This window comes from Neopelma chrysocephalum, unplaced genomic scaffold (genome assembly GCF_003984885.1).
Source record: "Neopelma chrysocephalum unplaced genomic scaffold, ASM398488v2 Primary Assembly neopelma1_25, whole genome shotgun sequence".
Taxonomy (NCBI): Eukaryota; Metazoa; Chordata; class Aves; order Passeriformes; family Pipridae; genus Neopelma; species Neopelma chrysocephalum.
Genome location: NW_020897694.1, coordinates 14417864 through 14489952, shown reverse-complemented (window position 1 = coordinate 14489952; position 72089 = coordinate 14417864). Strand labels below are relative to the sequence as shown.

General features: G+C 37.6%; 1 long non-coding RNA gene across 1 annotated transcript; it reads left to right on the top strand.

The window, feature by feature from the left end:
- The first annotated feature begins 32476 nt into the window (after positions 1-32476).
- LOC113963338 lies at positions 32477-43233 on the top strand. The gene is made up of 3 exons (XR_003532755.1): positions 32477-32501; positions 33229-33255; positions 42928-43233. It is a non-coding gene; the product is annotated as an uncharacterized LOC113963338 (long non-coding RNA).
- Positions 43234-72089: the final 28856 nt, after the last annotated feature.

Here is a 72089-nt window from a genome sequence, read left to right as displayed (position 1 = left end):
TAACCTACAAAATTCACTGAATTTGTGAGATCTTACTGATTTAAAGCTTGAACTGACAAGTTTAGCAAACTGAGGCAGGTTTTGATTTTTTCATAGAAAATAATTAAAAGTTGGTAACTATCACATCAAAGTTATTATTTTGTTACTCTAACCACAAGTCCATATTAATTTCCTGTAGTGGGACCCTAAAAGTGGAATCAGGCCATGCCTCCAATATAATGACTTCCAATTTATTTTTTTCAACCATTGTTTTGCACAATGTACCTAGAGACCTCAAGATTAAAATACAGACAAATTTTCCCTCTTAAAATGGAAAGCATTTTGAATTTCACTGTTCTAACAGTACAGCTGTATCCATTTTAAAGCAGGTGAAAAACATTTTCTTCTTTCCCTTGAAACTGAAATTTCGCCTCAAAGATGGCAGAGAAAAAGGAAGGTTCAGAATAGGTGACATTCAGCCATATGGAGGGGTGAATTTAAAAGGCACCTTATACCAAATGCATGTTCAATAGCTATTTCTTTAAACATGTTCAGCTCTGCTGGGCTAGGAACAAGAACTTCACATTAATGCTTTTAGCTGAAAAGGTCCTTCAACAAATATTTGCCCCCAGAATTCTGACATTTTTATACTTGGGAGTAGAGATTCCTGAAGATTTTTATGATTCTTCTTGACCCCTGAAAGACTGGATTCATGGCAAGTAGGGCATGTGGCTTTTCAAGGCTACATAGCATAGACTCAGTAAAAACAGGCAAAACTTCCTCACTGCTCTGATGGTTGCAAACCTCCTTATAATTTCCAGCTTCAATTTATTCATGGTGAGTTTGTACCATTTGTTCTTGTGCCAACCTTATCCTTTACTTTTAATAGCTTTTCAACCTCCCTGTATTTACCTCTCTGATATATTTACAGAGAATGATCACAAGTCCTCTCAGATCTTTGCTAACTTTTTCAGTGTCCTCTGGTAAAATACATGTAAAAGATTCTGCTCTAACATATATAGCACATGCAGAATACATATTATAGTAAAATTTTTTTCTGCCACTTAGAATGATCTCCACAGTTTACCCACAGGTTTCTGCTGCTAAATACAGCAGTTGCCCTAGTTTGGGTGTTTATTTCCTTCTTAATATAGTCTCCTTTTCCTGCTTTATGGTGAACTTGCCACCGGCTGCCGCAAGAGAGGAGCCCCAAAGAAAAGATACAAGGACTCCCTGAAACAACATCTCAGCCTCGGGCATATTGATCACCATAACTGGTCTACTCTGGCCTCCAATCGGGACACCTGGAGACAGACCATCTATAACGCTGCTGATGCTTTTGAGAAAGCACGCAGGATCACCCTGGAGGAGAAAAGACAACGCAGAAAGAATCGTGCCTTGCAGAATATGCCATCTAAGGAGTCTTTCTGCTGTGCCTTTTGCAACTGGACATGCCTTTCTCGTATTGGCCTTTTTAGCCACCAACGCGCTTGCAAGAAATGTGGGTAGAGCCCTTCCCAAATCTTCATTCGTGAAGCCTAGCCATGATGAATATAGTCTCCTTTACATCTATATACATGTATACTATGCATCTTATTCTTGAAAAAATTACACTTTGCTCAGGCTGTAGATGAGTGACTATATGAAAATACAGTTTATTATTTTTAATTAATCACCTACACTGCCTCTGACCTGAAAGTAATGCACATTTCAAGGGCTAAGCACAAAGTAGACTGATGTAACAAGGAGTCACCTCATGAGAATGAGTAGAATGTTGATGAGACTGTATGAACATTCAAAAATTATAAACCAGACCCCCAAATTAGCCATAAAGTCCATGAAATTTAAAAAATTTCTTGAAGTTTTAATGCAGATCTTGACTTTTTAAATTTTCATGATCCTGACCTTTCTCTGCAACTTGTAAGAATTATGTATCAGTGTCATAAAAAAGTGAGATAGATTTTCTTGTAATTAACTGACTTCAGCGGAAGCTTACATAAAAAATACAAAATATTATGAGACTTGTGATAAAATCTTAATTGTCATTACTGCTGAGTTATAGAAACAGAAAACTGTAGGTGGCAGGATCCAAGGGAGCAAAACAGGCATTACTTGGCTGTTGATGGAGTACCAGGAGGTCCAGAGAAGAACACAACTTTTGGAAAAAACAGGGGCTTTAGAAGGAAAAATTGAAAATCTTAACAATGTTTACGTTGGAGTTTTGAGAATTGCTGTGAAGAGGATCCCTTCTCATGAAAAATTGCTTCACACAGCACCTATCGAAGCTCTGCGTCATGAAAGAGTCTTTTGGCTTCTTAACATGCCATCTTCTGCATACTTAGAAGTCCTGCGGCTGTTTAAAAGTGTGCTGTAGAGCAACCTCTTTCAAATGGGAATTGCACAGCAGAGATCACTGGAGAACAGTTTGCTCTGGTCACAACTCCTCCAGCTGTAAGAGTTGTCAGCTGTATATTTTGGGCAGTTTTTCAGCTTTTGTGTAGCCAGGAGTGGATCCAGGCCAAGATGTTTGAGGTACAATAGGTTACAGCAAGTGTCTGAAAAGTCCATAAAGCCAAGGGAGTTATTTTGAACTGAATCTTGAAATCAAAAAGGAGCTATTACAGTTGCTGCAATGTGGGGGTGATGTGTCTGCACTTCTTTGTACTTGTGAAAAGGTGCCAATAGCACTCCACACCAGTTCTAGTCTGGAGGTCTGGGACTTCTGGAGGCCAAAGAGAAGTAGTTGCACTGATGCCAATAAAAAGTATATGGTATGCTGAATTTTAGTTCAAAAGCAACACGACTAGCACACCTTCCAAGGGAACAAATAACCACAAAAAAGAAAATCAAGCCATGGAAATTGTTTAAAGACAAAAACTCACATTTAATTGTGAATTGCTTCATGTGAGGCAAGGGAGCCAAACCCACTGAGTGTTTCAGCTATGCTTGATTTATTGAGCACAGTGGGCTTGTCTCTATCACCTGACATAGTAATTTTGAACTATCTTTAAATTATCTTTTTAATTAAATTTCTGAGGGATGATTGGATTTTCTGTTTGAATGATTACTTGTTTGCTTAAAAAACACACTAGACGTCTTTCTGTTTGACCTTTCTCTTACTTAGACGAGGGCTTAGAAACACTGAAGAGCTGGTCACTTTGTTAACAGCCAGTCAATTGTAGCTCCAAAGCTGGAACATCCTTCCCTAGCACCTAGGAACATCCTTCCCTCCCCTACACTAGAATTATCTGGTAACAGCTTCCCACCAGCATTTGCTGCTGATTTACGCTATTTTGTATCCGTCTGTTCCCTGTCAGCCACCTAGAACAGCCCTGTAGTCTTTTCTGTGGCTACAACTTGGCCACAGCTGAGAGCTCTGAGGAAGGTGTAGAAGAAACTTTAATGTGTTATGTGTACCTGTGACAGGTGCAAAAGAGGAGAAGACAAGTGGAGGGGTATGAGGCTGTAGATGAAGCTCAACCTTAACCAGTGTTTTTGTATCACTACAGAAATAGTAACTGTTACACCTAGAAATAAATAGAAGTAGTTAACTTTCTACAAATCACAATACAGCCAGAAATGGGCATTTCACTGTAGGTAAGAAGAGTTAAGCAAAGCTGAATGTTTCTGACTAGTCTCCTTCCCATCTCTCATATCGCAGAATCAGAGGCACAATATCACCAGTGGTTTTTGGTTGGTAAAAACTAGAGAGGGGATTAAGCTACTTGGCTACATTATCACTAGAAAAGCATGTCCTAATAGGGACTGAACAGACAGCAATCATTCTAATGTGAATGCTGGAATAAACCCAGAAACAAATTTTTTAAAAATGACCTTTTCAACCACTCATAGCCACAATCAACCCTGGAATTAAGGCACTGCTCAGATTAACACTGATCTATGGAGTCCTTAGATTTTATCCCAAACAATGCATGAATTATCAAAACAGTGACCATTGCAATGTTCCATTGTGGTTTTGGGTGGTTATTTTTGTTTGGTTGATTTGGGGTTTTTTGATTGGTTGGGTTGTTTTGGGTTTTTTTCCTCTTCTTTTGAGCGAAAGATAAGCATTATTACTATAAGGAATTTTAATAAAACCGATCACAGGCAGACCTGGCTCCTCTGACTGTTAAGTTCCACACTTAGTTCCCTCTTTTGTTAAAAAATCCTAAGCAAATTTCTCAAGAGTTGGTTAGGGATCTGATGAGCCATTTGGAGAAGATGTCTTCTCATTTAATTTTGCACTTGTGCTATGTAGACATCTACATCTGATCTAGTCATGCTGGTTATTGTTAATGAAAGGAATAAGCACACAGGACACATTTCATCTGAACTGGCTTAGATGTCTCTGTTATGATAGACATGCATCACACACTACAAACACCTTTTGACTCCAGTGACTGTTAAGGAGAACCAGGTTGATTAACTCAGATGTGAACATCTCTCTATGGGTTATGTGTAGACATCTACACGCAGTTAATATACTCCACCCTTTCTTACTCTTATGACATAACATTACATATGATTCTAAGTCTTTCTGTTTTGCCTACTTAATTGTTGTTTGCTTGTTTGTTTATAATGTATGGAATATTTCTGCGTTATCACCTTTGCACGTAATGTAACTTTTTCATATAAGTATACCCAATTTCTGACCACAGAAGGTCTGAACCATTCTTTCATTTTGGCACATACAAACACAAAAGTGCTTGCTCATGTCCAAGTAAAAATCATATTATGAGAGTTGATCTCATAATACCCGCAAAAAATAGTGATTGTTCTGTGCTAAATGACCTCAGTCATGACCTGCAGATTATCTGCAGATGATCTGTCCTCTGTGACTCTCTGACTGTTTCTCAGGCTGTTCTGCTTCACAGTTTATGACTGGCTGTGATGAACTGAGCCAAATTACTCAATTTCTTAGTACCTCTGATTAAAATATTATGCTTTCAAAACCAGTTAAACAGTTTTCATTCAATTCTAAAATGGGGGTTTGTTTCTGATGTGAAGAAAAATATTTGTTTTATTTAGGATTTTCCTTTTTAATGTTTCTGTCTCTCCCTGTTGTTTTGGGGGTGGATTATTTTATGCTCTTATTTCACTGGAAAGTCATCCAGATTTTTTTTTAATAATTGGAAAGCATATTTCTCAACTTTTGAATCCTTTTAAACTTTATATTAGAAAAACTCTTGTTACAAGTACACTATTCATTCTGTTCAGTCCCTTTCCCCTTGCATTTTTGATGTTTTCAATGAGAGAAAATGGAGGGAAAGAGGAAAAGACAATGAATGAAATCTGATACATTATTGAAGGAACATATTCTTTGTTTTGACATCCTTTGAAACATTAAACATCTGACCAAATGATTTTTTTTCGCAACTTTTTTTTGCAACTTTTCTTTTTTATGCAAACACAACCTATCCTCAGGAAAATTACAATAAATTATAATGAGTAACTCAGAGTCTTTTAAGATGGACTTGTATTTCCTTATAATGCTGAAGCAAAAAAAAAGATGCAGATCTTTACTGCTTTAAAAAAATGGCTTATTTCTTGAGCACTTTTGGCCAGTCAACATAGATCTCATCCAACTCTTGTGTCTTTCTATTTTCAAGCAACCTAAATTTGCATTCACACTTTAAAAGTTTTTAACATTAATACTGTGCCCAGAAGAGGTGAGTTTCAACTGCTACACCCAACCAACCAGACAATATTGTTTCAGAGGAAAGAAAGGCAAAAAGTCTCTGCAGGTAATTATACTCCACCAGACTTCTTAAGTTCTCCATGCATGAAGTTTTAACTAGATTTATACAGAAAGCACCCTTCCCTCCTGTTTCTCCATCCCAACATTATCTTACTACTATATCATTGCATCTGAAAAAACTGAGGACACAGAGACAAAGGAGCCGATGTAGACTTCTTGAAAGTTTCTGAAAGTTTCAGCCAGCTCCTGACTACTCCCATGACCCCCAACAGATATACAACTGAGCATAATGAGAGGGAATGATGAGCTGCTCTTTGTCAGGAGCCACCTTACAGGTCTGTCTGCAGAAAAAGTGCTTAGCAGCAGATAACCTTTGCATTGTCCATTCTGCTCCGAATGGACAGATGAGAAGAAAATAGCTCTGAGTAGACATAAAGCTAGAGATAGTAGAATAGAAAAGAAAGAAACTAGAGCTCTGGAAAATCTCTGCAAGTGTAGTGAGGAGTTTGGGGTGTTTGTGCAGTGAGGAAAGGCACATAGCGTTGGTGAATTTTTTGTCTACGTGATTTGATTTTTGAGATCCACTTTCATGTGGCTTTAACATGATTGTAAAATGGTCCTCATCATTTTTAGTCTCCTCTGCCATGATGTGAAGCAACAGGGCACAAACCAGAGCCAAGCAATGTCAGCTCAAGTGCTGAAAGCCAAGCTTTTAGCAAACTACACACTTTTACAGTAGTACACAAGTTGTGGTACATACACAACATTTCAGAATTTAGACTGAGACATAGTCTAGGTATAGTGAAGACAATAGAAGTGGGAGCATAAAGAGTCAAGTTTTTTTTCCAGCATTCATTGAATAAAACATCCACTTTCATATATGTTTTTAAATATTTATCGTAGAGATGAAAACAAGCTATTGTTTTCTCTTTATTTTTGTTATGAAATGTCAAAGTAGTGTTAATGTACTGTTATTTGGCATAACAAGACAATTGCTGAGAAGCAAAAGTCTCCAGCCCTTGATTCTAAAGGTGTTAAAAGGTATGAATTAATGGATTTTTCAAAGGTAAGTATTTAAGTGCTTACCCATTTAAGTGCTTACCCATTTTTAATCCCATTAAAGAGCTCTCTGCATCTTACATTTCTTACAGGCAGTTTTAAGGATTGACCATCTGTTTTAAAGAACAGTTTTTGGACAGTCATCTTGAAATCATTTGTATTCCTCTTGTTTTATAAAAATGTCAGTAATCTTATGAGGTAGCAACTATTGATGTACCACACAACAAACACCATAGTTTCTGACAAAGAGTTTGAGGTGTGTAGAGTTCAAGTAGCTTATGAATAGCCTATATGCTTATACCTCACAGAGAGAGAAAAAGACTTCTTTTTATTATTTTCTAGGAGTTTTTTTCTGAGCTCTACTAGACAATTATTAGAGTTCCCACAATTAGGGTTGTTTGGGTTTTTTTTGGTTGGTTTGGTTTTGGTTTATTTGTTTGCTTTTTTAACATTAAGTATGCTTTCTCCTCCCCAAAGTTACCTTCTGTATTTTGCAAAAATAAAGCATGTAAATGCCTACTTTAGAAACTGGAACAGGGAATTAAAATGATATTCAAAAGAAGCTGAATTCATCTAAAACTAAAGTACATTGTCAACCACCTCCACTTGCTCCAGGCACTGATGCCATGATTAGCTATGCAAGAAGCTACCTGCTGGTTTAGAATTGTATGAAGTCACCTCAGGGTATCTACAAGCTTCTCACGCACAAGATACTGACAGTTTCTTTACTTGGCTTGAAACACAGTCGTTGCTACATCCAAGTACTATATCATAGATTGTTATTTCACAAGCTGTCATTAAAGTAGCTTGCATTATTCTCACCAAACAATTAGTCTGCAAACAGTAATGGTTTGTTCCAAATACCCTCAAAGACTACAAGACCTCTAGCATTTTTCAGGTAACAAGTTCTCATCTGAAGTATGAACATGCACTGTTTTTTTAATAATAGAGAATTAGGGGGGGTAAGAGTATTATAATCTACCTTTACAAAGCAACTTAAACTGGGGAGTGGTGGCAGGAAAGAGGAGACTTATCCTGGCACAAAGATGCCTGGTAACAAAGGTATCTGTAAACCTGAACAATAACACGTATGTACAGGAGTTTGGAGCTGAAAGTGTTTTTACCTGAACTGGCCAACTTGCTTTGGAGAACCAATATTTTATTTTAATTGTTTATTGTCAGTTACTGTGTACATGAAAAGCAAATCCAGACAGCTCTGTGGATTAGATGTAAGAACACATATAGTTCAACTCTCTCAACATAAGCAGCATAAATGTTGTTTATTCTGTTTAAAGTCAGTGAGAATACTTCAGTCAGAAGGGGCGTCACCTGCATTGGCTGGGGATTTTTGCACACTTTGCCCGACGATTCTTAGTTATCACCAACTCACACTACACAAGGAAAGGATGAGCAGTTCCAATTAGATCAGATGTTTTGTACCCATCCTTACACAAATGCATCAATAAAACTCGATGCGGACAATCAGTTCTTTGTCCTTCATGTTAAGGTTTCTTCTAGGCTGAAGCCAACAAAACTGATTGTTTTGTATTTTGCAGCTCATTTCTGACATAAACATTTCCTTAAATAGGTGCTTCAGTAATTTCACAGTTCATTATTCAAGATTTGGTTAGGATCAACTAATTCATTTTTACTGGTTGTCTAACCAGATCTTCATTGCTTTAAAAAAAATCTAACAATCAGTCTTTGCTCTGATCTTCCCAGCTTCTGTGCTTAGTTATTCATTCCCCTGAAGTGCATCCATACAACCTTCCTCATCCAGGTCCTTTTACATTTGTCAGATGGGACGCATGATATTTACATGTGTTTGCATGTCAGGAATCCCTGCTTGGCACAGCAGGGCACAAAGGTGCCTGCTAATAATTCTAGCAGGGAAGATGGGAATAGATGCTGTCAGCACCAGTCAGGAGTAATCTGGACCTTTGAAAATGAAACCATTTATATTTAGATACATAAATATAGACTGAAGAATCTAAATTTAAGTCTTAGGTTGAAAATGTTGACCCCAATGAACAAGCCCCTCTGGTAAAAGCTGCAAGGGAATGGCATTACTAAACAGTTGAAGAGAATGATTTGAACTCCTCACTGCATTCATCTCCTGGTATAACTCTGTGGTCCTTAAGCAAACACTTCCTAGAAACTTATCTTGATCTTAACTAGCACAAAGGATTCACAATTTAATGTAAGTGGCATTAAAACAAAATACAGCTGCTGAGCAATAAAAAAAGCTACTTTTAAAGCTGATGAACAGTAAGACATAATGTCACCAGGACCATATACCTGCGCTTTGAGAAATTCGTGCATAGGAGTGTGCAAAGGGCTCAGAGCAAATGAGATGTTACATGCAGAAACACAGGCACACAGGCACACAGACACACATATATATGTGATCTTACTCTCAAAGAGTTTATTGTAATCACAGACAAGACATAACATCAGAAAACCACAAAAATAGGAAGTAGAGCGAAAGAGGAAGAATGGAAAATAGTCACCCTAATGCTAATGCATTTACTGCTTCAGCCGAGATTTCACACTGTATGTTATTCAAAAACATGCTCATTAGTGACTTCAAAGCACACGGAAGTCAACATAAAGGCTCCTATTTGTCTGCCATAAACGTTTAAGCAGGCGTTTGAAAACACATGGCTACCTGCTTTCTGTCAGATGGTGTTAACCAATGCAGAATGTCACTCACCAAAACAAACGATCCGCATGAATAGCTTTTCTATTTCTTCCATATTTTGCTGTCAGCTTGTCATACACAAGTTGCTTCACAATAATAAACAGACCATGGCAGGTTGGATTAATATCAGCTTTTATTACAGTGGTTGCAACCATTAATTATCTGGCTGACTAGTGATGAGATGCGGTTCTTATCTAATAGGTAAGGGTATCAAGTTCATTAAAGTTCAACAAATATAAACTAAAAAAATTGGATGCTGCAACTTTAGAAGTCTCATAATAGAAAAATTCTCAAACATGCACATTGATATGACTTTTACTTTTCCTGTTGTAGTACAAAACTAAAGCTGTATTAAACAGGAAGAGCAAATGAAAATTAGTTGGAAGAGTATTTCAAATCTCTCCCATCTTAAAATCATTTCTTCTTCCCAAAAAAATATTTAGTAGCTTCCTTAGTGGGTGTTTTCTGTTATGATTTAGAATTATATCTTATAAATCCCTTGAAGAATTATCCTAAAAATACAGGATGAAACTCAGGCCTCTTGAAGTCAATGCCAAAACTCCCATTTACTGCAACAGAGCCAGAATTCCACCCACAAGAAGATTCAAAACAAGAAATTACAAAATGTCCTTTCTGTAAATGCTTAATGTAATTTTTCAATGCCCAATTCTTCAGTGGTTTTAGTCTTCATTTTTACCTTGTCTTTGACTGAGGTTTTAAATCCTAACTCAGCCTACAAACCACTTTTGAGCAGGTTTCTCATGCATTTATGCTGATACTTATAAAAATATTCACTGCACATGGTGTGACTCTTAGGGATAGTCCTGTGCAGAGTTAAGGGTTGGACTCAATGATCCTTTTAGGTCCCTTCCAACTCAGCATTTTCTGTCATCCTGTGATTCTATAATATCTAGAGAGAAATACATTATGTGCACTTATTTCTTGCTTTAGTGTATTCAAACATTTTGCTGTTTCAATTTGCATGTATATTAAAAAACTTGATTAAGGTAACTCAAAATATCTACTTGTAAATTACTTCAGGGATAACCGTTTGCCTTAGAGAAAAAGTAAGATTTCTGTAACACGAGATAAGAGTCTTTCTTAAACACACTATATCTTAAATTTAAAGTGTTTGGCATCCAGATGAGATTTTAAGAATTTAATGTTAATATCCAGGAAATAATAAAGTTGTTATAATTTATACACAGAAATCTTGTTTGTGAAGCTCACAGGGCTGCTACATATGCAGTGTATCCAAATCAAGGCTAAGCAAGGAAATGAAACCGTAAGCTACATGAAAGTATGCAGATTCTACTTTTCCTTTCAAAACTTGCTTATTATTTTCAGAGCACCAGGTGCTACACTCACAATGAAATTTCCTTAAGAGCTGGTGACTCTTTTAACCACTTTTCCCAAATAGACATTTAACTAGATTTTGCTCTCAAAATCTAAAAGCCACAGGATGAATATAGAGAGTCACTCGCATTGAGAGACAATCATCTGGCAAACACAAAACCAGACCATGAGGGAGAAGGACTCTCCTTCAAACTGAGCAGATGCCTGGGCACAGCATGGGCACAGCCATGTGCATATCCATCTCCAGCAGTGCCCCACACAAAGCAGTCCGGGCAGACTGAGATAGTCGGTGCCTCCCTCTAGAGACATTGGGAGTCGAGGGTCTGACCTCTGTTAATGAGAAATAAATAACCAGTGCTGCCATACAATTCAGTCCCATCTGCAACAGTTTTAATGAGATTGAGAATCTCACTGAAAAATATAATTAATTCACTGTTTTCATTCTAGATCTTTGCATTTGCTTGCCAGATGAAAATTATATAAAAGGATGATATGGTGTCTCAAGCAAGAACCTAACTGCCTCTAGCCTCCGGGTATTAGATGACTTATTCTCAAAAAAGGAGATATTAATAATACTCATTAAAAACAGACTGACTTTCTTTCTCAGAAAGGTAAGAAGTGTCCGTTTTACTGGGACTTGGGCAGTGTTTATTCAGCACACTCAGAACATGTGTCCATGAGGCTGAGTTTTTCAGATAGAAAAAGGAACCTGTTACACTGAAGAGCTCTTGCGTAGTTCTGGGAATTTGGGAAAGCATGGCAGACAAGTGAAGCAGCTTGTCATCATCTTCAACTAAACATTCATCCCAGCAAAATAAGACTTGATGTCACCCAGGAGTACATCACCTGCCGCTGGTTTGAATTTTGCAAGAAACAAAGGTTGGATAACTCCTTTCAGTTCTAGATGACATCATGTTCTGAGTTAATATAGGACCTGAAATCTACTTTTGACCAATGTTCACTCTTCCAGATGCATTCGAGAAGGTGGTGACTTTCTAGAGAGCTTCGAGAGCTCTTTACCCTTTCTAGCTGTCTCACCCACCATGTCCCATACTGACTTTCTCTGATCAATTATGAGAATCACCATTGGTCTTTGTCCTCAAGGTGAGAAAGAGGAAACAACACATTCTTCGCAGAAGCTTCACAGGATTAGAAATAACTTATTCCTGTGACCTCTCAGAGCTAAGACACTTGATTTTTTCAAAGGTAAAGCAGACTCCTTATTAATCGTACCATTTCCTCTATGTAGACCTGTAATCACAACTTCCCTGTTTCAGACTGACAGTGTTGTTTCTGATCTATAAACTCCTGAAGGGCTTGACGTATGTTTACTTTGAGAATTATCTCTTTCCCTGCTCTGTGCTGCTGCAGCTGAGAAAAGGCAGCTGAAACACTACTCCCAGAAAACAAGAAGGTCTTGGTGTACCATGAAGATTAAATAAGTCTGGTTGGATATCTGGAGGATAAAGGTTATTACTTTGCTGTTAATGTGAACTGTACTGCATTTTTAAGGATCTTTATGGGGTACCTGAACCCCATTATAGTGAAGTGATACATTTATGATAATGCTGGTGGACTCATTAACTCCAGTGCAATGCAGAATGGGGAGCACAGAAAACAAGCAGTAAAGATGACATGGACCCCACGTGCTGTTAACTCCTCAGGAGGACATTACAGAGCCTTCCAGTAGGATTCACACTTGGTCCCTGCTGCTACTCTCTCCTAGGAGCAAAGTATATTATTCTCTTTTTATGCAGCCCAGCATTTCCAACTCTATGCCTACAGGCTTGGAGTCACAGCAAATTTCTTGCTGATCCACAAATGTTTTTGGGGGTCTAAATATTTTTTGTCAGGCAACTCTGACTCACTTGTGCCTGTAAGGAAGCATTGCCTAGACTGCCTCAGTCCCGTCTTTCCTCCTTGGGTTCTTCTCTTTTCTTCTCTGCATATCTGGTCACATGAAACCATGGCAGCCAGCATGAAGGCAGCTACAGGTACATGTATGATAGCTTCAGGCTCTCTCTCTGTAGGAGACAATTTAACTCACTCCTCTCTGCTAGGAGTAGTCTAGACCCTTTCCCCAGAACTATTTGAAGCAGGTGTTATGGAGTTTGCACTGGCACTTCCAGTAATGTTTGGAGAATCTCACAAGTATTTCAAGCATCCCTACACTCACTAATCTGTAGGTATGTAAGATCCTACAAACCTTGTCATGGTAAGATAGTACCTTCTCTCATTTGAAATTGTTTAAAGGATTAATGGTTAAGAATATGCTTTCATGTCAAAGCTGCAATTGTTCCTTCTCAGCACATGAGACTGTCAAAATAAACAGGGTGTAGTAAAGGATTGTTTCAGGTAAAGCTATGAAGGCTGCATAGTATCTAGTGAGGGGAATGTTGCACAGGGACATAAAAGCAGTACACAGAGGCTAATTTTAGTCTAATGAGATTCACCACTCCTCCAGAACAGGTTCAGCACACTTAAAGCTAGGCTTCTGCTCTGCTTTATCAACAAAGGCAGACTGTCAAGACTGTACTCCCCATCCTGATGTCCGCCTTTGAAAGCACAAACCAGAAACCAGTTTGGGTTTGAGTGACTTTTCAGAGTAAGTGCTTATAGCAGCCATAGTCCCAGCATAGGGGAACAGAGAAGGCTACTAGGGACAGGGTCGGGGTCTGTCAGCAACTATCTGAGCTGCCTGTCTGCCCAGGGACCCTGCACATTACACATAAAGCAAGGAAGAGACACACAGAGGATAACTCTCAAGGGCTAAAGCTCAGGTAAACATACCAGAGCTGCTCATTAGTTCAGGTAAAGCTAGCAATGAAGCTGTAACAACAGAGAACTTTGGGCAAGGTGCAAAGGCTGATCAAAAAGCTGACAAAATACTTGGGTAGTTAGCTCATGCATGTGTTATGTGCTTTAAGGGCATGGTTGCTGTCAGTACCTCGGGAAGGAGGCACAGATTGAAGCTGACAGAGGGACACCTGTATAAGCTGGAGTTATTACAGAAGGCAATGCAAGGTAACAAGCTCCTTGTTGGAGGTGTGTGGTGGAGATGGAGTAGTTCAGTTACCAGATGGTATTTTTACTTTATTCACTGTACTCAGTGAATTCACAAAGTCCTCCATACTCAGCAGAAGAGTGTCTAATAGATAGCAATATCATACAAGTGCTTGCATGTTAAATCTGCTTGTGTCCTTTGACTAGGGACTTTGTTCCACTAAACTTTTCCTCTTGGCCTTCTGGAAGGCCAGAAAAGGTCCTCATTTTGTCTGCCACTATTACCTACAGGGCTCAGAAACCCCCCTACGTCATCTTAGACGCTCATTGCCTTCAGAGGAATGCTCCTGTCTCTGAGGAAAGCTCAGCTGTGTAGACCATGACCAGACTGATTGTGTTTCACAACACAGAGTTCAAGTTGTAAGGAAAACAAAGCAAAGTACATTTGCTCCCATCGTACCCACTGCCTCTGACAGAGGTGGTGTTTTAGAAACCAAGTAAAAATACCAACATTTCCAAACAGTGATAAGTGCAGTTGGGCCCTAGAGCTGTATTCTGGCATCCACAAGGTGTAATTGGTTTTAAGATCAGAGCTGGTGAGGACTCACAGTCCCTGTTAAGAGAGAGGCATGCAGACTGTTAAGGCGCTATCTGTAAATCAGGATAGTGGCCTCAGGCCTACCTTTGGAATAAAATGCTCCACTTTTATAGTACCAAAGCCCAGATCCTCAAAGACATTCAGATGCTAAATTCCCATTGACCTCTCTTTAAGGTTTCAGGCTTCAAATTTCAGCATTTTGGAAGCAAGTACATAAACATGTTTCTCAGGTCTCTCTAAAATCAACATTAACCCTCCATTTGTTTCCAGCTTATAATTTATATCAAACAGTGATGACAGAATTCAAGGCAGAGTATTTGACAGGTAATAATAACTTTGTGTCTGCTTTGTGTTTCTGGGTGAAAATCCAACAGGGACAACTAGCAACAAATTCTTTCACTGTATTGCAGCCTTTGGTCATGCTCCTATGACTGCTGAAACAAATTGTACTTACAAATACTAAAGGCATATGTGGACTACATGACACAAGTAAATTTAAATTGGAACTGACAGGGTGCCCCATGAATTACACTTCCACAATGTGGACATGTTGAACAGTCAAAAAAAGGTTAAAAAATAATTTATTTTGGTAACTTGTAAAATTTAACAATAAATCATAGAATTATAGAGTGTATGCTATTAAAACAAAAAGTGGTATAATGTTCTGAACAATAAGTTGCATGTATTTCATATTACAAATAATCTATAATTCATTTTTAAAGGGATTTCAAAATCAGTGAAGATATTTAATTGCAAAAGTTTGTAAAAATACCTCAGAACTTAAAATGTCTTGTTATGGTGATCTTGTCAGTTCATATACACCGATCACGTGGATAGGTATAATATTACATGTAATGGAGAATAAGAAATTTGCTGAAATCCAAAATTTGAGGAGGGAAGGAATACCAATTTTCAAGTATCTGCTAAATACTGAATATGAATGTCTGAAATAGTATTTTTAAAGGAAGAAATGTTATGAAATGAAAAAAAAACAACTTGATTCTGACTGAACCAAAACTATAGCTCACCAAAAACTTTTTTCTTGCCCACTGGCCAACACGTTGTCCAAGAATATTTTTGGCATTAAGTAGTTTAAATTAAAACCACAGTGCTCTATTTCATCACGATTTTTTTGATACCCAATGCCAGACACTATACGGTTTGAATGACAGAGCCACATCGTAGTTTTTAATTCCAAATGTAACCTGTGGAGAGGCGCGAGCATTCCAACTGTGTCTAGAGTATCTGGATTGCCAGACTTCAAATCCCCTGTAAACAGCCTGTTGCAAACCTAAAAATAGCTGGACATGTGCAGGACCTGATGCAGCAGATTTTAGAAGGAAGATTCCCCAGCAGAGAGACAAGCAGAAGGCATTAGGAGTTCAATGAATTATTATAATTGATTTTCCTTTTAGGTTTTTCTTCATTTCTGTCTACCTCTTTATCATGCTATAAATAATACTCCAAGTCAGGATATAATTTAGAGGACACTGGAACATGTTTTTTAGCCTTTTTGAGATGCAAGGTGCAATTTAATTTTAAATGTTCTTTATTCCCACCTAAATATTAGCAAAACTGCCATTATAGAGAAGGTTTACATGTATGTACCTTGCTCTTTGACGGCCAAACTCTAGTTATTTCAGGATTTAGTCTTCTACCCCTCACTCTTATGAATGGATCTTTTGGCTTCTAAGAATACCTCAGTGTCAGAGTTTCCAGAAATTTTCCCCTGAATTTTCAAGAATTTTCTTATCATTTACAGAATTCATTTATGCTAGTGACGTGTCTTGGATTGCATGAAAGTCTTCAAGAAAAAAGCAAATTGCCACAGGCCATCTTAACTATTCTCTTGCAACAGCTGGCCTACACGTATGGAATATATGGCTTCCATCAGACATGGAAGTAAAATGAGCGTTCTTTAGTCATGACCTGACATGCAAGGGAAATGTTGAGAACACTGCTTGCAGTATCCACAAAGGATCCATGAAGGGTGTACACCTTTAAGCAACCATCTGTAAAATGTTGGAGGCCCCCTTAAGAAATGCTTTTCTGTAGCACCACATTTCCTTGGTAAAGGTCTCAGTATCAGCATGTCTTTCCCTGTAGTACTGCAACACAATGTAATAATTAGCACAAAGTGATAAAATGTGGGATAGCAAAATACTCATTCATTGGCCCAGGAGCCAAGTGCAAACAACTGCGGTTCTGTCAAACTTACATGCAGGTATGGTTTATCAAATAAGTGCATTTGAAATATGATTTATGTATAAAACTCATGATGTGCTTTTCTGATGATTACTTTGCCGGAATGACTATGTAAACATGTTATATAAAATGTTTTGAAGTCTTAAAATGAAAAAGGCCTGGCACTTGTTATGTATTGCAAATACACATACATGCTGAAATAGGCATATTTCAGCATCTTATAGCACCTTACATATGCAGATCATCCTTTCTAAAGAATTTCATTGCACAGATGTTTTGAGCACTGCTCTAATTATATTCATCCTTCAGCAAAATACATTCAGAAACTAATTCCATGACTTCAATACCTATTTTGAAAGAACTCTGTTCTGGTACATTTATGTCCTACATACTTAAATCTGGTATAATGACTGCAGGCGGTTACCAAAAGGGTATTGATACCAGAGACATTATGAAAAATTGGCAGACTCCATCACTCATTTCACCCTACACAGAGCCAGAGGAGCTTTACTATTACTGTATCTATCACTGAATCATAGAATGATAGAATCATAGAATGGCTTGGGTTAGAAGGGACCTTAAAGATCATCTAGTTCCAAACCCCCCTACCATGAGCAAAGGATGCCAACTACTACAGCAGGTTGCTATGGGGTCCATCCAAATTGGCCTTGAACACTTCCAGGGATGGAAGTAATTTTTATGTCATAGAAATTTTAATATGTTCAGGTGCCAGTAACAAGCGTAAAAGTTCACACTGAATTTTCAAACATGCAAAATCTCAAACCAAAATAGAAGTAATATTCTTTTATTTCTTGTAAGGGGAAGTAAACAAGTATTACTTCTTTGTACTGAAGAAAATCAAGCTGTTACGAACAGCATAGCCTACGTTTTCACAATGGCTCATTCCTACATGATAATCCATTATTTAACATTTACATATGTGAATATTTTTTCTTTTAAGTTTATGCTACTGTAAAGACAATAAACAAATTTCAGTCCCCTCTGATACTATCATTTCCTCTTCATAAGTCACAAATACTCCATTTTGAATTGAAATGTGGCCTGAAGCATGAAATCGGTATCGATGCTCAGAGTGGGTCAAAGGCAAAGACTCAAATACGGGCTCACTGAAATTTGCAAGAACTTCAATGGATTACAAAACCAAACTGGGATTGAAAGCCAAGCTCCCATTCAGATGGATATCAAATCTCATCAGAATGAGTATCTCCGAACTTCTTGTTAGATTTTCCATAATGCTTATCCTTGAAACTTCACCATAATTGGATTAAGAACATAATCTATCCCATATGGGTTTGACAGTAACGTTATGGGTTGTTTTGTGTTTGTTTTTTTTTCCACTCATTTGCTTTACTGAGGGTAAGTACAGGAAAGAAGCACACTAGGAAGTTAATGTTTAGTAAAGCTTAGGATGCGATTAAAGGAAGTCATCATGAAAATAAATACAGGGAAGTTGTGAAATATAGCATAGAACCGTGCTATTAATTAGCAAATAGCACTTTCTTCAGCAACAACAAAAAAAATTAAACAAATGGAATGCCTCCTCCCTTTTGCCTCTCCATATATATCTCTGCCTTCTAGCAACTTGCCATCTGACATTCAAACCATGCTACGCCTGGAATTACATAGTGCCCATACTGAACATATATTCCATGCACCGACAGACACAAGTGACATGGGAGCCACAGCCCCCACAGGGGCAGGGAAGTCCAGAAGTAAGGGGCAACAGACCTCCTCTCAAGTGACTCTGGGATAGACAAAAAACCAAACATCTCTAGGCATTCACCTAGGAGGCTGTTCTAGCAGGATTTTGAGTACTGCCTAGGCACCTGGGACCCAGGGCATGCTTGCCATCAAGGCTCACTCCCAGATGAGGCACCTACACAGAACCTTTAAGGTTGGAAAAGACCTCTAAGATCATTGAGGTCTTGAGGACTTCGGTCAGGAACTTTGTGGAATAATTATGTTGGACCCAGGTCTTGCAAAGGCTTTGGCTAGCCCCCTAACAACCAGAAAATCTTTCCTCTTGTTGTTCTTTATCATTTAAATGTTGAAGAATGGTCTTGCGGTTTAGTCCCAGTTGGGATCAGAAAACATGGAGCCAAGCACCCCAGGCGTAGGCAGGAGCAACATGAATTGTAATCACTTGGAGGCACACCCACCCTAAATCAAAGGTACATTTGCTTCCTGGCTCCTGTTCCTGGCTTAGACCCTGCACAAGTCACTTGAACTGCTGGTGCTTCTGCTTTCCTTTCCTGTAATTTTAGGATATCAAAACTGGCCTCCCTCCCAAGACTACTGTGAGGATCCACCAATGCAGACTCATAAAGGACAGTGGGATCGCTGGTCGGGAAGCTGTGTATGAATGCATTGTACAGTTATCATAAATGTTACTCATAGAGGACTCAGATAAGTAACTACACATGCACACAATCATTTAGCTTTATTGTTTCATTATATTCCAGTGAACTAATTACAGATTACTGTGTCATTATTCTTAATACTCTTTCCAGAATTACTGATTTGCTCAGTCAAGCATCAAAATCTGGCTGAATATCTTTAAATAGTTTGGGTCATTTTTGCCTTCAAATAAATGAATGGCTGTAGTTTTACAAAGCTAAAAACCTGACTCCCAAATTTTTGTTAGCTAAGGTTTCAATCACTGCCATCAGCCATCACAAAATGTTCTAAACCAATTGAAAAATTTGCGAAAATTAATAACTTAGACTGTTAGCCATATCCTTTCTTCTGCTCCAGAGCTGCCCATGTGGCATTCCTGGTCAGAGGCTGGTCGGCAGTAGGAATGAGCATGTGTTGGGTAACTAGTAGGGCTGCAGCCTGGCTCCCCTCCCACTGGCAGTTCTCAGGCATTCTGCGTGCTGCCCAGACTGTTGCTGCATCGCTGGTGGCATCAGCCCAGCTTTAGATGGGGCTGTGTAGCTTGCTGCTGGTTTGCCATGCAGCCAACATATTCCTGAGGAGCTCAACTGGGAGGAAAGTGGGAAATGTTAGTAGTGTAAAAGTCAGCCAGTTCTCTAGAAAAGACATTTGTTTCCCTTGCCAAAAGTCAAAGTCTACTATATACAAAGAAGGCATTATAGCTTCCCATAAAAAGGTCACAATAATCTTTTGTAATGGAAAGTGGAGTACAGCCTAAATATAGGATCCCTCCCAGAATTCCTATAGCGTGTAGATTAAATTCTGTTTATTAGTATTGTGTGGATTGCTGCTACACTGTGCTGTACAAAACTCAGCAGTTGAAAGAGAAGAAACTCAATCTATTCTGTGTGTAGTTGGAAGGAGATGTTGTTATATGTATTTTAAAGCTGAGGAATTTTAATTCATCTACAAAATATTCCAAGATGAGTCACTGATCTCTCAGCCTTTTATGGAAAATGCATCTGCTTTCTTTATCTTCCTTCCTTCATCAGAAATGTAACCTGTGGCACGTGCATTTGCGCAAGTGGGAATAATTTTATATGAGCTTTCAAAATATCTCATAAAAATCCATGTTATGAGGAATTCCTGGACAACATATGCCATCATGCAAAAATTCCCGAGTATAGAATTACATAACAAGCCATTACTGTGTCAAAATATGTAAAGACTAGCTGTTCATGACCCCTGAATCAATAATGAACATATGAAGTGTACCTGAATACATATTCACAAAATACAGTTTTGCGGGCTTAACAGAGTTCTTATACAAAAGTGATGGAAGCTGATTAATTGCAATTAACTATTATCCTTTTTAGAAACCAGTAGTCATTCAATAATACATCATGTGCTACCCAGGGAAGTGGGAGTGGAGATTTCTCTCTGATCTATCTGGTTTTATGTTCCTGAAAGCTTCTCAAATCCCAGTCCTATAGGGTTGCCACTAAGACCTCCTGCAAGGAAAGTACCCTCAAGTCAACTTACGTACTTAGATAATGTTTGAAAAAAATAAAAAAGTATTTTAAGAAAATGATGGAATTCCCGAACCTTATCTTGGCCCCACTTAATCTAAAAATCCAACGTGGCCTTTCAACTATGGTTGAAAATCTGGCAGGCATCACAAAGCAATATATATAGCTGTGCTGTTAGACATTCACTCCTAGGAAGCTCTGTCCTTTTGACATTACAGATCTTGAAATGGGGAATTACCGGAAATTTTAACAGCAGAAAATTGAGCCAGCATTTTCCATGGAATAGCTTTTCCTCTTTCTGGCTATATTTCTAGTTACCCAGAAACAAAACAGTCTTTATCTACCAGTATCTTTTCTATTCCACTCTCAATTGTTATTCCAGCAACAAACCCCACTCAAAAAGTGTGCAGGTTACTATTAATAAAGTCCATTTAGAAAAAAATCAGCTTTTGCCATTTGATTTTTTTTGTGGCAAAGAAACAGTCATTAACTTTTATAGTTTCAGCTCATATTACTGCTTGCATGAGATGGTGCACCAATCACTTCTGCTGCAAACAGAGCAAAGCATTTGCAGAAGGCACGTCTTTTATTCTTTTTATATATACATTTATACTCACATGTATGCATGCACATGCATATTTGTATAGAATCTGTGAGTGAAAAATTGAAAAACAACAAAAAGAATCAAAATAGATTTTCAAAGCATATATTTGTAAATTGCATATCACTAGTCATCATATGCAGAATGCTATAGAAAAATCATAATAAAAAAAGATATTAATATCAAAAACATGTTTTGGATTCCAGCCATTAAAGACTCCTGTATGTTCATCCTTCATAACTTGAAGCAGTGCACAGTTGGAATATCAGTGACTCTGACTTTATCTGACTTACACCAGGGGAAGAAACAAACAATGTCGCAGACAACAGAAGATGTATTTTTTTGTAAAAATACATGGTTGCTGGAGGCCATGATTCTGGTGGAGTGAGATTCCTCTCCTTATTTTTGTTACCTAAAAGTGAAATGTCTTTTCTAAACTCATCACCTTGATTCTCTTTGTGGAAGTCAATGGGGAAGTGGCAATTAATCTTAGTCTACTGTAATTGCCTAAGATAGGTAGATGAGCTGCCCTTTGTAGGCATCTCATTCTTTCCATTGACTGCAGAAAGCCAAGATAAATTACATAGATTTTGTCTTTTTAGGTGATTAATGGTCAGTGAGGCAAATACCACTTGACTCCCATGGGAGAAAATTTCTTACTTCAAGGCCAGTGGAAGGAACGAGCAATCCAAGACCTGGAGGCTGCAGACAAGAATATGCCTTCCTTACACCGAATCAGCAAGACTGGAGGGAAGGAAACCCTCTGAAATTAAGGGCATGACTTTATTCAATAATTAGGGAGAAAGATTTGGATTTCTCATAATGTCACTGCCCTTGAAACCCTCTTTGCTTCTGCTTCTAATGACAAAGACTGGCTCTCCAAAGAAAAGGATGGGACTATCCTTTTTAACAGTTGCTCTGATGGTGCTGCGTAATCATAGGCAGTATTAGATCTCTTTCCAAACACATTTCTTGTGAGAGACTGGTCTTCTGGAGAGTATAATAGGTAGGCCATATGGAGGGGAGATATCCACTAGTGATCAGTGGTTTTTAACCCCCAAAAACACTCCCTCTTTGGTCATGCCTCCTTTGAACTGCCAGTGGATGCTGACCAAGAGCATTTTTTGCAGACGTGAGTGTACACTCAAAGGAGATAGCTGACCTTTGCACAGGTAGACAAGACAGTGGGAGGTCACTTGCTCTCTCTGACCACTCCACCGCACCTAAGGAGAGGGATTCAATGTGTCCATGTGGAAGTCTGAAGATGTTCTGGCATCCCTTGTAACTCCAGCAAACCCAAACTGAGCTACTGTGGCTACTTAGACAGACTTCCAGGTGAAGCTTATTCAACTCCCTAGGACTTTCCTATAAAATGACCAGACCATTGTCTGGAGACAGAAATGGCATCACAGGCTGTATGTAGGCCTGAAGGAGGAACGCATGCATGCTAATTTGGGAGGAACGCATGCATGCTAATTTGTTTTATGGCAAGATTAATTAACAGAATAACCACAGTGCACAGGGCTGAGCACTGATCCAATCAGCTTGGCATGCATGTTTTATTCTACTACCCTCCATTGCTTTTATACCCTCTAAAACAGAGGTCAAAATTAATAAGTGACAGGGGTAACTCCATTTTGATGGTTAGTGAAAAGTCTTCAGTGATGTGACTAGTTCTGTAGGAAATAATTGGTGACATCTTCTTTGGCAAAATTCTCAAAAATACAGCTAGCAGGAAGCAGCATAAACTGAATTAATAGAGTGATTTTTCATTGTGTAAACCTTACAATTCCACCACAAAATGTTGACCACATTGATGAAACACTTGTGGAAATTCTGCCACTTCTTTGCACCTAGTGAGGAACTGATGGTAGACACAGCCACCTTTTTTACATATTCCTGTTTCATTCCTCTTTGTGGCAAATGCTCTAGCTGCTGTTCCCTACACTAAGGAGGACTCAGATAAGGGCAGCAGATCTGCACCATGTCTTGAGCCTCTTTTACCAGCCACATCCTAGTGCCGCTTCTGGCAGCTTTTCTGGTTTTCTGTCTCCTCTGTCTCTGTGGTATTTCTCACACTCTTATGCACAGATGAAGTAGCTAATCCCTTTGCCCCTGAGGCATATCTTCATAACACAAGACAGCAACTGCTAGCCATACCCCATGCTTGCCCTGAGCTTCAGAGAGTAGCAGAAGGATGTCAGTGTGGCTGCACCACTTAAAACCTGAGTAAGCATCTGCATTGTGTAGTACATTGTGCACTGTAGACATACTCAACTAAGCTTTCCATCATACACTAGTGACTTGGTAATGCACTTATTTTGGCTGAAGAGCTTTGCTGTTTCAGCTATGGTCAACTGCATCTTAAAATTATCCTGAGTCAGAGGAACTGTGAGACTAAATAATGCCAGTGAAGGTTAGCTTACTAAATAAAAATTTACTGTAATACACTGATAGAGTCCCTGACCCAACAGAGGTATCACTTATAAATCTCTAGTCTTCAAAGCAATTAAAAATAAATACTGTAAAAATCTGCTGCAATCAACTACAATTTTTACTAAATTGCTTGACTATTTTTGTTTATGTAAAAAAGTAAAAAGAATTGCTTTTGATATCTTAATCTCTGTTTTATATCAGCTTTCTGTTTCTGGAATGTAAAGCAAAGATATTAAATATCCCATAAATCTATAACCAAGCTACTGGGAAAGAATCCATGAAAAGCAAATGCTGTAAGAAATGCAAAAGCTGTTTTGTCTGTCTAGTTAAGAAATTTCTAGTCACATCTAAATAGTTTCTTCTAAACAAAGTAGTACTTGATTGTTATTAATCAATTGTACATTAAAGGAGTTTAGATTTTTGCCTTGGAAACATGTACACTTGTGACATGCAAAGCCGCAGGTAGTTGCTTTAATTAGTTTTTCTTTTGAAAAAGACACTTATTCCATGGGGCAGGAAAATACATATATTAATAAATTATTTAAATGATAAATAAAGCAAAGTCTAATTTAAGAAAGGCTGAGAAAAACTGTGCGGTCCAAGCACTCTTGAACTGTTTCACATGACTTAAAAATCTTCTTTAAAATCTTCTTAAAAGTTATTAGCAATTCAGGCCCAGTGTATTGCATTAGCTACAGCAGCAATTGATTTTGGTTCTTAAAGGGGATATACATACATGACAAGATATTGAAATGATGCAGTTTATAAATCCAAAGATAAAAAACCAAAACACACCTCAAACTGCACCCTGCACATAGTCTGCCCTTGTAAAGAAGATCTAGAGCATCACGCAGGGGTGAAGAACGCTGTGTGCTAACTGATGAAGGGTTCTGGAGAGGGAAAGCATTTTCAGAAATGAACTAGGAGTCACCAGAGCCACCCACACTTGTTTTTGCCCAGTAGTCTTTCCCAAGTGCAATACTTAAAATGAATAATGTACTTTTTATTGTTGTCTTTTGTTCTGTTTATTTTTTGTTACTTTCTTCCCCAATGAATTTCACAATGCCTGTACTTATCAAATAAAAAACCATGGTACTTTCCAGAAGTATCCAAAAGACATTTCTCCTGTCTATCATCATGAAAGGTTACTCTGGTCTTTACAGTTCTCTTCCAGAATATTTTTTTCATTGGCCACTGTCTGTGACAGGATACTGCGCCAGACAGGTTACTGTGTTAGGAGGATCTGTGGTCATATTCAGCATGGCTGTTTTTACATTATGTTCTTACAATACATGGACATAGCTTTTGTACACTGATTTTCTGCAAGTCAGTAAGGCTGTATTCCACAAGTTGACATATGACAAGTTGGGTATGTCTTAATCCACGCTGTTTAAACTGATTTTTTAAATTGAAGTGTGTGGTGACCAATTCCTAAAGCTGAGTTTTCAATAGAGAATTCATTGTAGCCCTTACTATAAGTAAGTTAATTATGTTTGCAAGCTATTGACAAAATATATTTTGGAGCTCAAAATATGGCATAGATGATCAGAAATGGGTGGCAATTTCATTTGAGCAGGATAAATGAAGATGAAAATGTATGTTCATTGCTTGAACGAAATGGGAATAATAAAAATTTTAAGTAACATAAAGGGCTGCAAGTTCCTATTTTTTAACTGGCAATTGATAATGACACAAAGGTGGAAATATACGTATTAGGCTAATATTAAGTGGAGATTGTTTTTGAATATGGGGAATGAATAATCCAAGCAAGAGTGACCTGCTAGGCAGAATTCAGAAGGTAATCTAATGTCCTCAACTGCAAGGCCCCGAGCCTTATAACTGCAGAGTTGGTCCTGCTTTGAGCAGGGGAGTGGAGCAGAGAACTTCCAGTGGTCATGTCTGGCCAAAATTATCCAGTAATTTTATGTTCTTATGTCTCTCTCTCCTAAAAATAGGAAGAGGCAAGGAAAAGTGAGTAGGGAGAGTGAAATCTCTTGTCTTCTCCAATAGGGATTGAGAAGAAAGCAGCTACCCATATAGTATCCACTGTGGCCTGGGCAAAAGAATGAACAACAAACAACAAGCTCCTCTATACCACGAAGGCTAAGGTACTTTCCACATGTGTACATAGCTGCAGAACTTTGAAGTAAGCAGGACTTTGAAGGTGCTGACCAAAGGGATCTGTAAATATGAAGATGCTGAGTGTGAGCTTTTAAGATGGTAATTTTCAGTATTCAAATACATGGATCGCCCTTTTTCTTGAAACACGGCAGCAACAGGTAGTAGCAGTGATGTTAATGGTGCAATTATTCTTTTTTAAAGGAATAAGATTATTATAGCTCCTACACAAGTTCTAGTAAAACTACTTTAACACCTGAGCTAAAGGATAAAAGAGAAACTGTGGGTTTTTTCATGAACTATATGAGTATTCTCAGGACTTAGATGGTAAGAGCTTGTTCAGTGGCTGAAAATTAGGTGTTCTGAGAACAGTGTTCTCTAGTGCCTTGGGAATTCAGAGGCAGCTACAAGCAGACAAGTGTCCCAGGATGATTCAATAAATAAGGTCATGTTTGCAACAATTTCTTCACAGACTACATTGGATGTACAACATTAGGATCAATGTGACAGTAATTTCTCTGTTTTTTTATAAAAGAGGAAAAGGAAGCCAAGAAAATATAATTAAAGACGATATTTCAGAATGGAATAATAGAAAGCTGTGGGTATTGATTTTGGATGGGACTTGGGTTAGTTTTGTAGGTTTTTTGGTTTTGTTTTCTTTTTTTTTGCATAGCCTTATTCAAACATAAATAGCTTTGAAATTTATCCTTGTATCTTACTCTTTTAAAATATACTCACTGTACATTTTCTGGGCAGAAACAGTACTTGCTCTTGGCAACTCTCAGTTTTGCATAACATCTGTAATGAGCTATGAAAATTAGATAAATACCATGAACTTTTTCTTACTAATTTTTTTTTTTGCTAATCAAAACAGCAGATTATGTTTCCTTATGCTCCAAGATACACAACTTAGGAGGAGGGGGTTATTTTTTCAAGAATATTTTACTTTCCTTATCCCTTATGTAAACTCTTTCTGTATCAAAACAATAGTCTTTCATTCCTGAAGTCAACTGTATATGGAATCTTCAAAACACTCCCTTAGCTTAAAAAAAAAATTAAAAAACACCCTCTTCCCTTTGATGAAAAGGTACTTATAAAACCGGGTCAGGTTAAATAGAAATATGTGACAAATGGGGTAGGCTGAAGAATGCATCTCCTTGAGTTTCAGAATTTTATAGAGCACCAGCAGCACTTTGTGATTTAAATTAATAATGAAGACAATAGTGTATGGAGCCTCTGATAAAGAGTTTGTGGAAACCTTAAAGGGAGTGAAGCAATCGCAAACAGTCATGCCTGAAAAATAAAGGACTTCAGGACACTTCAGCTCCAAATGTCCTCTCTACCTCCTAAAATACAGGAAGCTAGCCACAGGCTAGCTTTTATTAAGTATGAGGTGTGCATTCTGAATAGGATATATAGTAGTACCTGAAAGAACTGCATACCAAATACAAGAAAACCCCATAAGATTCTAATCCTAAATGTGGCAATTCACTTTATTATCCAAATGAGTTTGTTTTCTACAGGAAAAATTTCTTTATGTTGTTTTGATCTTCCAAGTCAGGCAAGCTCCTGGGAGGTCACATCCTCCAGATGAGTTTTGCACTTTGGGGCTATATTGCACAGATCTGTGTTGCTCACCGCAATATGGCAAACAGCACCAACACGTATTTCCAATGAGACAGTAGAGTATGAGGAGGCAATACTAGGTCAGCACCTGAAAACAGATGAAACAGTTCTGTCAGCACAGTGGGGTTAATAAGATTTATCTTTTAAGTCTTGGCATGGTTGCTCATTTTACTCATATAGGTGAAAGAAAAATTATTTTAATGGAAGTTACATTAAACTAATTGAGAATCTCAGGCTTTCAGACTTAAATATTTGTGTGAATATATGGAAAACTTTATCCAAGATATCATAAACAATAAAAATTATTATTTTAATTGTTTATTGTAAAAGAAAACAAGCAAGAAAGCCGGCCTTTTATGCTTTGTGTAGCTTGGTTATTTTCTGATTGGAATTTTCATAAACTCCTGGAGGTGTTTGGAGCCCCCTTGCCACATTGTAACTACAATAAAATCAACCTTCACATCTCAAACTTTCTCCAAAGGCAATTCTTTCCTCTGTGTCAGGAAGGAGTGGGAAGAAGGGGAGTTAACCAGATTAATGTTTGTCTAGCTAGCAGAATGCTTGTCGTCGTTGATCAGGACTCTAATTTATGTGACCACATGAGAGACAGAGACTCTCGGTCAGCAACTCTCTTGCTCAGTACAGGAGGAAGATATTGGCCAAATTTCAAACCTATTATTTACTTTTGAAAATACAAGTTCCACTGGGATTTCCGTGATGAATAATTTTAGCCTGAGAGGGAGGTAGGACCAAATTAATATAGCCAGAAAGCCACATGGTGTAGCCAATGGCTGCTGAAAACTCTTAATGTAAAACAAAACAAATCAATTATTTCTTATTAATTATGATTTAATATTACAAAACTTCAAAATTCTATAACATTTCCTAATATTAAGCAAAGAAACAGATTTTATTTGTTTGAATTAAAAGTGAGTTAAGATAAAGAAGAACTTGCCTCAGGAAGCAAGCATGAAATAAAGATGAAATAAAACTTGATACCAGGGCTGAAGTCCTGGGTGATAGTAGACAAGGAAGGATGAATAATGGAGTCATTAATTATCCAGGGAAGACTGACAAGACTTGAGGACTATCTTCCCAGATGGAAAGAACTGAAATGAAAGCTAGTGACTGGGTTTTACAGGAGAGAGCTGGAAAGTGGTAGCAAGCTCTGGGTTAAATATGATGAGAGTAACTGTTCAATGGGAAGGGTAATGAAAATGTTGTGCCAGAAAATATGAAGCAGGAAGGATGAGTTTCACCTCACCTCACTTTAAAAATCTTTGAGTTAGTCATTCAGATTCCCTTTATAGGCAATAAGTACTTCCAGGGAGTGAGTCACCTGACCTAAATTAGACGTCTATCTTGAGATGAGATGAATCACACACTCAGAGTGTCTATTGATATCTATTGACTATAAAAGGAACCAGGACTTGCTTAGATGCAGACATCTACATTGCAGATGAATATCATCCTTAGGCATTTTACAGAGTAATTTGATAAACACCAAGAAAATCCATTTTTTGGGGCCAAGCTTCAAATACAAAATGTGGGCACAGGGAATCTGGTACCCTACACCTCACAATATAACTGGAAATAGGATTAATAGGCTGGGTCTTAGGATAATCCTTTACTGAGTTGAGAAGGAGAGGCCACAGAAGGAATGTTGCTCTGCAGAAAACTGCTGTTAATGACAATAATTAGACTGAATCAGAGGCTCTGCTTAAAAGACAGAAGTAAGATATGTGTTGGGCGGAGGAGAGAGGGAGCAAATGGAATGCGGGATACTGCATCTAATCAGAGACTGATATCAAAGTGTTAAAACTTTATTAAAAGCAGAATCTAAACAAATGCCTTTCGATTCTGCTCACCCTCCCAAATTCCTTAATGGAGAGTTTAAATGAAAATAAAAGTTCAAAATAAGTTCAATCACTCTAAAGAAGCTCTTATATCTGAACATTCTGTAATGAGAGCAATTTGTTATATATTAACTGTAAGATTTAAGAAGTCAAATTTTAGAAAGGTGTGGCTCATGCTAGCAAAAAACTGCCACATATTTCAAATTTCCCATTCTTTTAAATATCATGTTATATTTACACTTGCAGGTTATTGAATATAATCTGTGTTTTTAATTCTTTGATTGCTTTCTGCTCTGTAGTCTCACTTATGCACTGTGTCATCACTTGATTGAAGTGGACCAAAATTTTTACATTGACTTCTGTTGGTGCAATGCCAAATCTCATGCATCTACAAACACAAGATATCCATCATCAGTAATATTTTACTCTGTGTGCAAAAGATAAAGCAGAGGTGTTGATTTTGGTTGCCTTGGTTGGGGACTGCCAGTTTGAGAATCCTGGTGGAACCTCAGGTGCTATTCTATATTCACTATTATATTCACTATTTATATTATTTATATTATATATATATTATAATCACTATTTCAATAGTGGAAATAGTTTAAAATTTGTTCCACCTTTTCTCAGATAGACACACCCTGTTGATACACAACTTCCCTACTTTGCAATTAGGATGTTGCAGTATGCCCTGCGTGGGATCACCCCTCTTCTTTGTGGAGGTAACTGTTTTCAGAAAGTGTTCTGCACTCTGTGGGATTTTCTGAGCTGTAATAATCAGCGGACAGAGAACCAAAGCATTTTTTCAAGGTAGCCATGATACAAGTTGAAATATAGATATTTAAGTCAAATACTGTTATTAAGCAGATGTACTTATAAAAAATTATATTGTGTCTACAGTACAATAAAGTTACATCACTGATGACAGTAATTTTGTTTTCCCTAATACTGTACAGGAATTTTTTGAACAGGATTGTGAGTACATTACTGATACATCAGCAATACAAACCCAGCAAATATGCAATAGATTAAATGAGGTATATGGTAAAATCCGCCCTTTAAAACTACAAAACTCCAGGGAGGCTAAAACATGGAAACATCTACATAAAAGTTGCTTGCATAATTCATGGCAAGGCTTAGTATCATCTCCATTAGAGGCAATATAAGGAATACAAAGACAATTTTAAAACAACCAGTGAAACATTTAAATTTGGTCTGCATTCAGACTTAGTGTGGAGATTCCAGTGAATCTTAGAGTGCATTTCTTAGTTTAACATTTGTTTTGCTAATTCCTCCATGTCTCCATGGATTGTATTTACTGTTCTGTTGCTAATGCATTTTAAAGCTTTAAAGCTTTTAACCTTTAATCTCCACTTATTCAAGTGAGGTTAAGTGATCTTTTTCCTTACCTTGTGTCCAAAAACAGGTCTTCAATCAAACATTCTTCTGAAAAGACCACACTCACACTTACCTACATCCTCATAAGCTTCCTTTTAAATGCGGAATCCTTTCTTAATGGTAATTCATAAGAAACATATTAAACAGCTAGTGCAGCATTCAAGAGCAAAATAAACACAGTTTTTTCCTGTGTCTTTTCACATTTAAAGGGGGAGAGACAAAGCACACTTGACAGAGACACATAGACAGGGTGCTTCACAGCAAAAATGATACTACATTTATTTGAAGTAGTAGCGCAATACTGTTACTGTACTGCATCACATAGATTTTGCTGAGATAAGAGCCAAGCATCAGGGAAAAAACCAGAAAATCGGATATGCTGTATCCAGGCAGATATGTTTTTAAACAAATCAACTTCAGAATTGGTTTTGTCAGTGTAGATACTGAGTTATACTTAATTCAACAAAGACTTCAGGAAATAGCAATGTTTCTAAACATTTGTTAAGCTTTTCCATTGGCATTCCTCCCTAATTCAATCCCCAACACATTCTACCTTCTGGAGATGCCTTCATCTTTTTCATGATGAAGAGGGAGCCTGGGAGATGAGCTCGGAGCAAATAGACAGCCTTTTGACAAAGAAAACTGGGACTTAGTGTTCAGCCACCTTACACTACAAAGGGAGGCACACAAGTACTTGAAAAATCTGTGTCTACGGATTTCAAAATGTCAAGTTTTGCACCTTTGTTCTTGCTGTGCATGGGTAAGATAGGAATCTGAGGACAGCAGAAACAAAAGACCTGCAGAAGAAGAAGCAAGTAGGCAGGAGGCTATACAGGTCCTCAGATGGGTCTCTTAGTAAAAAAAAAAAATCCCTTCTAGAACGGAGATTCACAGAGTACCTAAATCCAATTCTTATTTATTCAATTCTTATCCTTGGTCTCTAGGTTGAAATTGTTAACCAAGTCCCTGGTTAGCTAATCTAAGATTTGTTAATGAGATCTAATTACATGATTTCACCATGAAATCATTCTTCTAGAATTTTCCATATCCTCCAAGATTCTGTATAAAAACTGTATGTGAAAACAGGGATTACATGAAAGTATCAGTTCAGGGAAATGCTGACATGCTCTTTCATTTTATGTGGATTACTGAACACAGGCAGTATCAGTCTTGAAAACAAGTGAATGAGAAATCCAAACTTAAGAAGCTACAAAAACTGTGACTTTGAATTATCAGAGACAGATTCAAAGCTGGTTGTTGTCCTTAGGAATTTTTGTGCTTTCCCTGCAATCTATCAGTCAGCTTCCAGATAAATCATACAGCAAAATATCCTTTCAGTATCAAAAGCTCAGGGTTGTTCCTTGTCTACTTTGTTCACATGGTAAAAAAGTTACAAGAAATTTGAAACCAAATTAGTTTGGTAACTCGTGGAAAGTAGAAATACAGTTGACTCTCAGATGATGTAACAACGTAAATATCATGCTCAGTGACATTGTAAACCAGCAAATACTTCATTTCAATATCCAATGGTATTAAAAAAAAACCTTTAAAGGAGTATCGCGGCAAGTTTGTTCAAAGATAGTATTCTAGGGTGTTTCTTTTTTTGTTTTGGTTTTAATTATAGCAATTGCCATTAATAAAAGATTCTGAGGTAAGGACTTGTGCATTCCATTCACTCAGTGCCGTGTTTAATTCCTATCAGTGTTCAATCACTTGTTACTTTATTTTTAGGGGCAAATTTATAGCAAGCTGCTGGATCACATGTACCCAAGTATTTGAAGTATCTGCAGCTGCTTACATTGCAAGAGATCCAAGCTGCATTCCTGTCATGAATCATAGATTTGTGAGGGCAGAGCCACAAATATATATTTAAAAAATGCAGCTTACACGACTTGAAATCAGATTTTAAACCACCTTCCTAAAGGGTTCATACTGCCAGAAGAGGTGGGTCACTCCTCCACCCAGGTTATGATCTCTTTCCCTGCATCTTTAGCTTCTCATTATGAGCTTCTGCTGGGATGTTTGCTGGAGACACACGATACTCACTGTGTGACTGTAGATAGAAAGGATAATTAACATAAAATTAACAGAAAATCATTCAGGACCAACTTCCCAGGGAGGGACAATGGATTTTGCATTGTCATTGACGCAAATTCTTTCCTGCAGGATTTGCTTGTGCAAACAGGACTTGGACCTATTACTTATGTCCTTTTGCTATATATGAGAGTGTCACCAAATGGCACCACAGTTACTGGTGGCGAAATAGGTGAGACAGGAAAGCTATCACGCAAAAAATCAGTCTGTGGTGAATAGATCTATGTATCAGTGAATGTCTGTCTGTGTGAATGGACACAGGTAGTGTAGTTCATTCTCAATCACATTCTCTATTTTGAGAATACCAACAATTGCCAGGTTACTCTGAAAATATTTGGGACTAAAGTTTCCCAGCTGCTGTTGTGACTAGATAATAAAAATGAGAGTGATTGCTGTTAGTCACTAGTGATTGTTTTGTGATTCATTTTTAGCTTCCGATCATGAAGGAAAAAAACTACCATGTGACACAGATATCAACCCAACCTATACAAATAGAGTTAAACAAACAGTTCATGAACAACATGTAGACTGAAATTAAAATTGTTCACCACTCCCTTTGTTTTTCTTTCCTTTACAGATTGGAATAATTCTGAGGGGAAAGAGGGTAAGTTCATATGTGAGTCACTAACCAGAGAGGGCTGAACTGCTTGCATAGTTTGAAAATTTCTCCGTATAATAAGATTAACATAACAATATAAGTATGTTCATTCAATAAGTAATAATTGTAATAATTATACTATGAAAATTAGAATTGATTAGAATCCTTTGGACTTCATAAAAACTTCTGCAATTTTATTATATAAGACAAGAAGTCTCAAATACCATACATGAAGGCAGGTGAGACTGTGATCTGTTAGATCACAGAAAGGTCCAACTTAAACGAAAGCTATGTTTGCCAATCTGCATATATTTTATCCTTCAAAATGGCCACAAAAGCACTTGTCCAATTTCTTTCCTATTTTCCATATCCTATGTATCTTCCTGCTTTTCTTTCCTAATCTACAATGCCAGTTTAATAATTCAAACTTAATTTTTATTCCAGGTCTTCTTTTTAAGGGGAGATTAATGTCAGTCCTCTGATAGTTTATAAAGAAACTGTGTCATCTTGTTACTTGCATTCTAAAGGAGATATCTGTAATTTCTTGATGCAGGGACAACATACAAATATTTTTCTCAGATAATAAGAAAAGAGTGAAGAATAGTAAAAGAGGATTTTCACAAAGCAGTATCTTGGGAAGATGAGAGTAATGCTTTATTTCAGTATTTAGAAGCCTCTTATGTGCTTGCCTGTGTTCAGTGTTATAAACACAACACTTTTGACATGCATACATACAATGAAATGAATGTGTCAGTGCTTTTCTAGGATCATGCATTTGAATAAATAGTTACCAGACAGACACAACAGTAGTAAGGCTGATATCAAGAGTACATAATCACATGGAATAAAGAGCACCTGAGAGTAATAGCGGACTGAGAAGTAACGTGTGCCTTTTTTTTTCCTATTAACTTTTTTTTCAGTGCTTTATCTATTCTACAGAAGGATGGATAGTTATGAGTTCAAACAAATACTGTTTCTGAGCCCCTTCTGAGCACCTTGCCATCTGAGTTTAACTTCCCCTCTAAATCAGCTATTTGTGTGATCTCTTAATGCTGAGTATGGAGAAAAGAACAAAATATAGAATGACTTTTGTGTAAGAATGCCTGTCTTTTTCACTTCTGAATATTATAATGATGTTTTATACCAGATTTTAAAGGCACATCTGTTTATCAGTTCAGTGTTCATAAAGTGCTATCAGAAACTAATGGCATATTATTTATAGGTATTGCAAAAGTGCTACCTATTAAAGGGTTTTCTGAGAAAAGCAATCTATTACTCATCAATCCATGCTGACCAGCAGTCTTTTTCAGACAATTTCCCACATTTGGTATGTGTATGTGTGTTTACATGGACACACAAAAGCCCAGAGAGACTCTTTGTTGAGTAAGAGCAAGCTGAGTTTCAGCCAGTTCTACCTGGAAACTTCATGGCCCTGCTAGTATGGAGTGCTCCTGAGTGAAAATAATCAGGGGAGGTTTAGGCTGGATATTAGGAAAAAGTTCTTCACACAGAGGGTGGTTGACCACTGGAACAGGCTCCCCAGGGAAGTGGTCACAGCACCAAGCCTGACAGAGTTTAAAAAGTGTTTGGACTCACTTTTGTCTCAGGCACATGGTGTGATCTTGGAGGTGTCCTGTGCAGGGCCAGGAGTTGGACTTAAATGATCCTTGTGGGTCACTTCTAACTTGGAATATTCTATGATTCTGTGACTGTAAAATACTCCTTCTTGCACAGCACTCCTCACCATGGAGCTGGGCTCCGTTGTTGAAGAACAATATATATGATTCTACAGATTTTCCTAAGGTTATTGTTTTGGATTGATGACAGTGCCTAAAGAAACACATAATATAATTTCCTTCAAATTACTTATAAAAGTGTGTTCAAATATTTCTTAAAGAATCACAGGGCAAGCATTTTCACAGCTAATTTGAAATCCCCTTGATTTCTCTTCAAAAATGTTGCAGTTAATCATAGAGCAGAAACAACACCATATGTTTAATCTCAATAAAAATAAAGAATAATTTTGTGGAGAACAAAGAGAACAAAGATGTATTCAATGAAACTATCCTCATTTAGACTGCACTGTTACCAGTACACAAACCTTTTTTCCAAGAAGTCTGTAACATAACTATGACACCTTTTGCCCTAGCCTGGTTCAGACTTCTGGCTGCTACTACAGTACAGGTTATGTTTGTCAGAAAATATTCACAAAAATCAGAGATGTCCTTGTCTGATTCCTCAACAAAAATATTAACTAAACCACTTTCTTACTACTCCTGTTTTGAAGTATTTGAAAACAGTGGCAGCAAAGGAACAAATTAAACCAGTTCTTATGTGAAATCACAAAAGATTATTTTGTTGTATATGACATTCAGTCAGACTAAAGAACTATGCATTTGCATATCCTTTTTTCAGACTTTTATATAAAGTAAATGATCAATCAGTGTAGAAGAGACTAAAAATCAATAAAGCAAATACATTTTCCTTGTAACTTGTCCAAAGGTTGTGATTTAGTTACAGTGCAACTTAAGTTGTTGGTTCAGTTACAGCATGTACGACAGCACAACGTCTTTTTATTGATCACAAACTATGTGATCACAAAACAAAGAAAAGAGAGTTTAAAAATGCCAAGTCCAAAAAAGAATTTCATCTTAATGGCCTTTATGACAACCCTTTCCCTCACTGTGTCTTGATCTGAAGTCCACAGGAGTGGACTTCAACAACTGTCTTTCCATTGACTGCAGTGAGTATTAAAATGGCTTTTTGAAATCTTATACAATTAAAAAATTGTAATAAAACCTACATATGAAAAACTTTCATTTGCCAGAAGCATTCCTCATATGGTGATTGTGTTGATGACAGTGACATTTTGCCATACAGAATGCAAACAGAAGAACTATGTAGAGAAGGAATAACTCACTTGAAAATTAAAACCCCAGATTTTCCTCAATTTTTAAAGTGGAATTACTGGTTCAGTTTTTTAAAAAGTCATCTTTTAATGGAGGAGATTCTTGTCCATTCCTTAAATGGAGGACTTTGCAGATCAAGCCAACCACAGGCAACAACCGCTCTGTATGGATTTATTTATGTGCGTACACAAATGTATATACACCAAGTGTAAAATGCCTCTTCTTAAAATCAGTTGTAATTTCTGACCTGGGAAGGCTGGCTAAGGGCAAAGGAAGAGGGATTTTGTTACCACAGGCATAAAACAATTCTGGCACCAGCACTTGCAACTGCAGAACAGAAGAGAGTAATGATAGTTTACATTTTTAAAATTTCCAGGAGGGCATATTTAACATCCTATGGGCTTATCACTTAAAAATATATGCCATCAATTCCTCAAATAAAATTCTTACTTTTAATAACTTCTACTTTGACCTTGCAAAACAGACAATGCCATGATCACTTATCCCTGAAGTCTTCCTTAAATCTCCTCTAAAATGTTGTCTACTCCAGTGAAAAAAAAAAGGATCAGGATTTCTAAAAAATTTGAAGTGAGTTAGTAAGTGACTACCATCCTTTAAAATCAGGATGGCTTGGACATGAATTTCCATGTATCCACTCCCTAATGTCAGTCTCTACCAAACAGGCTATTGAATTTGCCCTCACACAGCCTGAAGTGTTCCAGAAGGTCCAAAGAAACCCAGTCTGAGTATATAAAGAGATGGATGTGTTCCTGGGTTCTGTTTTTCCTCTGTAGCTCCTTAATACATAATAGATTTCATGTAATTAGCCCATTAACCAAAAGACAGTGAGATTGTGGAAATTATTATAATTTGGAGTCACTTACTGCCTGCTTAAGACCAAAACAGACATTGTTTTTTTAAGTAACTGATGAGAGTATTTACCTAAGGAATGGAACATCCAGGTACAAATCCTCATTTCAGAATGATACCCCTAATGTGACATTCCTGCTTTGGCTTAAACTTAAACAGCTTCAGTGCCTGTGGTGATTTAGACTTTAAAAAGCTTTTCAAGTCCACCTCTACTAAATATTTAGTAGGAATACTTATTATTACTTATTAATCTTATTTGTACATGGTTCTTTCAGTGTTCATTCTTGTCATTAAGGAATTGTTCTCTCATCAGAGAGATTTGATCACTAGCATGAGGTGGGGAAAAGAGAATAGGGTATGTGTGCCAAGATATGTGAAGCAGTTAAATACGGAAGTTATAGCCAATCTCTTGCTTTGGCCTTTGCACACTCTGTGATGTTTCAGTAAAGTGAGAGGTCATGGTACGTTCTCAAAGCATCTTAATATGGACCACCAAGTGTTAAAACAGACAACAGAGCAACACAGCCATTAATTACAAAGACTGATAGGGAAGTGTTAAGATTTTAAGTAAAAAATATGCCAATGCTTTAAAAAGTGCAGTCTGGGCTGGAGGATACTGGGATATTGTATTCCTTCCTCCCTTCCCCCCCTCCCCCCCTCCTACTTTATTCTTCTATATTCCTATATTCTATAGTGCAATCTGTAAAAAAACTGTAATGCATTTTGTATCACAGCTGTTTACTGTACCATAATGCTGAATTTGGAAGAATGCATGGCACATTTTAAAATTACCTGTACCACAGATTCTGCAATGATAAGGGTTGACACTCCTGGAAGGTCAACTGCCAAATCAATTAAAGACAATTCGGATGTGGAGGCTGAGCTACTGATGGCCTTTCTTCCGAGAAGATGATATGAAAGAAACACTCAGCTTCCTTGCTAAAAACTTTCTGTTCTATTCTGCCTGGAGAAGGGAGAGACTTGGAAAGGATGTGGCCCATGTATTTAAAGTGTACAATAAGAAGCTTCTAAAAGGATACTGAAAACAAAAGGAAAATTTTATGAAAATTTAATAACAAATAAAGATGAAATAAAAGAATATGACTTGCGTGAACTTGGCAGAGGTAAGAGAAAATGGCTATCTTCTGAGAAGTGAATATGTAAGAAGATAAAAGACTGAAAATATATCTAAAAGACTTTGAAAATACATCTTTGGTTTGATTGGTTGCTTGGTATGATAGTTCTTTGTCACATTAGTTTTTCTATTACAAATAAATTTTTTGAAGAGATCTGTTTCATGAACTGACCTGTTAGGACAGTACAAATATGCTCTTTCATGTTACCCTGAATTGAATAAATAGCATTCTTTTTTTTTCCTTCGAAAAAAAGTCACTGTTATTCCTCTAGTTCAACAGCCCCTCACTTTCCTGTATTGCAAGCTAGTTTTAGTTATTCTGATGAGTCACAGGGTTGTGCTGCCAGGAGGTTCTTTTGTATAGCCAATGCATTATTCCAAACCACTTCATTTTATTTTTGCTAGAACTTTATCTAAAATAACTTTGGCCCATTTGGTCCTAGATTTGTCCCATTCAGGTTTCAAGCACATAACTCTCATAGAGGAGGTTAACAGCTTCCTGAATATGCAGAAGGCACCCTCAAAAGTTAAATTTGGTCAATTCACCGCAACACTTCCTATTGTCATTTCGCTCAATACTGAGAAAGCCTCAAGTGACTGCTTTTTATAGACACCTCAGTTAGGTGGGATTAATTCAGGTCCTGAAGTCTTTAAATCTGTACTAAGCACCGATTTTTAAAGACACACTATCTTTCATACAGATACCATGGCTCTGATACAAAATTTACTTGTGAAACTCTCATACATTTGGCAGGCTTGATGTTCAGAAGGACATCTATGACCCTTAAATCCTAGCACCTAGAAATTATGGCATAAGGTATAGGACTGATGGAAAATGTCTACAGGTAGTCTAGCTACAATAATTTTTACTAGGTGAAAAGTATATGAAATGTGTATTAATGGGATATGCAGTCCTACAATCACCAAATCATGCTGGGATATATACTAGTGGGTTGCAAAATGAAGCAAAGTTTGAATAAGCAACTTCAATTTGCAATATTCTATACACAGCATAATTTGGAACAAGATATACCAAGATCTTAGTTTTTCTTCAGATAAATTTGGGTTGCAAAGATTTGTTTCCCTTCCCTGTATAACTGCATTTCACTTTGCTATGAAAGACCATTTTCTGATGAACTGTCAACTGTTCAGCTTTTAGCAGTACTCTTTGTTACTGTGTAAAGGAGCTCACTATACTACAGTCGCTGAGACTGCTGAGATTGTCGCAAAACTTCTTCACCAAAGTGGTTTTTTACATACAAAATCAATGGGAACATTTTCTGAACTTTCAGTACTTCCCTTGTCCCCTCCTTTGTGTGTGTTTGTTCTTACTCAGCCCCATCATCATCTGGCATTGTTCTTGACTAATTGTAATGGACTGATTCTTAACACGTGTTGTCAGTGGATTGTTTGCTGGCATATCTGACAATATTACCATCTACTTCAATCTCTTATGAATTTTGGTGGTTTTATGCTGTGGAAATTTAATAAACAGACTGGTAATTTAGAAAAAGAAATGTCAGCAAGATGTGTGGGATAGGACAAGGCCTACTCTATATCCCATATTCTTCAAATGCAATTGTTTCTTTTCAAAGTAGCACAGCTGTTCAGCAATCAAGGACTATCTGTATCCCATATGCTAAAGCCAGATGTCAATATCACTCTGTGTGAATTTGCAGTGCACTGTTCTGAACAGTCAAACCATATTTCAGGGGAGGACATTGTCCAGGGAACTGAAGCGGGAGACTTTCCAGCACAACTCCCTGCCAAAGTAATAATAAATCCTTTCTTTAGGGTTTAGACAAAAGCTTTGCATTATGTGGAAAACTAACTCTTCTTTCTTAACCAATAAAGCAGCAAAACTACAAACCAGTGTTTTAAAACATGCTCACCTCTCTCCACTGCCTAGGAAAGGCACAGAGTGTGAGCAGCTCAGACGAAAGCATCTACTTTTTGTCAAATGAATCCCACCCTCAGTGCATAGTCACATGTGATTATGAAAGCAGAGATTTACTACCCTCCACCCCTACAGTGCATGCTGTATCTTCCCACTCATTCCACCTCCCTGCATGAGATATGTTCATCATATGTGTCTCCACCTCTGATCCCTTTAAATGCTCTTTGCTCAGCCAGTATTACTGAGGTAGGTGGAAACCTACCACCACTCCAGTGACCCCAGCAGCACTTAAGACGCATTGCTTTCTTGGTCATTTACTTTCCCATCTACTAGTAGTGCTAGTAGTCTCCCACTTTTCTTCTTGCTCCGTATCTGAATCCTACCAGTACAAATCACTTATTTAGATAGATTGAGGGAGATCATGGGCAGATCCTGTGTCCCTTGGAGTACAACATCTGTGTCAGAGTTGGATGTTGGAGAAGAGCTGTCTCACATACCAGAATTACTCTAAAGATATTAAAAAAAAAATTGAGACTACAATGAAAATTCTTCTAGAGATCTATTCTTGTGATGCCATGAATAAAAATCTTTCTGGGGTAAACCAAATGTTGGTAATAAGGCATTGAAATTCCAGGCAAAACTAATGAGAAATGAAAACAGAAGTGATGTGGTATTCAGCATTCTGAATGACAATTCTTAGGCAAAATTAAGGGGTAGAATCTTTGAATACATACTGGATAAAAGGAAATACATTATTGGATTTCCTTTTTTATTCACCAAACCCCTAGGGTCCTGTCACATACTGAATTCTCTACAGTTCATTATAATATAAATCTCACCCTTTTTCCATACACAGTGCACCTATTCATCATCAATGAACAACTGTCTTACACCATTAGTTTTTGTACATTTAAATCCAAGACTATTGCTGGCATGGAAGCTACAAGACCCCCCAGGAGGCAGTATAAAATTGTACACTGAATCGTGAACATTAGAAGTTACACAATCACAAGCGAATGACCTCACATTTCATATAGTTTGATCCAGGATGGTCTTTTTAAGTGAGAGAGACTGCAAGGTTGATTGTGTGCATGTAAATCAGTGGAGCACATGGAAATTGCATATAGGAATAATTCAAACAGAATTTTTGCTGTGTGTATAGCAGTAACAGTTTGAGAAGCACAAAGCTTTCACTAAAGTTAAAATTAGTCTGTTTTTTTTCATATATAAATATAATTCACCCCCCATTCTCCCCCACACTATTCAAAGGACAAATGTAATTTACATTTTTCCTTTCCTGGAAGATACCAGATGGTTGACAGAGTGCTGCAGGAGCTGAATTCAGAGGAAAAGAGATGGATCCTATTTCCAAGAACTGTATAAAGTTCCAAATTTCTGTTTAAAGGTTTTTACAACACTTTGTTCCCAACAGTTTATTGCATGCTGACTAAAGCAATTTTGGCATACAATCTCAATAGGATAGCTTTCTCCTCATATATGTAAAACTACTTCAATCCTTTGACATCTGATTGAAAATGTTAACTTCTCAGGCATTATCTTTAGCTTTGTTAGCCAAAGAACAAAAAAAAGTACATACTTGGCAGCACCCAGGATACTGACATCAAAATAGCCCCCAAAGAAGTAAGTCAATCTCCTCTTACTGCACAATAAGGCACATACGGTCTTTGAGGGACTGTATCTAAAGGAAAATGGTTCTAAACCAGCTGAGTAGCTTGACAGCTACTCAATACAACATTTGAGTCTCATGAATGGTAACTCTGAGACTTGTAGGTGTTTAGACACACTCTCAGTTTAAAAAGAACCATTCCCAAAGGTTTTAGAGAAGCCTGCTTGACTTCTGAGTTGATTAATGCAATCATTGGATAAAAGGAGGTGTTTGCACTGCATGAATGAGCTCTCCTAACAAGAAAATGGCTGGGATCCAGCCAGCAGAAGACAACATCGACCTATCCCTTCTCTAGAGCTTAGTCCCAGGATTTGCAGAGATGCACGCCTAATTACATCGGTTTCAGGCTGTTGCACACAATCTGACATTAGGCATTCACAAAAGCCCAGCCTGCTTTTCTAAATCCAGCCTGCCTTCTGCATAACAGTTTATGGTTTAAATACTCATGAAGGATGCAAGAAGTTTAGATGCCTGAGTCTTTTTAACTTCAGCTGTGTCCTAAACTTCATGCTGTAGACCAGCTATGCACAGTACTTCCCTCCTGTTTAAGCTTTGTTCTTTTGAGCAAGGTCCAGATTTAAGACAGATCATTTTCTTGCTGCTGGAAGGAGAACAACGAATAATTCAGGAACCTCTTGGGTAGGTTGCTCAGCTGGGAGAGGGGAGACCTGGTTCAGGTCCTGACCTTAGTCTCTCCTTTTTTTCTAAATCTCACTCATGCAAACTGCATAAACATCTCTGGGAAGGGAACCAGGCATCTCCCTGCTCCCTGCAGAGTGCCCTAACTGTGAGGCCTCAGAGATCTGGGCAAGTTATCGCTCAGCATGTGGGACACTGAATCATCCTCTCAAGATGCCTAACTTTCTTACTTGTCTGACTAAGCTGCCTGAACACCTGATTTAGGTGCTTTGACTTATTCCCTGAGCACTGGGCAGAAATTTTGTAGGCATTGCAAAGATAAAGTTCAAAACAGGCATTATCAAACTAGCTCTAAATCACTTTTCAAAGGTCTTGCAGAAGTCCTAAGTCCACTAAATGCACATGAAAAAAAAGTCACCCGGCGTAGTTTCTATTTTTACATATTTGTTTTGCCTCAGTCATTCTTGCATCTGTTTAATTGCTGGAAAACTGTGCACTAGTGCAGTTATTTCCTAACCAGGTATGTTCTCTCCAATTGCAGATCCTTAAGTTGGCCTGGCAGATAAAGACATCATCATCATTGTCATGAAGGTGAACAGAAGATGTGGCAAGGCAGAAGAATGGTTGACAATCCGTATGGCAGTATGCCTGGCAGGAGGTGTCAATCCCCTACCACAAAGGCTGCCCTCAGATTCTTCTCCTAAGGAGAAAACAAGAGAAATCAGACCACTCACAGGGACACAATGTTGAAGAGGACAAAGGGTAAGCCTAAAGAGAATAGCAGAGTATAGTATAGCACTGCAAAGAATACAGTATTCATTCTCTGCTCTTGCCTCCCAGTGATTTTGCTGCCTTGCCCTCTGTACTTTATAATCTTTAGCTATTAAAGGAATTAAAAATTCAATAATGCACATTAAAAACTGCAGTCTTGACCCGAAGGAATGGAAATAACTGTTGAGGGTCTCTAAACTTTCTCAGAGAAAGCACACAAAGACATTTACAAACTTGCAATTCATAAAAAAGCAGTAAAATTATTTCTTTATTCTATGCATCTATAAGGCTTGTGTTATTTTTATGCAGAAGGTCAAATTAATTCCACATGTAATTCAACACAGAAAGTGAAGCTGCATTGTGTCTTCATATGGCCATATAGATTACCTAGACTATCATTTAAAAAACAACTATTTACCACAGTTAAAAAATATTTGTAATAAAACAAATTAGCATTTCACCATGTTCCTTCCTATGGCACATTAAAGCTACGGCTGTTGGTCTTCTACTACTCTGTCTTAAATCTATGACAGAGTATTGGAAGTGGTTTTTGGCCTGTGGTTTGAGGGGGTGTTTGGAGTATATGTTCCGTGAATCCTTCAGGACTATCCTATTTTTTGCATGTGATTGGAAAGGACTGGTTTTGGTAATCTAGGTGGTCTTTTCTATCCTATGATCTTATCTTTTGGTTTTTCGAAGTCTTCGTCATATACTTTACAATATATGTCTTTCACACTCTTGGACTGGATTGCTACTCTCAAACCGCTGATGGATAAAATTTAACTGTTTGTTACAGAGAAAAATGTCTGAAGTGTCAACTAGTTGGTCAGTATTCACTTCCAACAGTGGGATATCAATCAGAAAAAATGCATCTCACCATAGGTTAAAGAAACATCTTTCTCTGTTTTGTGACTTCAGTTGTATTTTGTTTCTATTGAAAAAAGGTATTTTTCCGTGTAAGGGAAGTAGTTACTACTGTATCTGGCATCTATTTGAGACTCTATCTGGTCATCCTGATTTATCTTTGTCAAATAGTAAGCCCTTTGGCTACAGCCTTATTTTCCCCACAGGTGTAAAAAATGCAAAACTGTAATTTATAAAACAGAAGATGACAGAATCCCATTTGTACAATACATTTAGATGCCAAAAGGTAATCTTATTACAAATAACACAGTCTTCTCACAGCACTTGCTATATTATTTTCCGGGTGGTCTAAAAAGTTGATTCAGAGAATAATGCCACAACAGCAACTCGTAGTTCCTAAGGCCAAATAGCCAGATGTGTCAATAATCAGTGCAAACTGGAAACAGATGTAGGTCCTTGTTGAATAACAAATGTAATGAAAATACTTCCTTAGCTCTCTCATGCTTTCACACACACAAGAATTTATGTCTTCCATATTTTTTAATTGAATTTATTTGCCGCTTCATTTTTATGTCACCAGGATCTCTTTCAAAATCTTAGTCACTTCACAATGAAGTAATAAAGATGAGTATATCTGCAGCAATTGCTTAATATCTGGTCAAATTGGTTCTACCTGATCATTTTATCAGCAAAATTCCTTATCTTTGAGATAAGATGAAAACTGTTTAAGGCAGATGTGAAGGCCAAGTCTGGGTACTCTCCCGCACCTGCATAGTTTCTCATGTGTATGGAAGCAGATGGTCTATAGGATTGATAACACAGCTCAGACCACTAGCCGACTCCCTGACATGACTAAATAGACTTAAGTATTGAGTGAAAGTAAAAACATTCTTTCCTGAATATTTCATGCTATCAGGACCTTTGTAAAACCTTGTATAAAGCTACATGTCCAAACCTGATCTGTACCTTCAGTCCTTGCTTGAAAGTGATGGCAGATCACTTATGTGAAAAGCTACTTTAAAACAGAACACCATCTTCAAAACTGAAAATAAATACTTTGTGAGCTAAGAATCCAGGTACTATTTGCTTAGATTGTGATGTTCAGCACCAAAAAAACCCCCCACCCCAAATTCTTTAAAAAGTCACACTCTTCTCAACTAAAGTAGTTTGAAGCTTTTTGATCAGTATTTTACCCCAGATTAAGGCAACATTTTTCACTATGCAGAAAAGACAGCTTTAATGTCAGAACCACAAAGCCTTTATACAAAGCTTATATTATGCCTTTTGAGACTAACTGGAACTGTCACCTTATGAAATTAAACAGGAAACTGGGAGAAAAAAATTATCTGTCTTGTTCCCAGATGCCAGTATGAACATTGATCCACATCAAATCTTTACCAGTCAGTCAAGTTATGTCTGTGTATGAGAAGGGTAAAGAGCATGAAGGAAGAGCTCAGGAATGTGAGTCATTTCCTCAAACTGAACCAGGAAAAACACTTCACATGAAAACCCCAGAAAGATGTTAGGGTACTCATCACTTTTGTTAAAAATGAGAACAGGAGGATAACCACTGTTGCAGGTAAAAAAGGATTGCAAACTTATTATACTACTGTTTTCCAAGACACTTTCATCCTTTACACTCTAGCTGTCTCCTCCTCCTTCCCCTCCTTCTTCCTCCTGCTCCTCCTCCCAGTCATTCTCCTTCTTCTTCCCAGTGCTGCAGTGCCAGGCCCTCCAACTTTACCAGAACAATTGTTTGGTAGACTGGGCTCTGAACCCTACTTAATCAGAGCTTCTCTTTAACTCAGACCATTTCAGAATCTCAGTGCACACTGTAGCTCTGAGAGTAGTTAGTCAGTGCAAAGGATGGTGGTACCTCTGCTCTGGGATGAGAGCTGAGCAGGAAGGCAGGGAGCCGAAGATGCAAACTTTTTAGCTATGGCATTGCCCCACAGCTACTGTATCCTGAAACTGCAGCTTCAGTAACAATGTTTAGCTCTTCTGAGTTTACTGTTGATGAAATCCCAAGTGTAAAAAATAAACTGTGTGAAGGGTATACTAATATTAATACATACACAAGTTTATTACCTTGACATAGGAATGTGACTTACAAACAACAGCTGTATATCAGCTCCCATGTGTCTCCTTGGATGCTGATAACACAATAGAGAAAAAGAAGGGGGGCAGATTTAGGCAAATAGGAGCAAAGCTGTGCTCTGATTCTTGTGTTAAATTTATAATACTTAAATAACCAAAACCATGGGCAATTAGGGATGTATCAAAATATACTGTTTACCCTAGTTTCAAAATCTTTGAACTCGAAATCAAGTGTAACAAGGGCTGGATTTGATCTAGCAACATTAATTGTCATACAGCCATAGGGAAGATGAAAATAAAAAAGGTTAGTCATGTTTTCCAGATGACTGCGATTCAGAAAGCAGTCACACCAAAAGAACATAGAGGTCAATGTCCAGAACCACTTGAACATGATTCCCAATACGTGTTGTTGCAAAAGCAAACTAAGACATTTCTCATATACACAAGTAGACTTTTTTTAAGCTGGAGTTGGCTGGTGGAATTACTGGTGTTTGTGACATTGAAAAGTCATGTTTCATATATCTACTTTTGCTGCTTTCACAGAAATGGATGTTGTAAACCTGGTGAGGATACATACAACAGTGATCTGTGATTTAGAAAGTACACCTTATGAAATCAGATGAAAGCCATGCCCACAATCTCATAGCACTGCTCAGTCTTTGCTGCATAGCCATCCAGGCTGCTCTATCTCACGATACCCAACTACCTGTCACAGGTTTCCATTAGATCACTAATTAAAAATCCAGAGCTCATTATGAGCTATTGTAGAAGCAGTTGATCTTGAAATTTAGGTTTCTTTCAGTAGCAATCTAGTATTGCTTGGGCCTTGTGATGTGCAGCTCCCAGGTCCCCTCCCACTCTCCAAAATCCTATCTCAGGTGACAAGAGGGTTCAATTTTCTTCCAGCAGGGAAGCGATACCAACTTCACTCTCCCCCAAACTAGGTACATGTCATATTTGGGAAATGCTTTGTGAGAAACATCCACATCTCATGCCTCTTAACTTGACCAAGAAGTGCTGCTCCTGCATCACTGGAAAAGAGACGTGGCACTAGTCAGGGAAACACTGTGATGTTGAATCTGGGTAAATCCTAAATTTATCTTATAGATAAGCCATAGGGTGTAATACCTCTCTGTTTCAGAGGTTGTTAATCAGGATAAACACCTCAAAAGTTGTCAGACATAAAGACAGGACCATATAGGTACCTTACAGAAGCAGGTGCATAATAGCAGTCATGGGACAGAGACATTAAGATAGCTGGATTCTGAAGTTTAGAGACCATGGCTGCTATTGTGACCTCCCTAAATTTCATAGGTCCCAGAAGTGCATTGACAATTTTTTATAATATTACTAAAGTAGAGATATCTTTCAGAAAGATTTCCCACCTTACTTTAGATTTGGAGATCTGGAGAATTTGTCCTATGTGCGTATAGTCTGTTACTAACAAGGGTTAATTAACCTTGTGAAAAACTTTGTCTTATTTTCTGCTTAAACTGTGTTGACTTAACTTAGAGCTATTAGTTCATGTAACAGCTTTGATAGATTACAGAATCATTGCAACACTGACTGGAGCAATGCCTAAATACCTTTGAAAAACAGGCCTAAGCTATGTGACCAAGGAAGCCTGCTGAAAGAAGAACCTTGACTTCTCAATTCCTGGACTGGCACTGAAATAATACATCCATTCTTTTTCTAATACAGTCTTTCTATGTACAAACAAGAACTAAAATTGTTGTTTATCAACTCTCGGTAACCTAAAAGTCCATTGAACATAGAATTTTCCTTCACTGTTATCTTGTGACAAATGATGGAAAAGAGGAGGTCTTTTCCAAGAGAAGATGACTCATAGAGAAGACTCTTAGAAACTCACAACTTTCAATACATATGTCAGTGAATAAAAAGCTCTTTCTATAATTTTTTTTTTTTTAGATCTGCCTTGTTCCAATAGTCACAGAGCACATCACGCTAGTCATGTGTACTTTAGCACATTAAGTTATTATTTCTGGCAGGCTATGCTGATTAGCAAGTTCATATTGTTGATGCTAGCCCTCAAAACTCTGATTTTGTAGGATAAATTAATTTTCACTGAATTCCATTTTACCTTAGTTACACTATGTCTAGTATTTGAGACAGCTTAGAAGTATATTACAATGCAGAGGTATCAGAGAGGATTGATATGAGTTAACTTGTAACATTTCTATTTAAGTTGGTCATCCTCATCTCTTAATATGACATAAGAAAATTAAGGCAATATAAGTAAAAGGTTACTCTCATACTTTTGTAGATATGTAAAATGAATGTGAAATAAGTTCCTGTTTGTCACCGCTGACTACAAAGTGGTAATTGGTTCAAATATTGCTGTAACCTTCATTGTCTAAGGACAAAGGTGAAACAAAGTTTGTAAGTAGAGGTAATATTTTCTATTTGAACAACTGTTAGTGTTGGTAAAAGTAGCAGAACTTCTGGACTTTTCAGTCTTTCTGATTTCAAAAAAGGCCTTGTAGGTTTGAAGCCTAGTCTTCCTTTCCCAGCTATAAAAATTGACCTAATAAGATTTCGGCCTCTACCGGTAAGTCCGGCCTTAGCTCAGATGGAAATATCTACATCAGAAACCTCTCCATTTGGTCAAATCCACCTTGACACTGATGAATGTGTTTGTCAAGATGAATCTTTCTTCAATATCCAGGTGAACAATAATTACTGTTTTAGTTGTAAATTATAATTCATAATTAAATACAGCCCAGTGGGAACACTCATTCTTAAAGTTCTTGCTTATGCATCTCTTACAGTCCTGTACCTTGCTTGCCTAATTTAACTACCTAATAAATGTCTTACCTCCATAAAAGTTAGATATTCAGAACGGACATAACACTTTATGGATAGGGAGCCCAAAACCCCCCCCAAGAAAGGGAAAAAAGAAAAGGAAAAAAGAAAAGGAAAACTGTGCCAGGAAGGTAGATTGACTCATGGCTTGTGAAAGTATTGACTTCAGAGACAAATTATTCAATCCAGAGAGACAGCACCCAATGTGTACTCTGGGCAAGCTATCAAAATGCAACTCATCCTACGTGTAGGAAATTATTCCTAAAGCATTTAGGTATAATAATATCTATAGGCATAGCTTTCATCTGCATTTTTCACTTAGTACATAATGTTTTTAAATTTGTATCTTACCTTACCTGAACCTGGAGTTTGTTAACTTGTATTTTTTTTCAAATATCAGGCCTTTCATTTTGTCTAGGATTATGGAACTTTTAGTGACATAGTTTTGCTCTGAAAATCTCAAAACACTGTTCAGTCATTGCTGTGGCCCTGATTAATTAGTGGACTTTTTATTGCAAGCTGTACATTCCTCACTTGTATCTCCCACTGTGCTTTGCTAGCCACATTAAAGAAAATCTTGCAGGAGACATGGTAGTTGTTATATCCGATAGGAAGAAGGACAGAGAAATAATAAAGGATGGTCTTCCCTCTTTCATTTTTTCACACTTTTCAGAATGACAAGATAGGACATTTTTTACCAAAGAGCTAAGTGAAGAAACCAGTAATATCCGTGATACCATCACACTCTTATGTCAAAACAAGGTTTATTAAGAGCCAGATGAGCTATTTTTGCAAAGCATTGCATAGTGTGATACAAACATACTCTCCAGAGACTGACGGCAGGATCCTCAGCCAAGTGATGTGGAATGATTGCATCTTCCCTGCTCAAGTGACGCTACACTCAAGTGTAGCTACATCACTTCTGATCTGATGTAGCATACGAAGTCTCATGGTACCACCATAACCCTTAAATACAGCTAGCATTTTAGATAGATAGATAGATAGATAGATAGATAGATAGACAGATTGAGTGATTGATGTAGCCAGTGTAGTTTAAGATTTGCTTGATAATCCATTGAGTTTTGTTCATTTAGTGTGAGATTGAAAATAGTTGTTATATGTCCTAAGGTGTGGTATGAGGGCACCAGGAGGATTTTGAGGCTTCAAAGCCTTCAGAGGTGTTGTTGGAGGACCGTATAAGGCAGAGAGACACAAAGCTGTTGCGAGTCTTATACTCAACTCACCATACCGGAGTTTTGTTTTAGATGAACTACTTGAGTCATTACAGAGAATAACAGCTTGGCAACAAATGAACATTTATGTAACATGGAATGTGGGGGAATAGAGACCCAGGAATGAACTGAGAACCTAAGTTGTTTGATACTGTAAATGTATCCTAAGAGACATCAGACATGGTTGATGCAGGTTTAATAAATAAGAGTGTATGACCTTACATAGGAAGCATCTCCTTTTTCTACCTATCCTGATCTTGAAAATACTGCATGCAAAACCACAGTAATGTGCAGTATAGGAACTCCAGAGCTAGATTTCAAATACTCTTTCAGTCTCACTCTTCATCTGAGCCAAAGTGGATTGTTGTAACGGACAATGCTATTTAGTCTATCACTTATGCATTGTGGAGAAATGGATTTGAATGGAACTATGAATGCAATTTTTTCAAGATATAAATTATGCTAAACATTTCAAGACAGTACTTCTTTCAAATGTTGTGAGTCTCAGTTACTGCACCAACTTTATTCTTTTCAGTTCAAGTAAAGATTGAAGTTGGCACCTACATAATTTTACAGCCTTTTTGTCCTATTTGAGAAAATTTCAGGCATCATTTTCCTCATTTCAGAATTTCTCAGCCAAGTCAGATGAATAATCTGTTACTTGATAGCAGATCTATTCCTGTACACATTGTCCCAAACACATAAATTCTTCTGATTCTGCTTCTCAGGGCTTAAGTCACAGTATTCTTGTTCCCCATTCCAGAGCATCTCTTCTTGCTTTTTCATGTTCTAAAATAGGGGGTTAGGTTGAAAAAACTTGCTGAATACAACATAGATGTCTTTTAAAAGACCTGCTCCAGTGACACTTAATGAATTCCCCTGGATTTCTCAGGGTTTTTATCACACAAAGAGAAGTTTGTAAGCTTGATTTTAAAGCTTGTAAGCTGCTTCTGCAAAAAAAATAATACTTCCTTTCCTCATATCATGTAGATATCTGTTAAACGGTAGGTTTCCAAAATGTTCTGAGATGTCAAATGCCCGTTCTTAGACATGATAATCAAGTGCAGTTGCATGATATTAGCCCACATTATAAAAATGTTGGCAAAATAACTCCTCCATGTTGTTGTAACAAACAAAGAGCTGGCTGGCTGATTTCATCTCCTACAGATAATTGTGCTGTTTCCATACCACTTGAATAGCTTTTAAATGGAGATACAAATTGAATATCATTCCAAGTCCTAACTTTTACATGTTTGTATTGTGCAGCAAGTAGTTGCATATTGGATTAGGTTAGAGAACTGCCAAATAATGTAACTAAACTGCATCTTCTCTTTTTGCGGACTAGACTGCAAATCATTATAATTCTGATAAGTCGTGGGCCAAGAGTGTATGTGCAGAGAGTCAGTGATGGTCATTCAATGAACAATAAGTCCATCACCTGAGCATTTCATATTCTCCAAAGTTTGAATTTTAAATTCAGTTCAGCACACAACAGAAATGCATATCTCTAGGTCAATCCACAATGCAAACAGTGAATCTCAGTGTATATGATCATTTCTAACTCAAAGGTTTGGGTCTAGGAGTCAAACCATCATGGAAGTTATTTTTGATTATTGCAGTTCCTTGTCAGTTCCACAGGACTTGTTTTCTTCTTTTCCTTTTTCAGAATCACAGAATAATTTGAGTTGGAAGGGACCCACAAGGATCATCAAGTCCAACTCTTAAGTGAATGGCTCATATCAGTATCAAACACACAACCTTGGTGTTATTAGCAACATGCTCTGTTTGTTTGTTTTGTTTTGTAAGTTCACAGTTGATCATGATGTTCATTCAAATTAAGCGTTTTGCAAAAAAAAAATATTTTGGAATAGTTTTCATTCCTTTAGCAGATTTTCATTGGACTTCTATCATTTGAGATAGAACCCCATTTCAGTTTAATGAGATATACCCTAAAACTGTTTATTAATGCATTTCCATAAAGAATAAGAATTCTACAACAGCAGAGAATTTCTCAGCAATCACTTTATTGCTTATTCTGTTGAGGTATTTCAGACAACATTCAATCAAAAAAAGATCTACTTTATTCTGTAATGCAGTGAGAAGACTGGAAGGTCTGTCCACCACAATTTCACTTAACAGCTGAAGGTTAAGACTCCTTAGCAACCTGGAAGACAGAGCTGACAGATTCAAGTTATCAATGCTTGTCTCCTCTGGTGACAGTGAATATGGTAGCTTGGGGTGGGGGGGGCTTGCAGGGTTGAGGAGAGACAAATAGTTTGGTTTTACTTTTTTTCCTAATTTTTTTTAAGCTCAGCGAGTGATGAGTACTGTTGAGAAAGCTCTGTCTCATTTTAGTAGGTTTAACTCAGTGTAAAGGAAATTACAGCTGTCATTATCATGAGGTATGAGTTTGCTCAGCAATTATTCTGCTACTAAAGACCTGAACCAAAGGGAATTTCTTTGCTAACGAGTTTCTTCATCCATTGAAATTTTCTTCTTGCTTTAAAAGGAAGTCCCATCAGGGATGAGGAAGAAAATTTCAAATTTCATGAAATTTTTGAAAGAAAACAAAAGAATAACCAGCTCAGACATTTTTATATTTTTGGTTTGACAATAAGAAAACATTTCCTTTAAAATCCTATGTGATCAACATAATTTTTATTGCAATCTGTATTTCTAAATAACAAACAAAGATAAGTGGAAAAGCAGAGATTTGGGTTTTTTTACATTTCAACAATTCCAAACATTTTCTCCAAATTATTTTCAAGACTCTGTATATATAAAACCTAGTTATCTTTTATGAAAAGTTTTGGCTTTGAAGGACTTCCCTTTCCCCCCTCCAATTAAAAACATTTCATGATAGTTTAGTTCTATTCCAAAATCTGTTAAAGTCATCACAAAGTGCCTTTGATTTCAGAAGTTTTTGGATCAGGTCCACGGATGGGATTTATGTGAGCAGGGTAAAAGAAAAACAGATTCATTCCACTAGTACAGATTTTAAGCTCATCCCTACACATATAGTTTCCCTTTACTTTAGAGATGAATACATGTAAGGGCAACATTTGGCCTTGAGATGTATTTTCAAAAGTAAATGAAATAGAACCTGAAAGTTTCAGCTGAGAAAACAGCTGATTTACTTTTCAAATTATTATTATTTATGACTTATACATTAATGATAAGTATATTATTACATGAAAAGAACTTAAGAGACTACAGTGCAGATAACATTTTTTTATTAAAACACAGATTTAAATCTCAGCAATTAATTGATTTCTTATTCTTGACATCCACTCATTAGTCACAACACAGCTAGTTTCTGCATAAAGCAAATTGAATAGAAAGGAATGTTTTAAATCTACAAAAGTTGGGTGCATATTCCAAGTAAATTATTTTATTACTAGCACGCTCTTATTGTACTTCTCTTTTCCTGCATTGATGAGGTTCAAACCTCAACTGTGCTTAGTTTGTTCTAAATGACATTGTCACTGTGCCAGTCCTGGGATGGTACAGCCCTGAAAGCTGTTGATTTTATTGTGAGCACCTGGACTGCTTTTAAGCTCACATCTTGCTGGGGCATGGCGGGATGTTCTTCGGGAGTGTAATAGAGCAGCATGTGATCTCTCCTGTGTTCTGGTAAACACAGTCGGCAAAGTGAATAGAAAGGGATTTAGAGCTCGTTAGGCCAAATCTTCGAGGCTGTTTTCTAGTTGCAAAGCAACATGATCAAGCAATGAAGTATGGAACAAGTCATACAGGTTTGACATACCAGTGCTTACATTGCATATGGGTATATGAACAATCAACCACAGATACACACAAGTGTACATCTATCTATTTATCTCTACTATGTCATGTAGGCCACATGCCAAACTCAACTCAGAACTACTGTTACGTATAGTAGAGTATATGTATGTACACGTATTCAATTTTTTTTTTAAAAGGATGATTTTGAGGCACTGCATGTAATGTTATGCCATGTCACCAAAGAACACCAAATGTGTACTTGGACTTCAGACGTACACTGTCACAAGACAAATAGGTTTCCATGTTTTATTTTGACTCCTTTATATGTGTGTATATATATATATATATAGATATAAATATAGATATATGTAAAAAAACTAGAAGAAGTCTTTGTATGTCTGAAAGTTTGTCATGTTTATTCACCTCAAACACCTAGTTACCTTTCATAATACACCTTAATTTCTTTGTGTACATGAACATATGCACAGGTACACATAAAAAACTTGTTTTCCTTTTTAGTAGCAAGATATATTGCACACATATTACATCAAAACTCAGTATAAAAGCCATTTTAGCATGTACCTGGATTTTATTTTTTATAGTAACACTTGTTCCACTTCAAGATCTATAATCAAATACTTCACAAGTAAGCCCCTAGGCATGGATTAATCTAATTTAACATTATACCTGTAAAATTTCAGAAGTTAGCTGTTCAGCCTCTGTCTTCAGTGAAGGCAGGAGACAGGCAAATCACCCCTGTGTAGGACAAGAATCTAAAACAGGTAGGTGAATCACTAGCTGAACATGCCTATTTCTCTACGCTAAAGCATGAAACAAGTACATTACATTTAGACAAGCAAATATTAGACGTCCAAAGTCAGCAGCACTGAATCACATGCCATCAAGCCACCAGGAGGAATGCATGGGGAAGCAGATGAAGGTAGCTCAGTACCTGAGAATGGCATTAACAGGTCGTTCTCCTCGCACGCACCTGCAATTGGACACAGTCTGGTCTCCCACTCGTGGGTGGTGGGGGAAGTGATATCCACAAAGTTTCAAGTGTGGCTAATGTATTTGTTCTGACAACCTAAACATTCATTAACTCTGCCCTTTCAACAAAATAGGGTATGTGTGGGACATCATGCTACCAGGCAGCAACAAAAGACTGTTCCATGGGCTCAGCTGTGGTTTGCCACAGGCTCCCTGCATCAAGCAGGGCTTGACTGAGCAGCCTCAGGCACATGCCATAGAGCTACTTGGTGATGGGATGACCCACAAGATCAAAACACGCACCCCTTGAGTACCCTTGTTGTGGATGATGATGACAATGATGAAGAACCTTGCAGTGACCCTGTACCCAATATAATATATGCTTTCTGGTTAGAGGCTCTGTCTCCTTTTCTTTCCCACTCAGTCCCTTACCTACAGGAAGCAAGAGAGGAAGTTGTATTTCTGTGTGTTTTGCTCTGTCATACTTTTAATGATCCCAGAATCCTCCATTAAAATCACATGGAATAATAATATTCATGGGCATAGCAGATTTTTCTTCTGTCTGCGAAGAGTTCCAGATAATACAGAGGTGAGGAAGGTGCATAAAAATGGACTGAAATTGTGGGACAAGGAATATGAGGCTACTCGCTGTATGATGTCCTATATTCTGATACTACTCCCAAGGAACCCAGCTTAATTCTTTCCTGTTATGCAACCAATTTCTCTGAAATGACTTAAGTCCGGTTTCAAAATATTGCTGTAGTTCCTGAAATTGTACTCAGAATACAAGAATACAAAAGCTTCTCACTTATACAACTTGTGAAAAGTTTCTTTGTACAAAAAAACCCCTGAAATTCACTCTGAGATTCAGGAATGCCATAAACCTCCAGAGCTGACTTAACTTAATTAATCACCAGAGCCACAAAATTAGTTTCCTTGTACTATCATAATCTTTGTCTGTTGTTTTATCATACACATTTAAAATATTTCTACCTTGAGATGCTCTTAAGACATGTTATCTTAGTGATAACTGAGTTTATTTAACATCAGTCATAGATTACTCTTTCTCTCGAAACTGAACAGCTGTTACTGAGCTGCAGTGAAAATTAGCATGACCATGTAAACTGTGGGTGAAATGGTGCTCCTAAATATTTGAGGGTCAAGCACCTGACACCAGACTTCCAGATTACCACATCAGATATCCTTTTCTGTTTCTACTCCTACCTGTTTGGAGTAATGTAACTCAGCTTCAAAGTTAAGTGAGGGTGCAATGGGACATTATTTCCCAACTGCTAAACAGAAATACATGCTACATGGCTTTAACTCATATATTTTGAGTAAGTAAAACATGTAAGTTAATATTTTTTTCTTCTCTGGAGCTCCATAGAAAGAGAGAAAGAGGCTTTTCTTTAGGGTAATTAATCAATGTAATTGCTTTCAGCAAAAGCCTCTCAGTTCTGATATGCAGTCACTTGTGAATCAAGACATTTACTCAGCTAAACATTTTAAGAGCTTTGCCACTCTTTCAGGTAGTGATGGTATCATTCAGATATTTTGGAAAGAGGTTGGGGGAATAAAACAGCTCAGGTGAGCAAGTGATGGGCAGACACTGATCCTCTTGGTCTCCAAAATGGATTGTTGCCTTATTTTCTCTATGTAGGCAGTAGGACATCATGGTTTGCTCCATTTATCAAAAATATTGTGTTTACCTGTTCCCAGTGAGCTGTAGGCAAACAGGATAGCTGTGCTGGCAGTGAACCGCTTCTATTCCAGGCTGTGCCAAGAGGTACAAGGAGAGTAGGCTGCTTTTGCCCTCAACCCCCACTTCTCTCACATAGGGTTAGGCTTCATCTGGCCATAGTAAATACTTCAGCCAACTCATCTTAGAAGAGAGAACTTGAGTCACAGTGTCTGTGAAATCCTCGGTTTTCATCATTACGAAAATATATCCCAGTGCCAGAGTATCCTGTTGTTTATTCACTCTTCTGGTATAGCCATGTAAGGGAGTGGATGCCAACACAAAGCAATCTGCAAGAGGCAGACAAACACAGTAGATGAGACCGGTTAGGAGGTACAGACTAGACACCTCCTTTGTAAAGAGCCAGTCTGTTGCCAGTATGACTGGGAGCCCTTGGAGGCTTCAGAAATGTGCCCTTTGGTGTCTTGGCTTAAGAGTCAGTTACATGAGAAAAACAATGCATGGTTTTACTATGCCCAGCAACACATCTCCTGCCTCAGGCAGAATTAGATGGCTTGCTTTCTGAAAATAATGGGGGAAACACTTTGAACTAAGAGATTGATTAATGCATTGGCAGTTATATAAAACGTATGTTTCTGCTGGAGCATCTCATTGTGCAGCCACCATTTTGGCATGCCAATGTGATGACCATGTCAGTTAACCACATAATTATGAAGAAGACGCAAATAGGACTGTCTCTTGTGCCTTTTTCTTCTTTTAGATTAGTAAGTAGTATGCAATTTCCACCATAACATATATAACTTTTGGAATTAAATCAGGATTTCATACATAATGTCTTGCAGTTACTGTCAGTTGCATCTGTTAATAAACTTTCCTTGGCTGTCAATAATCATTGTATATGTCAATTATTACTAATTTTCTATCTGAAATTAGGATTTCAGTAACTTTTTAATGCAAATACCTCCATCAAGTTATTATATTGTCAAAATCTTACACTGAAATAAATTCTTCCTTTGTCTTTATGTCAGAACTACACAAAGCTGTTGAAAAAGTGAATGACATACCTTAATGGCGGTGAAAGTTCCCTTTTACCTAGATCAGCCACATTCGAGTTATATGGTATTCACATTTTCAAGCATTTCTACAACCCCACTTAGTTTGAAACAAAAGCTCAGACTCTTCTGTAAGTATAATACTTCAAGGAGGTAACATTTGAAGGAAATTATTAATTATCATGAGGGTTCATAATAAAATCTTGAGATACACCAACAAAGAGCCATTTTCAGGACAGAGGGGAGTATATAGTCTTTAATTTAAGAGGATACTAACTGAATTCCAAATTTTCCCTCAGTTACATTATTTTTATATGATAAAATGCCAATTACTCCAAATTTTAATTTATAACTTGACACTAAAGGTCTAGCTACATGATGCATTGGAGTATTTCAAAGAGTCCTTCATCCTCTCCAATCTCACTTTAGAACTGGAAAATATATATGATTATAATAATGCAAACCTGCTTATAAGCTAATAATCTTTAACAATTCAAGATGTACAGGATATCAGCACGTCACTACAAATACCCCACCTGTGAGCAGCCAGACTGAGCTACCTTGACTGTAATATAGATCTGCAGAGACTTACTCATGAGTTGCAAAGAGTATGCTGATTTCCGAGATAGCAGTTCCGTACTATCTCCTCACAGAATGATGGTTGCACTGAGGTTGAAGAAAAGCCTTTCATTGTTTCCCCTTAGTGATAAAAGCCATGTTGACTATAGTTTAAAAGGACTAAAAGGCCCAGTGAAGGCTTACCATCTGCCTGGCTCAAACTGTTTAAATACGATTGCAATACTGATATTGCTCTAACCTCTGTTATGCCTCTCTCTGCCATCTGCAGAGCTGGGAGAACAGGTTTTCTTTACAGTCACCATGACGAACTGTGTGATAGATTGAAGGAAATCATGTTTATATAAATACATAGTGTGTATACAATACATATAAAATAACTTGAACAGCTTGTCTGACCACCAAGTATCCAGGAAAGGACAGTAAGTCACCTCTGCTATCAAAATACAAACAGAATTTTGTTCAGTCAGAATCTTACTGAAACAGGTGGCACGCAATATTATGTTTGAGGGTTATGTGTTTATGTCAAACTTAGTAATGATAACTGGTAAGAATAGAAAATTCTATGTAATCTATGTTACCTGAAAGTCAAAGCAATAATGTTGAGTTTCCTTTTTGATGCAGTAAGAAAGTGTCAAGAAAAGGAGAGGTAATAATTTTATGACTGGTATTGGAATGGAGAAATTATATTGTATGTGTGTTACCATAAAATAAACCTTTATGTGTAGAATGGTAAGGAAGAAGTTCATGCATTCACTTTAGCAACTGTCAAGTGTATAAAAATATGGGGAGATATAAATAAAAGAGAGCATCTCACTGACGTTGGAAAGTGCGTCACAAGGAGATGTTGAGAGAAGCATCTTGTCTGAACAAAAACTCTGTGTCAGCAGGGCTGCATGGAACACCAGGGGCAGTCATTTGCCTAGGTATATAATTTTGGAGTTAAAGTGTTATTTTAAGGTACTTGCTGGTCTTTTTTTCAAAGATGGCACTGTAGGGTGATCTGAGAATTAAAATGTCTTCCTTTATCGTTTGGCAAAACTCTTCAGACCCACACCACAAACTGCTGAGGTTATTACAGACTTCTGATTGAGTCCAACAGTCTCTGAATCGTAGATGTCATGTAAGAACAGTGAGGAAGTGGACAATTAATGCTAGGCACGGAGCGACATAACCTGATAAAAGAGGAGAGGAATTGCAAAGATGTTGACAATGCTCATTTCAAACTGCAGGAGAATTTTAAGGAGGAAAGGCTAAATGTAATCCTCAAACTGGGAGTTCACGGGAACCACTATTCTGAAAAGCACTACAGCATTGACTGTTCACCCAAAATGTGGCAATTCAACAGCAAATGCACCATCATGAGCCTGCCAAGAACCAACCTGCTTCTGACTCAGAACAAAAACTATAACCTAGTGATTCATCAACATCACTTCCTTCTGCACATTTAATTTCCTGAAGAATTTCTCATCTGCTTTTCCTTTCCTTTAAGATCTAGCAATGGCATGGTTGAAGATCAACATATGAAATTTCACATTGACAGAATAGAAAGAGGAAGAATAGCTCTTCTCAGAACACGTACCAAACATTCTATTTACCTGTATTTTATAGGAGTGGCAGTAGAAAAGGTAAGACAATTTATAAATTAGGCCTACTTTCACAGTGTTGTTTTCCAAGTGAATCATTACCTTGAGTTGATTGCATTTTCTAATTTAAAGAGTTTAAACATGCAGAAAAATGTACTTTTTCTCCCTTTATCTTATCAGGTACATCATCAACACACTACCATCCTCTTCCACTAAAAACATTATCCAGCATGCCAACTATGAACATGCCTCTGGCTTATTTCTTAAGAAAGATTAAGTATTACCTCATAGAGTGCATTGAAAATACGTCCAACAACAACATAACATCTAAGAAAAATGCAGAAACCATTATTTTCTGTCAGTGGGGTTTGAAACCAATTTTCATCTTAGTCTGGGGAAAAAAAAAAAGGGACAGTTTTTCACTTTACCATGTGATTGCACCATTTTAACTTCATGTTCCTTTCAGCAGGTTTACAAGTGAGACTTGACTGGTCAGTTGATTTTATTGTATGTATATGTTCATTGTCAACACCTGGATTTCAAATTCGTATGGAAAACAACAGATAATAAAATCAAAGGTTCACCTTATGCAATTATTATTCAGTAGAGCTGTTAGAGATCTCATAAAGTAAAGAAATGATGAAAACTATGGAAAATTTCAGCAAGTAGGATTTCCCTTTGGCTAGTAGGAGTCATTACTTACCCTATAGTAGACACAACTGTTTCAAATGCTTTGTCCATTTGCACTTCACTCTCGGTGTGACTGAATTTCACATATCAATGCTTGAATTATGTTGACTAGCCTCCTCCACTAAGCCTGCACCTGCACACTAAAGCTCCTCTACCCCTTTCACCTAGACTGAATTTTCTTTTGCCGTTACAGAATTCAGGTGTTATAAAACCCCACAGCAGTGAGAAGGAGAGCTGGTTAGGCAACATCTCAGAGAATACTCGCAGTTACTGCAACCATTTTATTCTATTATGCCAAAGGGAAATCCTAGTAATGGAAATTTCCGTAGCTGATATCCTTTCTTGACATCCTTATGCTTTCTGCTGCCACAACTCACAAGCAATGACCTGATGTGTAGGAGGTGAGAGTACTTGGAGACTACCTTAAATAATGGCTATGGAACAGTTCTGTGACCACAAGGTTCAAATTTTATTTTTTTAACCAAAGAAAAACGATGTGTAAATCTGCAGCATGATCCCCAATCTTGTCCAGATTTCTGAGATAGGCCCACTTCTCAGGGAAGCCACAGAGGCTGCTGAGACTCTAGTGGTGGCATGATCTCTAGCCTGGATTGGTAGATCTAATCTGGTTAGCTTACAACAAACTTAATGCAATTAGACACCCACTTAAAATAGCCTCTGGCTAACTGTCTGACTTTCTGTCCTATCTGTGAAACTGGCAAACAACATTGGGGTATCTGAAAACATTGGTCCTATCCCACGTTATAAAAGATCTCTGTGTATATCCAGAATATACAATCTGGCTTCACTGTGTGTGGCTTCATTGTGTGAGAGTTGGGCTTCAAAAAAAGAATAATCAAATCAGTAATCTGTTGCAAAAGTAAGGATCAGACCATGGTACGTAAAAGCTCTAACATGAGACATAAACAAGAGTCTGTCCTTACAGAATTCAGTGGTGTTACCATGTCAGCACTTCCCTATTTCGTGGGCAAAGGAAAAGATAAAAATGCATGAGTTTCATGATAGTTTCTTAACAGCATCTGGTTTAGAGGTTAGTATTACATTTGTCATCATCCAATACACATTTCTCACTACCTTTAGCAGTCATTTGCTAACCAATGAATGCACTGTAGTATGTAAGAACTTACAAGGGTAAGTGAGACAGGGTTCTCTCTGCGTCACCTCTAGGAATTTCTAAGTATCTCTATCTGAAGAAAGCAGTCCTGAGATATTTGCTACCTGTCTTGCCAAAATGAGGGTTTCAGGAATTCAAAATGCTTTTGAGGTTAACAAAAAGATGGTTTAGGGGTTCACAGGGCACATCTACACAAAGCCATTCCCTCAAAAGAGAGATCTGTGGTCAGCCAGTCTAAGTACTGCAGGGTGATTTATGGCCCTGTTGTCTTGGACTTCTTTTGTGCCAAGTGGGAACACCACAGCTCCCTTGAAGCTCTAAGTCATAATGTCATGGTTTAACCTCCAGATGTCAACTCAGCCCCACACAACTGCTCATTCACTTTCTCCTGGTGGGACGAAGGAAAAAAACAGAATAGTAAAAGTGATAAAACTCATTGGTTGAGATAAACAGTTAAATAAGTAAAACAAAAACCACACAGACTAGCAAGTCAAAATAAGACACCTCTTAGCAAAACTCTGGATTCTAGCTCTAGGCTCTTTCCATTAGAATAATCAATGGTGGTGTTTGATGAGGCTCATTCAGACATAGGCAAATACAAATTATTTCACTCGCTGTTCATCCGCTTGCTGATCCTGGGTTCTGGAAGAGATGTGAAAAGTTGAACTTCACATTCTGTATTTGAGCGGGATAGGGAACACTAAGCTCTGAGAAATTCTGTGTGGGCTTTTGGGAAGGATTGCTTTTTAAAAAACATGTAAAACCTCATGTACTGCCAAATATGCTACAAGCACAGAAGATCAAATTGAGATTTCTGAAATAAAATGGTATAAAATTTCTAACAAGAAGAATTAAAATTATCAGAAAGTCCTGTGGGAATTTTCTGAGGGAACGTGGAAATGTTTCTACTTATGCATTTTCTTTTTTAATGTTATTTGAATATACATATTTGAAATGTGTTTCCTTTTCTTATAAAAACTCTTGAGAGGAAACATGTTTTTCCTAGCTTAATGTGAAAGAAAAAAAAGGAGAGGGTCTATATATTATACTGAACATATATATCAGTTCTGCAAAACTGAAAACTTTCATTTATAGTGAACATCACCAGTGCACTGATCCAGCCATGTGTTTTGAAGTCAGCTCATGTTTATGGAATTGTAATAATAACCAATGGTAAAATAAATTAAAATATTTATGTGGATGCATAGGCACAAATGCATCAGAGCTGAGTAGGACTTGCTGTACTTTGGTTATGGAGAAAAGGATGGAGCTCAAGAATTTCTCTTCTGTTTCCCCTGCCCCTTCACAACAATTCATTCATTCAATTGTTAGAGGAAGCACATGGAGACGTCATGCAGAATTAATTTCTTTGATGATAATAAAAATCTCAGTATAGTGTAAATAATACCTTATCTGTGCTGCGAATTGAGGGCCAAATTGAGACCTGAGAGACTGTAAATGGACTGGGAAATGAGGGACTGTTTGATGACAGCAAGAGTGGCAGAATTTGGACCTTGGAGCAAGCTTCCTCAACTGAAGACCTGGAGGCCAAATGCAGCTCATAATGCCCAGCCAAAGCTCCTGACAAATTTGCCTGCCTGGGGAGAGGCCTCAAATCCAGATGGGGTGAGTGATAAGAGCCCTGGGATCTTACTCATGCATATGCACGTGCCAGGGAGAAGTAGCTGCAAGTAGCAGCTATAAGGGCACAAGCACATTCCATTCTTCCCGTTCATATGTGCTTCTGAACATACTCCCACTTGGGTGTTGATCTGTCTACTCTTCATTATTTTTTTGTCCTTTCAAGAAAGAGCATACACTTTTATTTTTTTCCCAACTACTCTGTTCTGAGTGAAAACTTAAAAGCAAATTCGTTGAAGATGCTTCAATAGTACTTTACCTCATTTTTTTAAAAGAAACCAGAATTTGGGCCCTAAAGTACACCCATGAAGATAATTCTCTACGGTATTTCTGCATATGGTACTTCTGCTTCCTCTTTTCTTAAGCTGGTCCATTGAGAGACGTGCTTTGGCTTGAATTCAAAAAATATCATAAAATTTTCACATAAATAAATGCTTCAAACATAATTCCATGCTTGTCAGTTGGTGGACATGTTTAAATGATTGTTATAAAAATTGTTATAAAAAGTATAAACAGAGGATTAGAACAGTCAATGAAGTACGTGTATATTGTACATTTACACAGCTTGCAAGTTAGAATAGGATTACCTGCAATGACTGTTTACCTATGATAAGCCACAATGGGTACCTTTATACAGACAATCTGCTAGTGAATTTATTCATCAGATTCTTGATGGTCGCACTGCTTGTATCTTAGCTCACTTCTTGGCCTTGTCCTGAAGATTGTCCCTCCATGCAGTCTCTGGGATGAGTCTTCTGTAAAAAGGACTGATGCTAGGCAGCACTGATGCAAGACAGCCAGCGTCATCTGGCCTCCAGGTCAGGGAATGGTCCCTGCTTTTTTTTTAAGCCAACATCATTTCATACACACGCTCTGTTGCTTACGTATGAGATTAACACACTCTTATCTTTACCTGGCAGTACATGTCTTCATTTCAGCCTGGCAATTATGGCCTTAGGTTGATAGGAAGACAGATGGAGTATCAGCATAGCAATCGAATTTTGAGTGCCTTTCCCTGAAGTTGCCTCTTAAGTGCTGAGGCACTAGGGGCATAAAGGCTAAAGAAACCTTACTACCTGCCAAACTCTGCTACATTAACCTGTGAGGTATTATTTTGGAACTTATTATTAATATAGAAGATGCAGTGAAATAAATGAAGTTATATCACTCTACATGCCCCTTAATATGTCCCTTAATATACCATATTAATATGGCCCTTACAGGGCAGAGGATATCCTGTTACTAGTGAATTTCCCTAGAGAATGCCTTGGATGATGGGACACCTCAGTTCAGAGCCTAGACTTGTGAATGAAGGTCAAAACCCTACTGCTCTCCTTATAATCAAGGCTTGTCCTGCATACCATACTATCCAGCATTATTTCAGCAACATATTTGTGTTGCATATACTTGTAAGGTCCATGGGTTTATTATTCTAGCTGTCATCTTTTTTGGGGTGGTGTTTTTGTTTGTTTGTTTGTTTTAAAAAATTAATCTTCTAGTAAGTTTTTTATGCTACAGTTTCATGATTCATTCCAGCTTGGCTTTAACACAACGTTTTTCCACCCACATAGAAAAGCGTGCCAAGCCTCCAAGGTTTTGCAATATTCTTTTGTAGTATTACTTTTATCAGACAATCAAGTAAATATTAATATAACTCATTTTTTTAAGGAAAAGCTACTTTTGTTGCCAACTGCACAACTTTCCATGTGATAATTTGAAGTATCAACATGTATCTTCTTTGAAAAATTCAACTTTTATATTCCTAAACATCTGTAGTGTTAAACTGTGCCTGGGTATGAACTTAATATCACAAGCATTTTTACTTTTGTTTTTTTACATAGGTTGTTTGTGTTGATCAGGACTCAAAGTCTGTTCATTTTATTCACTTGAACATTCCCATTTGACTCAGAGTAGGTAAAACCCAGCAGCTTTATGAGCACAGCTATATGCTCTGTTGCAAATAGTTATGCTGGCATGTAAGTTTTAATGTTATTATAGCTTATTCTAGATCTTCAGAGGGCATAACCTGCAGCAGTTTCAGTACTTCCAAAATGGTAATAGCATGATTTAAACTGACATATTTTACCAGTTTAACAATATAATTAAACCAGAAAAACGTTCAGGTCTAAATCTGATGTCAGAGCACAAGAATCTGGCTCATATGCACTTCAAATGACGGGGTTTAGATGATTATTTTAGAGACGGGTGAAAACATAGATACATAAGATATACTGCACAGTTTCACAATCTTTTTGCATGATGAATCATTTTTGCTCACTTACATAGGTGAATAAGTATTGTGGCACTTCAAGTGAATATAATCCAAAGTAAAAGTTGCAGAGTAGAACCCGTAAAATACACAATATACCAGATAAGCTTTTCAGTCATGCTGCGAAATAATTATTTCCTGTCATATCAATGCATGGCAATTTTCAGTTCATGATCCAGTAGTTGCTACTCAGTATCCTCTCTAAGATTTTTAATCCGCTGCAACAGGAATATAGCTACCATGCTTAACCCATGGCTACAGCTGCATAGAAGTGTAGTTCCTTGTCATTAACAAACTAGATGAGACACGTGTTCCTTATATTAGTTAACAAACGCACACACACACACACACACACACAGAGAGAATCTATTTCAGGTTAACTGAAAGGAATTTACTGTATAACTTTCAGTTCAACCACTAAACCCCAAAATCCATTATTTGCACAGTTCTATTTCCAGCACACATAAATATGCCACTCGTGTTCATTATTAGTACCACAACCTACCTCTGTCCTTTCTTCCCTGTGAATAGGGCTATTCTTCACACTGCCAGCACTTGTTTAGTATTTCCATTGCATTCATTATGAGATACTGAGTAGAATTCAGCTTGCCTGAATTTGAGCTATATAACACAAGTGTCTGTATCTGAGCTTGTCCAAGTTCCAATCAGAGTTAAGGGAAAGCTCAGATCCAAGCCAGTTTCCTAGATATAGATTCGTTATTGAAGTGTTAGATGCTACTTGCTGTCACCCTTAGGCTGCTCCAGAAGAGCATGGATCTTGGGTCTTACCTTCAGGCTTTATGAAGATGTCCTATATTCTTGATGGCATCTCAAATGACGTTAGAAGGTTGTGCTTAGGCAAGCTTCAAATTCTCAATTAACTTTAATAGGAGCTTAACACCCATGTGAGGTGCAGATATCTACACTGCAGACACTATAAATTAGGCTGAACTGAATCCTGCTCACTGAGATCTGAAGAAAACAGACACTCATCTGTTTTGGGGCTTGTGGAGAGTTCTCTGACTAACCTATCTTGACTAATTTGGGGCTATTCTGCATTCAGACATCCTTCTCATGAGGTCCTTTTTCCTTTGCAGTTATACCTAAAAATCTTACACATAGACTGAAAAAAGTAATTTACACACTTTGTGCATCCATTTATGTCATTGTAATCCATTACTACCTGGCATAATAAAACACCCAACAAAGCACAAAGTCAAGAGGATTATCTGCACACAAAGTGGGAACTCTGCCCCAAGGAAATCAAGTAATGCTCAGTTGTCCATAAGAACTTTCTTTAAAAGGAAACATACTTTTTTCAGACCACAGTCAGCACCATCTGTAGCCTAGTTGCATTCAGCAGTGCGTAGGAGAACACTCACTCTTGAGTGACCAAAATAAATGGTCATTCCAAAAGGCTCTCAGGACTCTAAGAACAAAATATCTTTCTAAGACAGCAGACAAAATTTTAAACAGCCCTGTTGCACTCTTAATGCAGACAAATGGAATAGCTGCAAATTGAAATGGGTGGTTCTGGATCATTTATTGGCTCCTCTCAGAGCTCTGCAGTGAGTGTCTCAAAACCTGAGCTATCTAAGCCTACAGCTGCTTTAGCAAATCCAGACTAATGGGAAGAGGTGCTGAGGAATGATGGGTGCTCTGCACACATTTCAGGGGTTTGAAATCAGACTAGTTCTAGTTTGGTGCTGTTGACTGAAGTTCCATTAGCAATGCAAGGGTGTTACGTAGTCTTCTGGAGCACATTTTCTAGTTAATGTCATTCAAAAGGAATCTCACTTAATGCTTTGAGAGGCTCTATGATGCAAACCAAAGCTTCACTGAGCAGCAGATCAAGGGAGGTGATTCTGGCCCTCTACTCTGCCCTTGGTGAGACCCCACCTGGAGCACTGTTCTGGAGTTCTGGAGTCCTCAGCAGAGGAAATACATGGACCTGTTGGAATAGATCCAGAGGAGGGCTATAAAAATGATTAGCCGTCTGGAGCACTTCTCCTGTGAGGAAAAGCTGAGAGGGTTGGGGTTGTCCAGTCTGGGGAAAAGAAGGCTCTGGGGAGACCTTATTATGGCCTTTCGATACTTAAAAGGAGATTATAAGAAAGACTTTTTAGTAGGGCCTTTTCTTATAAGACAAGGGATAATGATTTTAAACAAAAAGAGGGTACATTCAGAAGAGATACAAGGAAGAAATATTTTATGATGAGCATGATGAAACACTGGAACAGGTTGCCTAGAAAGGTGGTGGATGAAACACTGGAACAGGTTGCCTAGAAAGGTGGTGGATGGTCCAACCCTGGAAATGTTCAATGCCAGGTTGGATGGGGCCCTGAGCAACCTGGTCTAGTGGAAGATGTCCCTGCTTGCTACAGGGGGGTTGAACTAGATGAGTTTTAAATGTCCCTTGCAACTGAAACCATTCCCTGATTCTGTGATTCTATACTAGCAAGGGGTGGTCAGGAGATTCCCCTCAAAGTAGCACTCACAACCCAAACCAAAACACTAACAGAGAGCTGCCTTAAACATCTCCTTCTCCTATCTTCTGATTGTGGTAGTAGATTCTGCTTGTAATGCCTTTGTACACTATGTATTGATTAATCTCCAGAGATATTTCTGTTCCCTAACTGCAGTATTCAATGGGATAGAAAAAAATCAGAGGTCTGGGCAGACATGGATATTAGTGTCTTTATATGATATGACTGTGGTTGCCCAAGTCCATTTCCAAAATTACAGATTAACGTCAAAAAAATTATTGTAACACTCTTCATGCAAGGTTCAGCCCAATCTACAGAAAATGAATTGTCAGCATTGTAATACATTAACTAAGCTGGGTTTCAGTGAGAGTTTTGCGCTGCACTCATATGACTGTACTAGTCTTTTCTTGTCACAATGAATACCTGCCACCTTTTTCCATTTCTTTGTATAAAGGAGTGTATACGTATTTTACTGATTTCATAGTCACTGTCTTCCCAGCACAGTTCATTCATAGCTTCTTTACATCTTTACATTTGGTGATGTAGTAAGTGGAGGATGAAGGGTTAACCAGTTTCCAAAGGGTGCTGTTAAATGATGGTTGTCCTTCTGAATCATGGATTAGCAAATAATCATTTGTTCTGATGATGTAATATTTGTAACTTACAGTAATGTTACTAAAGGGAGGAGTTCTGTGAAAATTGGTTTGAACTGGTCTCTCTGGTTTATGATCCTTCCTGTTTCCCTGCTAACGCACTGGCTTAATCTTACTCAGTAAACCCGCTTGTTTCCTAATTTTCCTTCAGACCTTGATTTGCAAACATCTCAGGGGAATCCTATCCTGCTTTTAAACACAAACACATTAAAAAATGCTCCAAAACCAGCACTTTTGCACTAAAAAGCAAAAGAAAGCACTGATTTACTTCCACCATTGCATTCTAACTTGGCATAAAATTAACTCCCTGGAGATTGCTGATAAATACATTCATCTTCCTAAGCTTTCATTTGGCTAAGAATCTGAAGTATATTAAGGGTTTCCTTTTAAGGCAGTTCCTGAAAGGCAATACTAAATGTTATATATTGTTGCGAGAGGTAAAAACATAAAAAACAATTAATTTATATTAATATATTTTCTACTGGAAGCCTATAATGTTTAAAGCACTTACAGACAGCAGGCGACATTTTTTTGTAGTTGTTAAAAGTTACTGTTTAATTAGGACTGCAGACTTTCTCAGCAATATCTTGAATATGTACTGATAAATCCTGAAACGGAATTCTGCATTTTTTCTTGGTTTTCTGCTCCTTTCCTACCACAGGGAAGTGAGTAGGAGTAACATCACCTTGTACTCATTCACCCTGTCAGTGACCATTATTGAAAAATCAACAACTGTTATCTGTTGTCATACCATAACACGTAAAGCAGATGGTTACCTTCAAGTATCATATACCAATACAGACAGTATTTCTGCTAATGAAGACTAACAAATATTTAGTTTCTAATGATGCTATTGTGTGCATCCAATTGTGTACAATAAAATATACCACATGTGAAAGACATTGCATTCAAGATGAATAGTCATGCTTAGACTGTGGAGTGGACAGGATGGAGGAAACCATTATTCTTCATGATGGATTGTGTTTGTGGATTTGACAGTTGCAGGGTGGGTATTTCTAGCAAATGCCAAGCCAATTCCCCTGTGTGCAGCTGGAAAAAGTCTCAATTTTCAAACCACCTTGAATATATAGTCCTGGGACAGTCCACTGCTGACTCGTATCTGTTATCTGTAATAGCACCACAATGACTCTGCTTACCATCACATGAGAGATTTCTTACTAATCAGAGAAAGTGGATTTTTACAAGAAATTCAGTGATATCAGTATCAACCCCATGCCAACAAGAAGCAGCAGAGCTGCTTTTTTACTATCACAGTTTATAAATTATTTTCTCAGCTGAACATTGAAGATTATGTGTGCTATTCAAAAGAAGGGCAAGTTAACTCAAAAAAAAAAAGTGAAGTAGGCATACATGTAGGATTATGTGAGAATGTTCCCAAACTGTGAAATAACTCAAATAGATTGGCATGCAATGATGCATAGGTCAATCAAGTCACAACATGCTTCTATTTAATTTAATAGTAGATGCTCTAACATTTGTAGTTGCACAGTGCATAGTCAAACAATATCGCAAATGGATTTTTTTTGTGTGTGTTCTTCAGCTCATATTCTATTCAAAGCAATGTAAGGCTTTTCTTTTTCTGATTCTTTTTTGTACAGCTGAATAAGTCTCTAGTTACTTTCTTACTATTGTTAGAAAACACTTTGGTAAACAGCTATATTTAATATCCACTTAGACTATGTTGACCTTGAATTTTTCAGAAGAGTATTCATCATATTCTTAAGCACTTAGCTTATTTTTGCATCTTAAAGCCAAATTATTTGGGTAGTATCCAGTAGTTAGTGGTAATGCGGTCCATTTACCCACTATGAACAAAGATCACTGAAATCACGGGATCCCTTGCTTTCCAATGCTTCACTCAGTTTTAAAGATGAGAACTGATAGCTCAATGGTCCTCTTGTTGCTGGAACAGAAAGGCTGGTTAAAGCTGTGAACACAGTTCATGTTAAATATAACTTCAACATTTGCTTTGGTGCTGAGTCACAGCTGAACCAAACATTTGAAAAATTGCCACAGAATAAAAAATTTTACATTTTTATTTTAAAAATTAGCTTGGAGGGGAATTCTGATTTCAACCCAAAATTTCTCATTGTTAGTAAAAGTCACAGTTATTTACTTACTTTTATGGCTTCATTGTGAAAGTCCATAATAAACCATATACCATAACATACTGTTTGAAACAGGATTGCAGGATAATGGAAAGATACGGTAAACAGCTGGCTTCTCTAATTTGTATGTTGCATGTTTACGTGCTCCTTTTGTTAAGTACCAAACTGTTTCATCAGGACAAAAGCACAAGATACTTTGATCTGAAAAATAAGGTAAGATGTTTCAATGACACATTGCAGCCACAATTCCTCCTACCTAATGTTAATCACCTATGTAAGGCATGAAAATTAGGGGGTTAGTCACCTCAGACTCCCTCTAATGTCACAGGAGGATGATGGGCACTTTCTCAGGGTGGCAGGGAGACTTGGTGGCTCCACAAGAGTGGAGGGAGCCAGGATGACTGGGCTGTAACACTGGTACCTCAGCGGTGGAGCCAAGTGTAGGTTCAGGCACTACCTCACACCTCCTGGCTTCCGAAACAAGTCAGTGAAATAGTGTAGTTGTTCCTACTTTGTAATTCACTTAGGAGATGGGTTTTCTTTGGTAGGAAACATAAGTAAAATCTTTCTGATTCTACAAAAATTTCTGTGCCATTAGCAAGCAAAGTACATTTGGTCCAGATCATCCCACCAGCTTCAGCTGTGAGCAGTGCAAAAGTGCTATATTACCAATTCATAGAGGGAAAGGTGTACTTTCATTCTTCAGTAAACTACATTTATGACTTCAGAAATGGGCTTTTAACAGGATCTGGAAAGAAGTCAAGTCAATTTGCCCTTTAGCCTACAGGCAGATCAAGCAGGAGTGATGATTTTGAGGGCCAAAATGGGAAGATTAGGAGGACACCTGAACTGCAAGATGAATTCAGCAAGAAGCACATAAATCCCCTAGATGGTCTTCTTTTTTTTTCTCTGAATTAAACTGTTTTTTGTTTTGCTACAAAAATATGAACTCAGAATACATTATTGCAAGTGTATGGCAACACCATTATGGGATAAGGCAGATACATATATGCATCATCTTGAGCAAAAGTAAAGGGCAATGGAATGAGGCTGGTATAGTGTAAGGTGTCAAAGGTAAAGAAGCCTCTATAACTAAAAGCTTTCTAGATTCCTAGATCAGAGATCATGGAAAAACCTGTAGGAACAGAATTCTGGGGGTCATCTACAGCAAGCCCCAGCTCAAAATGGAACTATTGCAAATACTGGAGCATCTCAGCTGGGCCTTTTTCAGCTGAGACAGTGTAGAAGTCCTCCAGGGATGGAGAT